The sequence below is a fragment of the Taurulus bubalis genome (assembly GCF_910589615.1).
Source record: "Taurulus bubalis genome assembly, chromosome: 21".
Taxonomy (NCBI): domain Eukaryota; kingdom Metazoa; phylum Chordata; class Actinopteri; order Perciformes; family Cottidae; genus Taurulus; species Taurulus bubalis.
In genome coordinates this window covers 4,295,445-4,367,533 of record NC_136609.1, presented here as the reverse complement: position 1 = coordinate 4,367,533, position 72,089 = coordinate 4,295,445, and the positions used below count along the sequence as shown (strand labels likewise).

The following is a 72,089-nucleotide window of genomic DNA, read 5'->3' as shown; positions in this document are numbered from 1 at the left end:
TGTGCCCACAGTTGTAAAGCAAACTGCTGGTAGAGAATAATCTAACATTGAGTGGTTCTCCAGGCTGGACCCTCTATTGCTTCCAGCATGTTATTCGTACCTAGTCAAGAACAGGCTTTCAGGATCTCAAGCATCTTTCTGAGAGCATCACCAAACAGGAAAACAGCTTAGCAGAGCAGTTATGTGCTCAGTCAAATTATAAACTGTGCTGAATGTGAAAAAAGCAATGTCCAATTTTAAATTTGTGTATTTTTCTGGTTTTGTATCTGTTGTGGAACCTTTTTGTTACAATGCCAAGAGAGCCTCTAGTTGCTGCAGCCCCTTTATGGAAATCCAGTAATTAAAGGTCTGAAAAGCTGCCAAGTGCACTGACAAAATAGTTGGCAACAGCATATTTTCCCCATAATCAAACACATTTATGACAGTCTGATGATGTTAAAGCTGGTACCTGTTGAGTTTTGAACTATCAGACTTCTGGTCAAGCGTCGAGAGGGATGAAGCTTCAGAAACAGTTCCTACCATTCAAGTAAAACGAGGAAAGACAGAGAAGGTGAAAGACCCAGGCAGGGGTTCTACACAGGAGTGTTTGGCTGACATTACACATACAAGAACTCTAAGAAGATATTAAAACGTACCTTGCAGTGTTCTAAAGAAGAACTCAATGCAAACTCCAGACAACAATTCGCCACCAACAAACAAGAAAACATATGCGAGGCCCAAAGAGTTGAGGAGCTGGAGACATAGAGCATGGAATGTTGGTTGGCAATACTCTTCAAGCAGAGAAAACTATAAGAAACATTTACGGACCAGGAGTGTGGAAGGAGACTCGATTTGTCAAAGATGCATAGCTCACACTGCCAGAGGGTCCAGCCTGCTAACTCAACGGGAGAGCAGACTGTGGGAAGACACCGCCATTCATAACTGTCAACTTCTTCCAGTTTGGCCCTGTAGCGATGGAACTAAAAAAGGCCTGGCAGAAACCGATTAAATAGATGGCAGACCTCTGTTCTCTATCAACACGATGCAGCCGAGGCTGGAGCAAAGCCGACATGCAAGTCATGACGCTCTAGAGAAGAGGAGCATCAGATTCCGACGGCATGAAGGATCCTGGCTCTATAATAACGCACTGGATGAGAGGATTGGATTGGACGTTCGGATCAAGGGCGGTTCTCTGGAGGGACACTCGAGTGAGGAGCAGTTATAAAGAGCGTCGCCATGGCAACGCACCGGAGAACTGAATCGGGATGACGGTGATCAAGAAAGAAGGATCTCACGACATTACATGACCTAATGTTGCCGTTTTTTTAATTTATGTTTACGAGTTTGAAAATGTAGTTTTTAAAAAACAAAATACTCATGAAACTTGTATCGTTGGAAGACAAAACTTGTCATCACAATAATGATGGTTATGATAATAATAATATTATTAGATGAAAAAGAGAAGAGAAAAAAAAGCCTAATGTAGAAGTTTTTGTCTGATGGAGTGATCTGATTTACTTGAAAGTGATTGCAATTTTCTTTATTCTCTTGAAAAAGCACAGATGGAGTCACAAAGATAAAAATTCAGCATGGACCATTTTTGACAATTTTGTTGGGGCATGAACATTTGTCTTCCTCCAAAGTGGGGCGTGACAGAAAAAGTTTGAGAATCACTTCTCTACATCATCAAAAGCTTCTATCTCTTCCAAAATCAATTGCGAGGCCCACACACACACGCACACACGCACACACGCACACACACACACACACACACACACACACAGAGGCTCTTATTAATTAGCCCCGGGTCGTGTAGGGTGTACAGTGTGTGATCATTGAAAATGTGTTCAGATTTATGTTATGTTAAATATGGAAGACCTTTTCTGTGAAAATGAGCCAATGAGTTTGAAAAAATAATGATCTGTATCATTTTTCTTTTGATGAAAAAATTAAAACGGATCCCTCAGACCCAAACACCACCATGAATGCTGTTTATAGATTTGTCCGAATAAAATTAAACTATTTACTACATGAATATTGTTATCTGAGTTTAAAAATGACACAAAACGTCTTTGCCATATGAGAGTTGTCTTGAGTGCAGTAAAAAAGGGGGAAAGTAGACGTAAATCATGACAAATATATGTACATTTTGGAACATTTGAAAAACATAATATTAGTTGTGTATAAAGTATATCATAGTATTTCCTGATGATGTATCGTGCCTTGCTTGTGAAACAGTACCTACAAGGCAATCATCGCGACAGAATTCCAGAAATAATGTTCCTTTTTTGTTGTTATGGAACAAACACCTTGACACAGTGACACAATAACAAGTATAGGCAGTGGCACTGGCAAGGGCAGAAGTCTACAGCGCTGGGACTCTGCACTAGTGAGCAGTGGCCCATTCCAAGCATTAATCATGCATTCAAGTGTAAAGCATTTCATTTCTGCTGCAGCACAAACTGTGACCTCCAAGATGAGCACAAAGTCGAATCAACATATTCCCAAAAGTGAGCGTTAGCTGTAAATTGTTGCATTACTCGATGCACACTCGGTATGGATGCTTACTACTATGGTATGTGATGAAATATAAAATACAGTACAATAGGCACCCTCTGAGTGCATGTTTATTCTAAAAGTATTACAGTGAATATGAAGCCCAGACATAATTGTTTCTTGAGGCCACTAAGGTCTTAAAGTTAGTGTTGAGAAGTATTTCCACACAATAAATATCTGCATAAATTAAAACATAACCTCTGTTGTGCTGTCATTTAGTGTGAAAGCTACACTCCACTGAGTAATTAGTATTAATATATATAAATAATTGGTTAAAATGAAGGGACTCATGTTAATATATATGAGGCTAGATATCAACCAGCATATAACATAACCCAAATGACTATATTGGACCGTTTTACTAATCATAACTAACACACTGAAGATGGTTTGGTAGAAACTCGCAAAGTAACAGTTGTACTTGCTTCAATTACCTAAAGACAATCTACTGCAAAAGTAAAATCCGCCAGTATTTGTAAATGTCATTTCCAGAAGAAAAAAAAAAAAGGTACTGCATTTGTTTTAATATTGAAAAACGGCTCCACTCCACATGTTTCATGGAACAACATATTGTGCCATTCCCCGAGTCTCTTAGAGTCAGGAGGTTAAATGGACTTGATCCCTCACCGGTTTCCCAACAGCGTTCGAGAGCACCACACAGACACTACTGCTGGAGTTGGAGTGTTCAGTAACAGATGTGTTCATATTTTATTTATCAACTCAGATGCCCAATTCCTTTGTTCAATATATTTCTTAAACTAAAATATGAATAAATACTGAAGCAGCCTTCAAATGATCTACTAAGTCTTGTGTTGCTGCTCTGTCAGTTCATCAAATGTGCAAAGTGCAGCCTAATTGAGCATAATATATTTAAATGTCAAGAAATACGGAAACAGTCTATGAATCATCCACTAAGTCTGGTGATGCTGGTGCTTCAGTTAATGGGCAAAATGCAGTCGGATTCCACGTTGGTTGTTATCTGTCCGTTCACCTGTTGGAATTATTAATGGTCATTGTGACACACCAGCAACTCACACACACAGACACAGAATGCCCCGGGCTCGTGGAGTGTTTGCAGTATCAGTGTAGTGTTTACTTGTGTTTCCCGGTCAGGGGTGAGAGGCCCAGAAACACCCTTGAGGTTGGGGCACAATCGCAAGTTAATGTTTCACATCCAACAGATTAGGAGCCAGCCGGCAGACGTCAAGTCCAAGCAGACACAGGGGAGTGAAGGGTAATGGATCAGAGAAATTACCCCACACTCAATTCGGGAAAGAAAGACACGTCCAACCACAGACGCCTCTCAGAGAGCCTCATTAGTGGGCAGCTGCTGTACTACTTCTGTCCTGGAAGCTTTTCAGAGGAAGCCCTGGGTCCATGTTGTGGCTGAAGAAATCCATCAACACTTAACGTTACTGGAAACACATGCGAAAATATGGAAGATCATTCCCGTCGAGCCATTTTGACCTTTTTCCACCAAAAAGAAATTGTCTGGAGCCGCAAAAAATATTTGATATCACAGCTTCTGAAGTTTTATATATAATCATATTATATATATAAAAAAAACTATAGTTTGTTGTATTTATGAAATTATAGAACAATAATAAAGATTTTTTTTTACATTGTATTGCTATTTTACCTGTTTATAACGATCAAACAAAAAATAGTCATGTGTCGGCTACATTAAGGTTAATTAAAAACACAACTATACAGACCTTCAGGTCTATCTATATTTGTGGCTCATGTGGTAGAGTGTTTGCCCTGTAACTGCAAGGTAGCAGGTTTGATACCTGTCCTCTTCAGTGAGTTTTACATTTTAAACGCATATCTTTTCCTACGTTTACACTGAGCGTCCTCCTCACTAGAGCACCGCAAACGGAGGACGGATCCGTTTTTACTAACAGACGCCTCAGTGTCTCATGAGACACAGAACCAGCAGCAGTAGTGGAGTTTGGAGACGTGATCCACTTCCTGAAAGTATATCTACTTTACTCAGTTTGCTGCAGCAGTTGAGGAATCGCTCTTCTGTACTCATCTGCGCGCGAGTTGTATTTTTCGACCCTATATTGAAGAAAACCTAAATCGTTCTTTTATTGGAATTGATTTCCCAACCCCAAATATGAGTGTTTCTGGTACTAAAGACATTCTTAATCCATCTGTTATTGTATTATTAGCAAGTAGCAGGATTTCACTCACAAAGCTGCTTCGCTTTGCTGTTGTGCGCTGACCAGTAGTAGCCTTGTGCCTAGCCTTTTCCCACGCTCATATTTAACGCTTCATTTATGTATTTGCAAAATTAAGCAAAGGCTTAAAAACGCAAAGGCTTAAAAAACACCAAATTGTGTCAGTCAAAAAAGGAAAATACTGGTTTGAATAACTTAAAATCTGTTAAAACCACAACAGACAAAATAAAATGTATATAAATAAATACAAAAAGAGCCTGGCCTTATTGCTATAAATGTTGCTTTGAGGGGTCAGTCGAACAGAACGGTTCACTGTGGCTTCTACATTAACAAAGAAGCCTATAAACTCCTAACTATAGTATCGGAGATATTACATTTCCTTCAGGCTTGACAGCCATTAATGTGGGAGCATTTTGGATATCTACAAACTGATCATGGATATCTGGCTCCTCAATGCATCCTCTTGATCTCCTGCAGAGCCATCATGGTGCAGCTGGTAAATGATGAGATTGGCTCCATTTTAACTGCAACTATCACTCAGACATGAAACACCAGCTGTTAGCCCAAACATGTACAAGCTCAAGACAGCCAAAGATGTTTTGGTGCAAATGATGTGCAGCTCAGTCTGAAAACCCATTTGTTGTCAAGACAATTTGATTAGAACTATTTTATATCACAGCCCCTTCCTCAAAAACATCCTCTTTTTCATACATTTCCTTAAATGTAAAAATGTTTGTACATTTCATGCTGTACACATGTTCTTCCTCATGTAAATCACTTAATCAGGATGTCTTATGAACTCGTGCCCGTTCACAACGCGCTGGTTGCTTGGCTCTTGTATTGATACTCCGTGTTGTCGGGGGGGAAAGGGACGCAATAGAACTGAAGGAAAAAATGCTCCTCTAATACATAAAAGAACCATCTTGAAGGCTAAGGGTTATAGATTAAAATAGTGCTTTTTAGATTTAGAGATATTTAGCAATTAGGACACAAGTCTGATACTTACATACCAGCGATTCCTACATTCTTTGATTAGATAAAATGATTAGATAAAATGATTTCATTTAGGAGTTGATGTGACACAGACCTGTACGATGTCATTTATTATGCAAATGATAAGAAGAGAGGATGATTGGAAGTAATGAGGTGACGGCAAGAGCAGACAGATAGGCTTATTGAATGAAATATGTGAAGCTAAAGTAGGACCTCATGCTGCTGACAGGTGTGTGTGTGTGTGTGTGTGTGTGTGTGTGTGTGTGTGTGTGTGTGTGTGTGTGTGTGTGTGTGTGTGCGCGATGAGGTATATTGTTGAAGTATATTTGAGGAATGTCACAGCAAACTCCCAGGTTCAGCTGTCAACAGACTTTAGGAAACCACACCAGCCGCGCGCTGTCACACCGCGATGATGCTGCAGAAACATTTGATATCTGATGGCATCTGATCCGAGTGTGCGGCAACATGTGGATGTCAATATTGAGACAAGTCAATGACAATTAGACCTACATTTACAGTCCTGGTCATAACTTTTAATATGGCATTCTTTGAGAGTACAAACACAGCAGAATGCAGAGAAATGTTAACTAAAATGGAAATCCATTGCAACATTAATCTGTAATTTTCGATCACAGAGACATGTCAGATTTTAATTAGCCTCCTCTGTTTGTGATGGCTGGGAGCAGTGTAACTGAGCTCAAAGGGACTCTTCTATCACAGCCTCGGGCTGCAGTCGATGCTCCGGCTGCACACACTCCACACATCTGTCAGAACACTGGTCATTACTGAGAGAGAGGACTTTGCAGAGAGTGAGAGGGGAAACACTGCTCACTTCAGAAGGAAAGAGCAACAGGTGGAAGCGCTGAAGAAGGAATCTATAGTGAGAGATGTGACAATAGCCCTCAAATACCACCATCACCCAGGGAACTAATATCACACACATATAGTGGAGGTTTGGGACGATTATCTTGTCGGTCAATTTAAGTGTTACGGGAAAAGTATCATCTTCTTAATCTTCTTAATCTCCTCAGCATACCATGAAAGGGAAGATAAAGGGTGAATTTAAAAGTAAAAAGGTAGATGCACTTTATATCAGGAGTGAATTATAACAAGGTGATAAGGGGCTGATATATTGGAAAGGACAAAGTTATACCGGGATGATAATTAAAGAGGTAATAAGCTTTAATACCATAGTTAGAAGAGCCAGCAGCAATCAATTATAACATGGAGTAGAACACTTCATTAGGAGTCCTATTGTGCAATATGATTTTGGGACTTAATCTATTAGTGCGACAATATAGTCAATCCATATTAAGAATACTAGGTAGTCCATTTCAAGTACCAGCTGCCACCTACAAACACTAAACACAGAAATACACAATAACAGACAAAAATAGACAACAGTCACATTTGTAAAACTGACTTTTTCCTTTATAGTCAGAGACAAAGTAAAGGAGGGACTGGAGTCGACCTCTGTAATTGTCCTGCTCGTCGCTGCTCTGTGTGAAGCTCCATCTCTTGATCTGTGGAACCTTTCCTGCCCGGCTAACATCACTGAACAGCTGTGAGAAGTAAGGAGCAGCAGATGAGCCGCTACAGCCCAAAGGGGACCGCCCATTGTTCCACCAGCTAAGACGTTGTCTCCTTAACAAACACTTTGTTCTGAAGGCCCATTGATCCGAAAACACACACTGAGCCTGAGAACTGGAAGTGTGAGTGTTCCGGTGGTTTTTGGTGAATTTGAGAGGCCTTCAGGTTCCTCTTGGGAAGGTTGTTGGATGAAGTCTTCTTGGGTTCTAAAGCAAACATCTCTCAAACATCTCTCTTGACATGAGCAACGTAAACTCACCCAGGTAATTCCAGTTGCTAACTAATTGGGGCTCTATTGGACCGTATCAGCCAGAGAATGGGAAGAGCAGGACTATTGTTTATATCTGGTAACGTCTTGGTGAGACGATTGGTGGAGCCTCTCGACCCAACCTACTGCCATCGATGATTCACGTGTAGTATTTCGAGATTCGCTACAATAACAATCAGTTATTATTGCTGCTGTCAGAGAGCACAGCATTGCCAGGTACTGTACTGGCTCAGAAACGTGTAGCAGCCAGAGGTCTAATAAAAAGATGTCAAGCATTATGAGAAATGTAGGATCCAATCAATGTCTTTAGTGTTTGACAAATACAAGTCAGGATATCTTTTTCTCCAGTGCTTCTACTTAGATGTTTTCTTTTTTTGAATCCGTCTCTCTTTACATGTCTTGATTTATTTCTCCCGATACTTGCACACATGCTATTACTTAACTGCATGATGAATGCCTGGTACCGGAGCAGATGGGGCCCCTAGGCCCCGGAGACCTCTCAGCCGGTGTGGTCCAATCCCAAAATAGACAGTTTCCCTGCACGAGCACGGGGGGAAGCAGACTGAACACGTCCCAGAGCAGACTGCAGAGGAGAGCTACCGGATCCCCAAGCCCAAACTTAACCCCCACCGAGGCTGCAGCCAAACGCACTGTGTCTGTTGTGTCTCTTGCGTCTGTTGTGTGTGTTGTGTCTTTTGTGTCTGTTGTGTCTCAGTAGACAATTTAGTGATATAACCTGTTGCAAAATATATTGAAGTCTGGTGCTTTAATCACTAGACGGTAGGGGTGGGAATCACCAGAGGTCCCACAATACGATATTATCACAATACTTGAGCCACGATACGATATTATCACGATACTGCGATATTATCACGATACTCCGATATTATCACGATACTGCGATACTATGACTAGGACTAGGAAGGACTCAGGAGTTAGAAATGTGTCCTGGAAAAAGAACAAGAAAGCTCCGGGATGTTTTGTGACTTTACAGGTACTAATAGGGATTGTGATTTGTTAGACTCCCACAAGCCCGTAGGGTTACAGAGATGTGTCTTTTATTGAAATCCGAAGTTGTTAGGGATACTTATTAACGTTTTAGTGAAACGTTACGATCACCGTGGCAAGTTACGGCATTTACGTAATTAATTAAACTTAACGGTTACTTACTTTTTTTAGCCATAGGTCTCTTCTCACAAGTGTTACGTATTGTAGCAATTGAAATGAAGTTAAACAACCCTTTGGTTGCGGAGATAATTAAGTTTCTGTTTTTAAAAACAAGATTCTTTTTTTCCGGGGGGCTTGGGGCTGTATTGGTTAATAAAGATCTGGCCTTCATTAGTTCAAGCAGACTGGCTCTTATTTGGTTAGTATTGCAGCTATTACTTGAATCCCTGCTATGTGTTGATCATTGACAGTAGTTACTCTTTCAATAAGCACCAACAAGTAGCACGTCCTTATTTTCACTTTTCTTGCTAAAGACTGTTCAGTGTACTTCTGGAAAATGCATAACTCCAATGTTGTGTTCAAGGTAACAGGTATCTCATGCTTAAGAATGAATTTGTTATTGTATATTCCTTCAGACTTTACATAACGGTGTCCCTGAGACACATGACAAGCCAATCAAGAAAATGTTTCCTATTTCTCAACACATGCACATCATTGTGCGTCTCTATTGGTGATGACGTGTTCTTAATTTGCTTGTGTTGTGGTTACCTGCGTGTGTTTTTTTACTTTGCTTTGAGCTCTCCAGGCCACCGTAGTGAAGAGCGACTGCTGACCCATTCCCCTCTAATCCTGCTGTCCATCCAGAATAATGGGATTCCTGCTGGCTGACAATCCGCTAATGGATGTCTCTGTGGGCATCAAATAATAGGACGTGAGATGTAAATAATGATGTAGAAAACGGACCTGAGTGACATTCCCTCATGTGTATTCATGCTGAGAAGAGATTCTGCAGCTTTATCTGTATCATGCAGTAAGGATCACTATAATAACAAGCCTACGCTCAGTTGAATACCAATGAGGCAAAGCACCCCACTGCCTCCGTTACATTGAGAGTCAAGTGTAAAATCATTGTATTTAATTAACTTTCTCTGAGCTTTTCTGAAAGCAATGTGAAGCCTGTGATAACACATTCCCGCATTTCTCTCAGAATGATCAGTTTCTGCTTTTTAAAAACACATTTAATGTGTTCTCCAGCACAATGATTGAGAGCACAGTGTTCACGTGAGAGCCAACATCAGTAGACTGTTTCCAGCTGTAACTTACATGAAACGGAGAGCAAGCTGAGTAGCACTATACTCCTATAGTGGATCATTTGGAATTAAAATTAAAACGTGACATGTCAATGTTATGTTCACTACTAGCTTAAGTGGCCAACAATTGTTTAAAGGTATTTTTAAAGCTCTCCTAATGGGTAATCAGGCTTTGACTTAGGCTCCATTATTGTGTCCGTCATTACAAGCGGCACCATTAGTTTTCTTCCTGACATATAACTCAATTTGTCTGTTTGGTTTCACGTGTGACGGTAAGAAGCTCAAATATGGAGTTGGTGGGATTTTGGTAGACATTGGGTCTGATTTGGGTCTATTTGGTCTGTAAAGGCCACATCAGCAGCCGCTTCAGTCCTACGTCACTTCCGGTTTCACCGTGTGTGTGTGTGTGTGTGTGTGTGTGTGTGTGTGTGTGTGTGTGTGTGTGTGTGTGTGTGTGTGTGTGTGTGTGTTAGCCGATAACGTACTTGTCTCAGCTCCAGCTAAACCGAGCTAATTGTGTGATATTCTCCAGTACAAGCGCCTCATCACCTGCTGTACATCTTTCACATCTAAACACTCAACTCTCTTCTTCTTTTAGCGATTCAACGCTTAAATCTAACTGTCCTATTTTTCACTTTGTTTGTTCTGCTAATCGTTAGCTACCTTACTTAGCAGCTAGCGATGTCTTCCCCCTCTTCTGCTCTCTCTTGCTCAGCGTGTCACATGTATAGCTATTCCCCTGCCTTCTTTAACGATAACAGTACATGTAATAAGTGTAGTTTATTTGCTAGGTTGGAGGCAGGTCTCAGTGGGTTAGATGCACGGCTCCGCACCATTGAAGCTCAGACGTTAGCTACGTTAGCCAGCCCAACTCCCATAGTCGGTTCGGAACAACTAGCTTTAGCTTCTGATAACGTTAACTGTTCCCCGGCAGCCCCCGAGCAGGCGGGACGCTGGGTGACTGTACGAGGGAGGCAGAAGCCGGGATTTAAGCAGTCCTCTGGACACCGTCAGCCTCTTCCCGTTTCTAGCCTCTCGCCACTCAGCGGCACTGAGAAACAAACTTTGGTTGTCGGGAGCTCAATTGTTAGAAACGTGAAGATCGTGAAACCGGGGACCACAGTCAAATGTATTTCTGGGGCCAGAGCGGGCGACATTGAGTCCTATTTAAAACTGTTGGCTAAAGACAAACGTAAATACAGTAAGATTGTAATACACGTCGGCGGAAATGACACCCGACTTCGCCAGTCGGAGGTCATTAAAATCAACGGGAGTCGGTGTGTGCTTATGCCAAAACAATGGCGGACTCCGTAGTTTTCTCTGGCCGCATGTCAACTTTCCACCGTTGGTTGTCACGGTGGTGTCCAGCAAACAATGTGGGCTTCGTAGATAACTGGCGGTCTTTCCGGGGAAACTCAGGTCTGATTAGGGGTGACGGCATTCATCCCACTTCGGATGGAGCGGATCTCCTTTCTGCAAATATGACCAAGTTTATTGGTCGACCTCGTACATGACAGACCAGAAAGCAGAAGCAGAGTTGTAGTCGTACACCCTTCTCTGCATTCCCTGCATTTTCTTTAGGACAGCTGCCCACCTTTAAAAACTCTATAGAGACTATGTCTGTCCCACGGCCACTTAAATTAATTAAATTAAAAGTAACCAAAAGAGGAGTTATAGAAAAAAACCTCATAAAGGTTAACACCACTATTGCAAAAGTGCAACATGATAGGAGAATTAAATGTGGACTCCTAAATATTAGATCTTTGTATTCTAAAGCTGTATTAGTAAATTAATTAATATCAGATAATGATATTGATGTGTTGTGTCTTACTGAAACCTGGCTGAGACATGAGGAATATGTCAGCCTAAATGAATCTAGTCCTCCAAGTCATGTTTATATGCACATTCCTTGAGGCACCGGCCGAGGAGGTGGAGTAGCTGCCATCTTTGGCTCAGGTCTGTTAATGGGTCCTAAACCTGGATTGAACTGCAACTCATTTGAAAGCCTTGTTCTTATGCCGTGTTCACACCGGACACGACGCGAATTTGCGGCGCCGCGTCCACCGCGGAAGTTTACTCGCGCGAGTAGAAAGAGGGTGTTCACACCAAACGCGAATTCGCGGCGCGACCAAAGGGGCGTGGCTTAGCTCTGTTGCTTGCCTCTGTGAGAGACAAGCGACGAAGCTTTCATTTCCACTATCGACCATGGAATAAATAACCACTAGTTCTGCTTTATACTTGTTGTGGAAGTCCTAAACATGTCGGAACATGAAACGCCCTCGTATTTGGGTTCATAACACCATCCGTAGCCGCACACAGCTTGGTGAATTTCACTGACTCCTCCAGGAACTGCGTCTCGCGTATCTCCGTAAAACGATACCGATTATGCCATCCACCATGGAAATAACCACCAGTTCTGCTTTATACTTTTTGTGTAAAATCCACGTATGTCGGAACATCAAACTCCATGGTGTCTGGGTTCATACTATTATCCGTAGTCCCACAACAGCGTCTCAATGAAGCCGCTGTCAGCGCTGGTTCAGGCGGAGCAGCAGCAGTTTCATTCAGAAACGGGGAGACGGCGGTGGTGACGAGCGGAGCTTCTCAACGCTGATTCTCAACGCTGATTCTCAACGCTGATTGGCTGCCGCAACTTTGCGTCACACGATTTCTCCGCCAGAGTTGGGAGAATTCAACTCACGCGAATTCGCGCCTCGTCCTTCGCTTTGTTCGCCCCAGGTCAAACGTTCTGTTCGCGCCGCCTCCAACGCGTCTATCTCGCCGCAAATTCGCGCCGCAAATTCGCGCCGCAACGCGTCTGTGGATTGACTTAACATGTAAACTGGTCGCGCCGCAAATTTGCGTCGCGTCCGGTGTGAACACGGCATTAGTCTTTCACATCCAACCTGGAAAACAGTACAGCCCATTCTGTTTGCTGTGGTGTACCGGGCACCAGGAACGTACTCAGAATTTATTTCAGAATTTTCTGAGTTTTTGTCATGTTTGGTCCTTAAGACTGACAAGGTTGTTATTGTAGAGGATTTTAATTTTCATGTAGATGTCAGCAATGATTGCCTTAGTGTTGCATTTAGCTCATTGTTGGATTCGATTGGCTTCTGTTAGAGAGTACAGGAACCGACTCACTGTTTTAACCACACCCTCGACCTTGTTCTTCCATATGGCATTGACGTGGAGCATTTAGTAGTGTTTCCTCAGAACCCTCTTTTATCAGACCATTGCCTTATAATTTTTGAGTTTATACTACCGGATTGTACAGCGTTAGGCAAGAGTTTTTACACCAGATGTCTAACTGACGGTGCTGTTGCTAGATTTAAGGAAGCGATTCCTTCTGTATTTGATTCATTACCATGTCTCAATATAACAGAGGACTCCTGTGCTAACTTTACTCCCTCCCAGATTGATCAGCTTGTCGATGGTGCTACTGGCTCATTGAGAGTGACACTGGACTCGATAGCTCCTCTAAAAAAGAGGATCATTAAGCAAAGGAGGCTCGCTCCATGGTACAACCCTCAGACCCGTATATTAAAGCAAGCATCACAGAAGCTTAAGGGCATATGGCGTTCCAACGGTCTGGAGGAGTCCCGGTTGGTTTGGCGGGATAGTCTGAGAACATATAAGAAGGCCCTCCGTAATGCCAGAGGAGCCTACTACTCATCACTAATAGAGAAAAACAAGAGCAACCCTAGGTTTCTCTTTAGCACTGTGGCCAGGCTGGCTGAGAGTTATAGCTCGATGGATCTGTGTATTCCTATAGACCTCAGTAGTAATGACTTCATGAACTTCTTCAATGGTAAGATTATGGCTATTAGAGACAGGATCGGTAATCTCCTGCCCTCTACTACTGCCGGTCCATCCTCAGGTGGGATGGCCATGGAGGAGGCTGTGGGCCCTGCTGTGTGTCTGGATGGATTTTTTGCCATCAACCTCGACTAACTGTCTTCAATGGTTTCTACTTCTAAATCGTCTACCTCCTGGACCCTGTTCCGACTAAGCTGTTTAAGGAAGTTTTACCTTTAGTTAGTGCCTCTCTACTAGATATTATCAATGGGTCTTTACTAACGGGTCATGTACCACAGTCTTTTAAAGTAGCTGTAATTAAACCTCTTCTTAAGAAGCCCACTCTGGATCCAGAGGTGTTGGCTAACTACAGACCTCCCTTCCTCTCTAAGATACTGCAGAAGGTAGTCGCAAATCAGTTGTATGACTTTTTACATAACAATAGTTTATTTGAGGACTTTCAGTCAGGGTTTAGAAAGCATCATAGCACAGAGACAGCACTAGTGACAATTACTAATGACCTTCTAGTTGCATCAGATAGGGGACTTGTCTCTGTACTGGTCTTGTTAGACCTTAGTGCAGCGTTTGACACCATTGACCATGACATCTTATTACAGAGACTAGACCAGTTGATTGGTATTAAAGGTCAAAAAGTCGTATTTATCAGATCGATCTCAGTTTGTATTTGTAAACGATGAGGCCTCGGTTACCACTGCCGTTCGCCATGGAGTTCCACAAGGTTCTGTGCTTGGACCAATTTAATTCACCTTTGTATATGCTTCCTTTAGGCAATATTATCAGAAAACACTCCATAAACTTTCACTGTTATGTCGATGATACTCAACTATATCTGTCGATCAAGCCAGATGAAACCCACCAGGTTGCCAAACTTCAAGCGTGTCTTAAAGACATCAAAACCTGGATGACCTGCAACTTCCTGCTGCTGAACTCGGACAAGACTGAAGTTATTTTACTCGGACCAGAACACGTCAGAAATCAAGTATCTGATGATATTGTTTCTCTGGATGGCATCGCTCTGGCATCTACCACCACCGTAAGGAATCTCGGAGTTATTTTTGACCAGGACCTGTCCTTTGGCTCTCACGTGAAACAGATCTCAAGGACTGCCTTTTTTCACCTACGGAACATCTCAAAGATCCGGCACATCCTGTCTCAACGCGATGCAGAAACATTAATTCACGCATTTGTTACCTCAAGACTGGATTACTGTAACTCCGTATTATCAGGCTGCTCCGGTAAATCCCTTGGATCTCTCCAACTGATCCAGAATGCTGCAGCTTGTGTACTAACGAGGACGCGGAAGAGAGATCACATTACTCCTGTACTAGCTGCTCTCCACTGGCTTCCTGTAAGATCGAGAATCATATTTAAAATCCTTCTCCTCACCTACAAAGCCTTAACTGGTGATGCACCATCATATCTTAAGGACCTTATAGTGCCATATTACCCCACTAGAGAGCTTATAGTGCCATATTACCCCACGAGAGCATTACGCTCACTGAATGCAGGGTTACTTGTGGTTCCCAGAGTGTTAAAAAGTAGGTTGGGGGCTAGAGCTTTCAGTTATCGGGCTCCTCTTCTGTGGAATCAGCTTCCACTATCAGTTCGGGGGGCAGGCACGGTCACCTCATTTCAGAGTAGACTTAAGACTTTCCTCTTTGATAGTGCTTATAGTTAGGGCTGTTTCAGGCTTATAGTTAGGGCTGGCTCAGGTTTGCCCTGGTCCAGCCCCTAGATATGCTGCTATAGGCCTAGACTGCTGGGGGACATCTTAGGATACACTGAGCTCCTCCTTTCCTTCTCTTCCTCTTTCTCTCCTTCTGGATAAATGATTGTCTCTTCAATGCATATTACTAACTCTACTTTATTTTTCCATGGATTCGTGGCTGCCTGGAACCAGGGGGAGGACCCCGGTCCTCCCCCCTGGCCCTGCTGATGCAACTGGCCTGGAGCCGGTCCTGACAGCTGCCATGGCCCTGCTTTCTCCTCCCACTGCCCCTGGGATGCCCCTCCTCTCTACATCCTTCTGCTTAATGGATCGTGGCTATCTGGATCATGGACCATGCATCCTACTCATTATATGAATAATTTCTGTCACATTCATTGAATGTGCTGTAACTCTGTTACGTTATTCATTCTGGCCACATGACATCTATTGCTTCTGTCCATCCGGGAAGAGGGATCCTCCTCTATTGCTCTCCCTCAGGTTTCTTCCCCTTTTTTTCCCTGTGAAAGGGTTTTTACTATCTTTATTGAGGGAGTTGTTCCTGATCCGATGTGAGGTCCTGGGATAGGGATGTCATTTGTACAGATTGTAAAGCCCTCCGAGGCAAACTTGTATTTGTGATGTTGGGCTATATAAAATAAACTGAATTGAAAATTGAATCAGCAGCCGCTTCAGTCCTCAGCCATGTCGCCTATAAATTAAGTTTTCAGAACGTGACCTTAAAGTGTCTTAAACTGCTGTGAGCACCTAAACACAACCATAAAATACACACATGCTCTAGTTGCTGCTCAAGGAACACTTGGTTTGTATTTACTCTCGTATCAACATTGTGCAAGTTGCTAGATGTTAATCAACAACCTTTTAAATGTTCTAAATATGATGATGAGAAACATTCCTGTAGTGAATTATCTTAAAGGAAAATTAGGCTTCTTGTACATTTTCATCCCACACAGTCTGTAAAGAGTCATATTTAAAACTTCCCCTATTCCTAACTTGGTTAATTTTGTATTAATTAATTGACTCCTTCACTTGCCACAATGATGTTAAACACTAGAACACTAACGTGTGGCTATGTTATTTTGAACGTGTTGCCTTTTGTCTGAGTTGTGTGGGTCCTTGTGTAGCTTCATGCTGCTCACGTTATGAATGTGGGCGTGTCTTATTGAATGTGGGCGTGTCTCTCTGCTCCGATCCCTGTTTTTCTCAACCTTCACGTGTTCGGGTGATTTTCACCTGACGTTAGTGACAGAGGGTGAAAACATTCCGAATGTGTTTTAACATTGAAGGGAGAATTGATGTATGTGTCTCTCCCTGTTTAAAAACCAGCAGTAGCGAAGGAGGAGCGGAGGTGACGCAGCTGATTGAAGAGCAGTATGCCGAGGTGACGGCGCGGACGGGACAGGACCCGAGACAAGCAGGCAGGTGCGCTCAGGGGCGAGGCCGAGAGCGCACCCGAGTCAGACAATAAAGCTTGTTACTCACCCCATCCCGAGTGTGTTGCCCTGTGTGCCGCCCAGAACTCACGGGGTAACGCAGAGTCGTTACAATCATGTTTTATTGACGATTTCCTAATTTTTCACCCGATTTTGAGCCTTTTTTTCAGGGTCCCCCCCATGATACCTGTTTTTAGTTTTATGAGAAGTTCAATAGGGTAAAATAAAGGAAGAGTACTTCAACTTGCCTTGTATTGTTGAATTTAATATATTTTGATGAGAAGTATATCGTATCAGGTCCATTATATTGAGTGAAATATACCCAACGTTAGTGACAGTGTGACTATTTTTAACGTTAGTGTTCTAGGGTTAAGTAAATAAAGATAATGTATTAATGTGTTCATTCATGAAGCACAGAAACGTCTGTGTGGCGTTTTGGGGGTAAATGCTTTACTTTTTAAAGCATTGTCATCAAGTAGCCGTCTAATGAGGACGTCTCCTGTCTGTGCGATCAATGCAGCTCTTACACAGTAAGAGTTGCATTGATCGCCATCAACTATTTTGCTAAAATCAGTGAAGTCTCAACTAGGCACACACATTCAAAGAGCATGTGGGGACGGGAATGACATGGATGGAAAAGCATGTTTCTCTGTCCTCATTACCATTGTAACGTCAATTAAGAAAACAGGACAAAGGTCTTATCTGCTGGTTTATGGGCCGGACAGAAAACCTGTGATTTGGTTGAGTCTGCCCCAAAGAGAGAATGTCTGGTTTGTCAGATGTCCAGACCTGGAGGAACCTTTTCCATCAGACATGCATGAAATGGAAAGCACCGCTGAAACTTAACCCTAACCTTGCCAAGATGAGACTCCTCTGGAATGTATTACGCCGCAGTACAGTAATTATTATAAAGATGTTTTTTTGTAGATCACTTTGTTTCAAAGTGAAACCAGGTGTTGTAGTTGTCCGGACATTTTACCTGTGAAACCAACATAAAAAATAATATTTGGATATGGTGGTCAAACTTGATCTGCTGATGTTGGTGATCAAAAGCTCTATCACGGCAAAATAGACAATATAGAAAAGACCTTGTAGTCTTTTAAATAGTCAATTCTGAAAGTGTACTTTGTACAAAAGAAACATAAATCTAGCTGCACTTTTCAGATCTATCTAATCTAGCCATTTTCCAGAGCTTTCAACTGTGTCTCACGGTCTTCATCTTTATTTGCTCTGTGGCCATGGACGTTCAGTCGTCATCCAATCGATAAATAAAGACAGCAGTTACTATCGCCAACATATGACAACCTATTATTATTGAATGCCCATCCACTGATGAAGGCCAGGAGATGTGGTGTAAAGATCCAATAACAAGCTAGTAAGTGGAGCTTGAGTAAAGATCGAAGGCACTTGCAGCGTTAACATACAGAACACAAAAAAAGAAGAAAAGAAGTTCATTGAGGTAAATTTGACATTAAAATGACACATGGGCATCCTAAAAGAGCAGCGTTTGGAAACACCTCGAGTGAACAGCTTCCCGATGTGGTAATTCAGCGCGGATGGTTGTTTAAAGCGCTCATCCATCAGCAGGCAGGTGCTGCTGCACCCCGGGGCTGCATCTCAGAGCCAGAGCCTTGGAAAACAAAGGCAGCTGCTCTTCAAGGCTCGTCTGGAGTCTGTTTATCCCATGTTGATTTCACAAATAAACCATTTGAGGTTTGGTAATGGCTGCAATCAATAACTGATGTGTCTCTCTGTCAGAGGGAAAGTCTCGACTCAGAGGAACGCCGCATTACTCCACCGCTGCATTCTGTACAACCTGCTTCACAGGAAGTAACACATGTGCAAACATGGCCAATACAGATGATTCAGATTATAACAATGGCACAATGATTAGTGAGGTGTGAAGGCTTTTGCATGAGATGTATGTGTGTGCAACCTGATCCTACGGAGAACTAATGTGTGACGGTTCTCTCTGTGAGCAGATTCCACTGAGAGAAGTGTCCCCCCCACCAACGGTTCCGTAGTCAGGGAAAAGAGTATTTACAAAGAAAATAAAGAAAATATGTCAATGGATTAACGTTCTAAAGATGATGCCCATCTTGTTCGGCTGTGCCATGAATGTGTCAGCACCACGGAGAGCGACACGGGCTGCCAAGGGGAGACGGAGAATGGTGCTGTCCATTGTGCTGACATGGTGCTGTCCATGGTGCTGACTTTGATCAAGACAGATCAAAGCAGAAAGCAGCGCTGACCATTTAGTTTCTTCTTTTAAATCCTCGCCTCATGTGTTATTTATTCCCAGCTAAATGTCTGCTCGTTGTGAACCAAATATGAAGGACATTATTTGCAGCTTATATTATGAATTTCTCATTTTGAAGTATGTAATACTTGTAGTAATTAATTTACCTGACAGATAAATGTTTCTCGTTACTTTGCAGAATCAGATTTGACAAATAAAATGTTGAATAATTATTCATTAAACTATTCAACATCTCAATTGGAACTGAAAGCTCCTCCTGAACAACGTTAGGTAACTTTAAGCACATTGTGTTGATAATTGCTCTCTTTCACTATTCAAGTAAGACAGTATTTGTCCGGGGCACCCACGTTTTTTAAATCTGACCCTGAAAAACACACCCAGGTTGGGTTTAATCGCTGTCAGAAACATCAAATACACTTGGTCACTAAGTCATTTCCAAATAAGGCAACCCTTAGGTTTTGTATATATACATTGTAGAGTGCCAACGAAAGTTAAAAACGATACTTTAATATTCTCAGGTCTTGATTTCTCCTTCATCCTGCCATTCCCTCCTCTCATGCACGCCAAACCATAAATCCACTGCTGTCATTGCTTATGGCTGTCAATCATGACATCATCCTTTCTGATCAGCTGGTCTCTCTCCAGTAGCAGCGACACGATGCGCCGTTAGCCTCTCATGGTGTTGTGGTCTCTTTTTGAATTGGACTGTCTCTCTGTCTTCACTGCGCTCATGGCGCCGCTGCACACGTCCCTCAGCCTCCTCATCACCTTCATCATCAGTCTTCACAGAGTCATCATTCACTACAAGTCTCCCTGTGGAGTCTAACGCCATCAGCTTCACTGGACTTTATTATCACATCTTCTGTTATAATAAATAAGTATCTGTTCCCCAGTCACCTGTAGGTGTTAACAGCACTTTACAGTTCAGTAAGTTACTGTAAACAACACATAATGAGGTAATACTGTGAAAATGACATTATTGGGCGTTTTGTGGCATTTGACTGTGATAAATACATACAATATGCATGCAGTGTTGTTTATGTTGTTATTTGGAAGAGGACCGTCTCATATATGCTGTCAGTCTGTCAGACACACACTAGTGTGTGAGCTGACTTGTTTTCCCATAATGCAGCTCACTTGCATCTTTCATTTGACCCTCCCTGCTACTTCCTCATGTCTAGATGTAACCGTCTACACTCTCACCGGCTGTCTTTGTAAGGAGTAAACGATTTTCATCATCATTTATAAATATTCATCCGTAGCTTTCGCCTGAACACTCCGTCATTGTTCTGTGTGTGTGACAGGTGGTTAATTTTTCTGTCTGACTCAAATGGGTTATGATGTTAAGGAAAAATAAGCCACAGGATTTATAGTCATCCTGAGAGGAGGTGGCAGGAAAAGTGTATTAGCTGCACCAACAAAACCAGGCTGGAGTTTATTTGTGCAGCCGCTGAGTGACAATAGAAAAACAGTTGATGAAATGTGATGGCGGGAAAACAAGATGAGAGAAAAGATGCAATCGATCATCTGAGCAAGTCAAATTAAAAAAGCAACAATGTGCCGACAGAAACATCTTCAGATGGAAATAAGAAAAGCAGGATGACTGAGACAAAATCCAAGTGACCGCACAAACAATATGGCAACAAACTGTTCAGTCTTATGATCACGAGGAGAGTCAACATCTACTGGACTAAATGATCAGAGGGAAGGACTGATGTGTGCAGCTCACAGTCTGTACTCTACATACCTGCGTGTGTATAGATTATATAATGTATATGTCTTTCTTTCAGCATCATCTAACTGTAAAGCATGAACCCCTGTCTGTGTCTCTGTCTGTCTGTCTGTTTCTGAGGTAGAGCAAGTAGGCCTACTTATTTATTTTAAAACTGTTAAGTATTAAACACTGTTGATACATCACAGTAAAAGTCCTGCATTCAAATGTTCACTTCAAGTGAAATGAAGTACTTAATGTAAACTGATGTCTGATCAAGATGGAGCTTTCAACTCTGATATGATTTATTTAATGCATAATGTGTCATATTTCAATTGTCAACATTTGTGTCAAATCTGAATCTGCGATGTAACCATTAACATTTCTCTGCCGGGTAAACATAGTACTACAATCTTTTCCTTTGTAAAGTAGAAGTACACAGTAAGTATACAGTTGAGCTGTCATTTTTTTAAGTGCATTTGCCTTTTGCACATTATTTTGGGGTAAAATGAGTTTAATAGATACTTATTTTTTAAACATCATAATACATCTATAGGCGTTCAGGCCTCACAGTGAAGTCTGTGTTTGTTAACCTGCCAGCTAAAAAAGTTCTGAGCGCCTCACTGGTTCTTAACCTGGAAGCCTTTCTGAAAGGCAGTCTGGTGCATTGCCATCAATACGAGAGGTATCAGCTAACTAGTGTTAGCATTACTCAAGAAGCAAACACAATATCATATTTGAGATATTATAATGCTCCATTAAGACTGGTGCAGACTGAAAGACAACGTTCTAGAAATACTGGGTGATTAATTTGGTTCAACAATCTGATTTATGTTATGAGAGGGAATACATTTATTCTTAATTATGGTGGGTGTGTCAACAGCTTTCAGATTTCTATTAATGAATTGTAAAGTAGCATTCTGTGTCTGTATAATGATAACTGATACATGTTTTACTAAGTGTTCTGGTTATCTTGTAATTAATCTCAATATGGAAATAAGTAGGCAGACTTGTCATCAAATAGTGTCTCTGTATATTGTATTAAACACTGTTAAATGTTGTAATACTTCCATTTATGGCAGTTATGTGGGTAACATGGCCGTAGTAACGCAGTAGGAAATAAACTGTAAATGTGTAATTTATTTGGTATGGATCACTGTCACATAAGTACTATTTTCTAAAGACTCTTCTTATAAATTACATTAAAATAGGTCACATGACTTTGCTCAGCTGTGTGAAGCCTGAAACCTGCTCGCTGCTCACAGCTTTAACTTTAATTAACATATTTATCTTTACAAGTACTCTGTTGACAATGGTCCATGATTTTGAAACCCCAATAGCCCAAAAATGTGGACGATGCAAGCTCAAACAGAGCCTTACTCCCCGCAACCCTTAGGCGCAGGGAGGCGACCCTCTCGTTCCCCGGGGGAAAACTCCAACACAGCGGCGCTCAGCCGGGGGCTCGTGAGTATCCCCACTCCCGCCTCTCATCCTGGGCAACTTCAGAATAGGACAAAGACCAACCCTTCTCCAGGAGCTTGGTTCCAGAACCCGTGCTGTGTGTGAAGGTGAGCCCAACTAACTCCCCTCCCGGGCCTGGCTCCGGGAGAGCTCCCCTCCCGGGTCTAATCAGGATGCCTCCTGGACGCCTCCCATTAGGGGTTTTCCAGGCACGTCCAACTACTGGTAGGAGACCTCGGGGAAGGCCCAGGGCACGCTGGAGGGATTATATCTCCCGGCTGGCCTTGGAACGCCTCGGGATCCCCCAGAATGAGCTGGAAAGTGTTGCGGGTGAGAGGGAAGCCTGCTGGGCCTGCTGCCACCGAGACCCGAGCCCGGATAAGCGGCTGATAATGGATGGATGGATGAATGTCACAGTTGCCCCAAAGTTGGAAAATATCCTTTTAGTAATAAGCCTTCTCTTCAAACCAGGAAGGACCGATCCAGATCACAGGTCTACTAACACCTACATGTGACGTGTCCTCACATTTTGTCCGTACAGCGTCTTTTTTGGCGTTGTTAATAAGATTTACAGAAATGTTTCCACCTTCTGTGCATCACATCACTGCTAAGAAAATGGAGAGAAAAAACATAGCAAAACTGTCAGTTTTCTCACCCATTTGGAGTTTGCACCTCAGGTATCGCACAACGCTGCTGACTGACAGACGATGTCTGAGATGTGCAGCGTTGGAACGCCACATCTTAGCACCCAGATGGAGACACGCGCAAAACAAAGGAGTGATCCCAGGGACTCGCACTTTCATGTTGTGCATGTGTGATGTCGGCTAAAACGCTCCCGTCATCGCCGAGGCATCTCGAGGTAATAAAAAGCTCATCAGTATTGTATCCATAACCGAGCCAGGGAGAGCTGTCGTGTCTTCGTCATCGCTGGAAACTGCTGCTGTGCGACATCAGTGAGCTGTTCTGACAGAACCATCACAGGAAACACTGAGAAAGGATGAAACTATGTACATTACAGCGCTGCCTTTATCGATGTATATCTGCATTCTGCAGAGACACTGGAGACACTGGAGCCATGTTCTGCCGCGGGCAGACAGTCAGGTATTAAATGCTGCACACAATTTTCAAACAAGTCTATTTTTAAACTCTCCTGCCAATTTTCAGTCTCTCTGGGTGATTACTACCAGAATAACTATGCTAATTGTTTAATAAGCGCACTTTGCTCGGCATCAAAGGAGAGATTTCTGCATATTATTTCCCACAAGTTCAAAGCTGTCGTTATACTGAACAAATGGCCCTCGCTGTGCAAGCTGCTTTTAAATGCACCAAAGAGAGCAGGGTTAGGACACGGCCATGTAATTGTGTAATTAAAACAAGGTTATCAAAGTCGAAAGTAGCACTTTTGTCATATATTTGCTATTAAAGAGCTATAGGCTCCTCCAGCGCTACTGGGCCCCGGGCCGACACATCTTAATTGGGCACCGGTGTCAAGTACTTAGGCGCTATCTAATGTGATTTCATTTATTCACTTTCTTCTCGACACAAAACCTCTGGCTACACAAAGAGAAATCACTTCAATTGTCCCTGATTTCTTAATTCATAGGGAAGATTCAAGCCAATAGAGTTGGGTCTCTAATCTCTGTGTGTGTGTGTGTCTGCGTGTGTGTGTGTGATACGTGTGCGTGTGTCTGTGTTTGTGTGTGCGTGCGTGTGTGTGTCTGTGTGTGTGTGCGTTTGTGTGTGCGTGTTTGTCTGTGTGCGGGTTTATGTGTGTGTGTGTGCGTGTGAGTGTGTGTGTGTGCGTGCGTGTGTGCGTGTCTGTGCGTGCGTGTGTTTGTGTGTGCGCGTGTGCGTGTGAGTGTGTGTGTGCGCGCGCGTGTGTGTGTGTGTGTGTGTGCGCGTGTGCGTGTGTGTGTGCGTGTGTGTGTGTGTGTGTGTGTGCTCCTTGAAGTCTCTCCATCCTGCTCTCTACCTCCATGCAGCGTCTCCGGGGGCCTTGAGGATCTTTTCCCGTAACAGAAGCGGCATCGGCCTCGGCTCAGGAAGCAGAAACCCTCGGAGGTCTGACTTGACTGGCAGTTAGTTGACAAGGTCACATAGCTACAGCGGCTGCATGGCTCAGAGCCGCTGCATTAATCCGCTCACTCTGCTGCCTGCACCCACTTTTTGACATTTCAGCCATTCGATTACATCTGGCCCTGCAATGGGAAAGAAAAGGCCCGCGTCTTTCATCGCCATTTTAGGATTAAACTCCTGAAAAAAGCAGGGCTCTCAAGTTTTTAAGACAGGTAAGAGTGACATATTCTCCTCCTCCTCCTCCTCCTCCTCCTCCTCCTCCTCCTCCTCCTTTTTTTTGATTGGCTGATGAGTGGCACCGCGGCAGAACTCCAGGGGATTCGGGGGAGACGTGCTTGATTCCTCCATGGTGAGGGCAGCGCGACCAGGTCATGTCTGTGCGCTGCGGCACATTAAATAGCCTAGAGTTTTTTTTCAGCGGGAGAAATACGATGTGTGGCGGGAGGGCGTGACTTAAGACCGAAATGCGTGACAGTCACGCTCAATGCGTGACACTTGAGAGCCCTGAAAAAGCAAATCGAGATCACTAACCCTCCAAAATCCTATTGTGACAAAACCCCAAACTTACACAACAATAACCGCAACACAACATAGCTGCAATAACCCTGAGCATGATCAACCCGGCGTCCTAACCTCTCCTCCTGAGACCTGTCGCTGTTGTGAATATTCTGAATTGATTGGTTAATAGTAGTTTTTTTTATGATAGCCAAGCACCATTTCAAGCCAGTCCATTGGGACTTCATACATTTACAACACAACGGGGGCTGTTAGTAAAAGGTCTCAAGGCGCCAAAATATTCATCCTTTGCCGGAATACATCGTCCCTCACGAGCAATGAATCATCCACCCACTGTTATGTCAGATTTTGCAAAGAAAGAAAGTAGACGTTTCATGAATAGAATCTCTCCTCTCTCCCTCCTTTCCTGTCATCCTCCCGCTCCCCCTCTTCTCATTTTCCTCCGTGTTTAATGTTTAATTTAAACCTCCAGTGTAGAGCAGAATCAACAAGAGTGTCTCACACCTGCAGCAGCTGAAGCTCCACAGCGCCCCCACATGGCAGCGAGGCCAGACATGGAGAATAGAGGAGGCGCAGTTCAGCCACAGCCAAAGGGACTTTGCTATGTTTAGTCAGGAAACCATTCTGTAAGTCGCCATTACGTATTCTCCAGACACCCCTGTTCTCCTGCTGTGATAGACAGCTCGCATGAGAGAGAGGGAGGCGTCAGAGGTACGATTATAGACATCCTGTTGTGCAGACAGATACTGAGCCTCTGTGTTGAGGGCTAAGGCTGACAGACAGTGCTAGATTCCACTCCTTTTATCCTTTCTCAAAGACAACATCATCATTAGTACTGCGTCCATCCCCATTAACAGGACTCAACTGGCCGGCTTAAATGGGGACAAACTCGGTAATAAGATGTTTTTGCTTGAAGCTGTACTGATCTATATCTACTATATATATACTGTATCAATATTGAAAGTGTCGTTTTTAGTGACAAACTCACACACAAAAATATCACCAACTCTACAGTTTCCTGTCAGGCTCATTGTTGTGGTTTTATGGCCCGACTCTCATGAAGCTGCTTTACAGCAGCAGCAGTTGCTTTACAGCAGCAGCAGTTGCTTTACAGCAGCAGGAGTTGCTATACAGCAGCAGCAGCTGCTTTACAGCAGCAGCAGCTGCTTTACAGCAGCAACTGTTTGCTAACGCGTTGGACATTTCACCTTCAACATTTAAGGTCGCTGGCTGATAGAAGAGTTTTAAGAGTTTGGAGAGTGCTTGGCTCGAGAGGCCACGGTGAGGGGACGGCTCATCGCTGCGGTGTCAAGAGCCCCGAGAGTGAAAACAACTCTACTGCAAGTAAAAGGATTTAGTTATGAACCAAACCGCTGGTTAAATATCCAGATTACCGTTAACTCAGCACACAAAGCAACATGAAAACACATACAGACGGGGAGAAGAACTACTGAGTGTGTGCTCAGTCAGGTTATCATTGTGTGGGAAGTGATTGAGATGAAGTGAGAATGCAGTGCTGACTCAAAAACACAAATATTGCAAAAATGGACCAAAATAATGCAGATTTGATGCTAACTATGATGGATCACACAACTCCTTTCAAGACCACTAATAACTTTTCATATCGCACAGAAATGTAAGCCAGTTGCTATGGGGGAGTGGAAGTTAATTAAAAACTCAAATACTGCAAAGCTTCCATTTAAAAATGCAGCATATATGATCCTTAGTTGAAGAACTAATGAGTGTTATGGCCCTTATATATTATGTATACAGGTGGAAACTGGCTTGAAGCACAAGTCAATTTTTTCAGTATTTTTCCCGAAACTGCCACCTTTCCCTCATCTCAACTAACGTGATGTAGTTGCTTAAATATATGAGCAGTCAGAGAAGTACATCCAGAGTATAAAACCCCAAATGAAACTGGATGAAGCCAGTTCTCACAGACGGAATGGAGGGTTTACAACCAAGAGAAGGTCTTATCCTGCTAATATAACTTCCACGTGTGTAATAATCTTCTGCATTTTGCATTTCATCATAAACAGGTTATACATTTCCCCACAATTTGTAATAATGTATTACTTATTCAAGGGTTATTACAAAATGTGGGAGTAACATTTTTATATTGAAAACATGATAATACATGCATTATGTAATAGCCTACCAAAATGGATGAAATCATCATAAACATTATAGTTTTAACAATGAAGCTAAAGTATACTTATATTATATTAATTGAGTTAATTAATACATTATGACATTCGACCTCTATGACTAGTGGTTGACGTTAAAGTTGACTATGATCTGAGTCTAAATAGCCACATAAAAGACACACCAAGATCAGCTGTTTGTCATCTTACAGATATAAGAGAAGGCCAACTTCATGTCAAAAGCAGACCTGGAATAAATGATTCACTCTTATTGCTAGCAGGGTGACTTCTGTCGACATCAAAACGCTTTGGCTTATTCAAAATGCAGTTTGCTGGAGTTCTTACAGGGAGCCAAAGGTCAGACACATCACTCCTCTTCTTCAGTCACTCCACTGGCTTCTGTCAGCCGCAGAATTGAATATGAGGCAATGCTGCTTGTTTATAAATCAATACATGGAGTGGGACCCAAATGCATTGCAGACATGTTTAAGGCGTACTGGCTGCCAGGCCTCTAGTCTAGTAGGTGGGAAGGAGCTGAACTCAGTGAAGCAACCCTTTAGCATGCCACTCATCTCTGGAACAGACTGTCCAGATCGTTGACACTTTAAAACCAGGACTGACCCACTGATCATGGATTCTTTAGGTTAAAGCTACGGCAAGAGACTGCCCGTTAGAACCCCTCTAAATAATCTTTTAACCTCTCCTTAATATGCTGAGGATTACATTTCATGTACAGCCCAAAGACCTGAACCTGGTCTTGGTGTCCCCAGATGCATCTACAAAAGAAGACGCTGCAGTGTTCCACTACAACAAAGACGGAAATTTCATTTCATTTTTACTTTTAACTCCAATGATAAATAACCTGTGGGACTTTTGTAATTGCAAGAAATTACATTTAATGCTGTTCATTCGAAACTGCAACCATCGAGCTAATTCCTTAACAGTCCCATCCATCACTGTGTGGTTGTGCAGCAGCAGCAGCCGAAAAGTGGATAAAACGCATCCAAGCAACAGCTCCCTATCTTAATCATCGGAGGAGGACTCTGACAGCTTCCTGTTTCGAGCCGCGTCGCAGCGGATTAACTCGTTTTCTCAAAGAACACTTGGATATCTTCATCTCTCTGCTCTCAACAGGGAGCCGGGCTCCGGCTCCTCTAGGTCTCTTTTCTCACAGACGTTGCACAGAGGCAGCCAGAAAATGTGGGAGAACAAAATATTTGCATCATTAGTGGGACTTGTCCACATGTGCTTAAGATTATTGGACCGTCAAAGCGCCTAAAAGCACAACTGCTGCAGGATGCTTTGATCTGTTTGGCCTTTTATTGTCTGAAATGAAGGCAGGCCAGGGCGTTGGGGCCAAATGTACTTGTATTGTCTCTGCTTTTAAAGTGAGAGATCTCACTCGCAAACCATGAGATGGTCAGAACAAATGATCTTGAATGAAGTGCAGGAAAGTCCATGCAGGGATGAATGGTTTAAACAAACAAAGGACTTTCACCCAGGAGACCGAGTTTGTGTCCCGTGTGAATCCACAGGTAGAAAATCCACGGCCCGCCACTGGTTATTTTGAGTTACAGGCTTACTTATGTAAACCACAACCATGATATTTTCCTAAACCTTTAGCCAATAAGTTATGTTGTGTAGGTAAACCCTACAAAAGTAAACTTGTATATGTTTATTTTGGCAAAACAATGTATACATGTAATGAGCTGAGTTTTATACAAGTTTTTTTGTCTTTGGAGACTGCTGCTTCTTGTGATTTAAATCCATATGAATGCAACACTGTGTTATAGCCAGATGAACATGTCTCAATGAAAGAACTTCTAGTGAAGGTCTTTCCACAGACAAAATTAAACTTTTTCAAACAATATGTCAACAGCCATGTCCATGTCAGAGGTGATGACATGAAATGAAGCAGCTCAAGCTTCAAGCTGACAGATTTCTGACCCCAGAAACGTGAGTCATCCAGAAGCAGCGAGACGAGTTTTAAAAACAGCTCTTTAAAGTAAAAAAAGACAAACCTTTTTGACACTTTGTGTTTCTCCCACAGTGTAGCCGGGGGCCTCAGATGGCAGATTCAGGTCAGGCAGCCAGGCAGCCCTGTGTTCTCCTGGGTAGACGCTGTAAACGAGTGCAGCTTGTTTAGCGCCTCATGTCAACATCCCGTCAGTCAGACAGGACCGGGTGCTTCTGGAGAAACCCTCTCCACGTCGTCTTGGAGGTTCACTCTGTTGCCACGTCTACCTTCAACCGCTCCTCCTTTCCTTGTGCATGGTCATTCCATGGTAGACGCCATGTGTTGTTTTCTTTTAGTCCCATTGACCCATACTGGGCCACCACAGTGTTCTGTGTTGGATGTACCACCACTCCAATGCCTTCATTAGATGATACATGTTATATACAATACTCCAGTACATGCTCAGCTAAAGGGCAAAGTACAGTGTTACATAACGTTGTTTTTTGTTTGTTTGGTCTCAACGTTGTCGTTCACAATCAAAATGGACAAAACTATGAAAATAAGACCCACGTGGAAATATTCATTAGGTCCTCAGAATTCAAGCAAAACATATTACTGACTTTTCCTGCCACAAATAATTAAAATGCATTGCATTTGCTGCAACTACTTTTTAAAAGCCACATTAAGGCCATTTAGCTTCCAAGCAGAGACTGAAATAACTCATTTGGTTGGACGATATATTGTCCCAGAATAATTGCAATACATTATATTGTATGCCACTGTTAGATTTAAAAGAGCAATGAACGAATAAGTCTTATAACCTTGCCGTGTTTTCCGGCCCAAAATGTAATGAATGATTAAAGACATGTCCATAACGGGTGAGTGCATACGTGGACATGTTTATGTCTATATATGTTATATGTTAGCCTGATGCGCATGTGCAGATGACCACATGTACATTCACGCAGCCTCCTCCCACACGGGTGTGTTATTGTAAAGTGGGCTTGAAAGGAGCGCTTTATGAATTCAGTTTCCTTACAGTTGGATTATTCAAATAGCGTACACCTCTCTGATACTGAAACTGAAATCATATTCAGGTGCCAACAACATTGCTATAATGTATTCCTCAGGAACAAGTTTCCACAGGCCTCTGATAGAGGTTTAGAGTTAAAGATGATCCCTGAAAGTGCCATTGAGCGGCTCGACCAGGAGACGGATGCATACAGCGTGTTCTGGGATGCCTTTGACCTTTGTGGTTCAGTCTGGTTTTATCTTTGCAAACCGCAGGCCGTCACAATATGTCTTTCACGCCACCCTGGGCTCTCCACACCTTATCAGTTAGAGCACAGAATAATGGTGCAGAAAAAGCTCTCTGTTTGAGATTGATAAAGGAAGGGAGACAGCTTTCCCCATCAACACTCTGGGCTTATCGGAGACGCTGGTCTTGAGAGGTGGTTGGGCGGCTCTGAAGAGCACGTCTGGCCCCGGAGCGTCGTCATTCATCACACATCAGGGTGACGCCTCAGCGACAGATGGCCACACAATCACTGTGTTGCTGAAACAAGGGCCACTTTGCGATGGAGCGAGTGGCACCAAGTGGTGCTCGTCAGGAATAGGCAGACTCTAACTGCCCTTAAAATGACCTGAAGCATCTTCATGGTGTGAAGCAAGGGAACTGTAGCTCAGATGCTGCAGTAGACATGGTGAGAACACTTTAATGTTGAACACAGGTAGCAGTAGGCATCCACCGCCAGGAACAACAACAAGAACGGAGATATTTGGTAAAAAGGAAGTAGTTGTAACGTCCAGAGCCAACATTTTTCATGCTTTCCCTTTCTATAACACCTGAGGAACAGTAGTGGAGGTATGATCAATGAAATGGTGACCGCTAATTACAGGTCTGTGACACATAATAATATACTAATAATACACACACACACACAAATCTCAGACGCAGCAGCCCATTGGGCAGCATGTTGTTAATCAGTGAATTGGCTCCTTTACTTTGTCTGCGCGTTGACTTCAGAGAGTGTAATTGATATATTATTATGGCTGTAAAGGAGGTAATGTGCCTCAATTAGTCTGTAATTATGTGTGTTTACCATGTGCCTTGATTGTAAATGCTGAGTGAATGTTCTGTGTTTGCAACGTGTGCAACTTGGTTTCATGGGCGCCTGATAATGTTTTGAAAAGAGAGCAAACACAAAGATACATCACTGTAGAGAGGTCTGGGTGTCAAATTCACTGTATCTCAACATTTCTACATCACCTAACCCCTCCTCTATATCCCACATATTTAAATCAACAGGGCCAATGCAAAATATGAATCGCCACGTTAAACTTAAAGAGCTTGAGGAAAACGGTTGAGCCAAACCAGCGGTCGGTCACAGGCTTTCTCACTTTGCATCTGAACAGAACAGTAAAATATCTTTCTGAGGACACAATGCGGTAGCATATGCTTGATTCATATTTGATCAGTGGTGCCCAGTGTGACAGTGTGATCCCCAGCAGTGATTGGCAGCTACGGTAAAAGGCTCCTTGGCTCTGATTCTGGCACTGTGGATCTTTCAAAAGCCTTCAGGAGCCCTGAAGGAAGCTGATTGTGTCACAGATGATGTACTACTGTCACAACTGTTTGAGCAAATAAACAAAAAGTCATTTTCATTATATTTACCAACTGTAGCTTGAATAACAATGTTGAGTTGTTTGTGCTTTACTGCTACTTAATACTCCAGTAAACAGAAGTAGAGACATGTGCAGCCTTTATAGAAGTCGTCTGATATTTGAGTCCAGAGCGTTCCTGAGGGACCGGCAGTATTCTGGATGAATCAGCTTCAGGGTGAATGTCAGAGACAGCTTGTTCTCTGTATGGAGACCTCCTACTGATAGAACCAGAGCCTCTTTTGGACGATGCACCTCCCAGCTGCAGCAAAGCTTCTCTTTATTTACATCTCCTTGTTATTTCTATAGATTTGATAAGAGAACTTTTGGGAACTCTTATCTGCAGTCACCTTATCTGTGGGTCGTGAGCAAACAATCCCTATATTGTGTAAATTCAGTCCACTATGGATGAAAGCAGTTGTTGTTGCAGCTCTTCTACTTATTTGTTTGTAACAAAAGAGTTTAGCGAAGCAGTTTGGGGCCTTATGATTTCCCTGGGAGATACAAACAGCCAGAATGGGCAAAATGCAGGTTTAACTGGACAAACATTGCACAGTTCAAGACAGCAACTAAACAGTTTGTACAAAACTGCATATATGATACACTTTCATAATACAACCATTAATACAATGGTGAATAAATCCTACAGAAATATTCAGTATATGTCACAATCACACACCTGGTTGTGCCTTTTGATCTGGTCCTTTCCTCGCGCAACAATGAGCTTATTAAATATGCATCAGCCACACTGTATGCCGGTGTGCATTAAACAATGCCTTGAATGCCAAGCATCTGACAAAGGTCAACCTACCAAAAGTATGAATAACTGGGTCATTGTTCTACTACTCCGTCAAGCTGTCAGTTACCATGGAGTCCAAACGGTCACTAACTGCACTCCCCGAAGAAATACTATAGATCTTTCGGAAAAACTAAAAAGCATCTTCAGAGAGAAGCAGACAGAAGGGTCTACAGTCTGCATTTGAAGGGGGATCCAAGATTAAGCTAAACGTTACAGATCAGACTGAACCACCATCACCTGATCGAGACAGAAGACAATCACATTAAAGTACAACAGGGATCCGAGTAGGCCTTCATTCACTGTTATTAAAAAGCAGCATGTTCATTCAGTATACCTTCAGTAGCTAGCGTAGCATAGAGTGACAGGTATCACTTTGACACAGCATTTAACTACGACGAGCTGCAAATCCCCCAAACCAGCCTGGAAATGAAGATGATCTGAAACCATTGCATGAGAGTCTGTGGAGCAGACCCGTATCATTGGTGTAGACCCGGACGAAGCTGGACGACGCTACGCTATGATTGGCCGCTCTGCATTCGATGGGCTGGATTTAGCAAAGGGTCAGTTGAATTCACATTTAATTCCACAACATTCTAACAGATTAAAAGTCTTACTTACAGCCTCTCTAGCTTAAGCGCTGCCGTGACTCATGTTAGGCTAGCAAGTGATAGCCTAAGAGGCTACATGACTCGTATGAATGTCAATCACAGAGACAACCTGAAGGCTGTGTAACATACGGTCAGGTTCCATATTTAGTTTACTTTGACGGGACATATCATTGAGTTCAGCCTGTTATAATCAGCGATAATAGGTGGGACTTGCCTCGTAATGCGTCATGTAGCTAGCTATGTTGGAGCTCTCTTCCCTCTGATGTAACTAGGCTGTTTCTTCCTAGTTTCAAATCAACTGAGACACATTTGGTATATGTAGGTTTAAAGCTGTGAAAGGGTCTAGAACAGTGTCACCTGACTTCCTCCTTTGCTCCAGATGGACAAGAGTGATAACTACTGCTAGAGGGCTAAGTCTCATCCATGTAAACAGATGTCATTTTGGGGAAACTGTTGCTCTTTAGTCTCATTTGAATTTAAGAGGTGCATATTTAATCTGAATGAAGTGGATTTTAATCATTTATCTGGTACGTTTATGAGACTTAATTTGAGCACCAGGAGCTGTGCATGGTATAATCTTTAGGTCAGCTCCCTCTTTACATGCAGGCATGGATCCAAGCTCAAATATTGGAATGTCTAGTTATGTGCAGAAGATTAAACAACAATTATTATGTTGATGCAAAAGATTTAGGAAAAATGGCAAGACATCATGTATGACTTCTTTTCAGCTAATAATTTGACATGTCGAATGCTGTTATCACCAATATTAATGATGGTTAAAACTACGAAAAAGAATATGACCCAACTTGTGAATAACTGGAGCCCCGTGGCTCAGTATCGAGCGGGTCGTCCACTCATCATAAGAACAACGTTTTCGATTTCCCGGCAGTCCCAGCAGAAGTGTCCTTGGATAAGATACTGAAGCCCAAATGTCTCCCTGAAGGCTGATCCCGTATGAATGTGTGTGTGATGAGCGTTACGTTAGACCCTGGAACCTTGAATCAGTGTAATAATGTTTGTGTGAATGTTGACATGTACAGCGCGTTGAGTGGTGGAAGACTAGCGGTGCTCTGTAGATGCAAGTACATTGACCATTTGGCATTACATCCCACTTTGAAAGCCGTTACAACATCTTTAAGTGCAGGATCCTTTGTAAATCCTGCTTTTTCTCTGAACAACAATGACCAAAACCTGCTCAATGCTGAGCAAACACTATACTGAAAGTTTAATCTAGTGGAGTCAAACAGACTGATAATGCAGAAAATGTCCCCTATCATTGGTTTAATGCTGAAATGTCCCATATTACTTCTGGAGCCAATTTTGAAGCCAGATTGATTTCACTTTCCAAGAGTGAGAGAAAGTCGTAATTTGCCTCCATTAGATTACATCTATTATTTCTTTTCTGCTTGTAAAAGAGGGGAAAGTGTTTTTTGGGGGCAAATTGAGGCAGATGGATAATGAGAGTTGCTGGCTGGCCCCGGGCTCTGTCAGTCTGGATCCCTCAGTGCTGCTGTCCTGCTGTGTTTGCTGCTGCAGATGAGAGCAAGAAAAGACCAAATTGATTTGTTGGAGATCAAACACAGTCTGTCCAATTCAAGTCATCTCAGGGTACCAGCTCGTCGTGCTGTGTGCTGTGGATGCTATTGAAAGCACTGGGACCATGTTGGCTCCGTCTTATCTGCGGTAAGAAAACAAAACATTAATAGAAAGTTATTAGTAATGCTGCACTCACAAATATACATGTCATTGATGTAAATGGTGTTAGTTGTATATATGAATTAGCACAGAACAGTTTGCCACCCAGGTGTTCAGAACAGCATTCTGATTCTCTTCCAGTAACTGGTGTGAACAGGTAAGTGCACAGTGAAGGACACTTTTCTGACTCCAAAGCTGCATCCTGTAAAACTGGAGCCAGGCGCCTAGGAGGAAGCTTAGTCCACATCTGGATGTCATGCCAACATACAGTCCATCCTGGCTAAATGAAGCTCACAGAAAGACCTGCAGAGTCTCTGTGAGTGTGTGCCTCATGCTTTACCTCCATGTTATATCCGTGGGTGTTTCTTTCACAGTGATGACAGCTGAATGGGAGCTCGAAGAAAGACGTGCTTTATATTCTACAAGACATTTTCCAACACTCAAACTGACAGAGTGCCTCTGAGAGGCTGAACCTGTGAAGTAAATGAGTGTTTCAAGGCTGTCTAATAGCCACCGCAGGAACTCCATGAAACATAACTTATTATTGTGTATCCGGAGGACGTTTCCATTCACTTCCACTTCCTGCAACTAAATCAGTGCTTGGCAGGAAACTGTGAAAGACAAGTAACATCTACACTGCTGCTGTCATTGTTGTCTGTTCCACAAACATGAATTTCACTCGCTGTTGAGACAGCACCGGACTCACTGGTGCCTCTCTCCGACACATTTCTCCTTTATTACGGGGACATGATACAGACTAAATAGACTACATAGAACACATTTCTGACATTGTTTTCAAAATAGTGTCAAATATCTGAAATGTTACATATATGTCACATTGGGCGTTAATGGTTAAACAAACAAAAACATTAATAATTTCATTATTATAGCATGATTTTTTTTTTTTTACATTTGTTTTAATATGCTTTGGATTGAACAATATCACATATAAAATAAATGGCATTGAATCAAACAAATGAACTGAGCAGATCATAATTACTTTTCGTATTGTGCATACCTGGTTTTTCGTGACATTTTTAGGTTAAATTCCCGATGTGACATACAGTATGTACAGTATGACATACAGTATTGGATCAGCCATCTTGGAAAGCTTGTTATGAGGAACACAAAATCACATGACCCTGTCACATGGCCCACTAAGATGTTCAGATGTTCACTTCGGGACTTCATGAGTTAAAATCAAGGATGAAGCTGTATAAAGAACTTTCCAGAAGCATCACTGAAATATTCTGCTGTGTGTAAAACAGGTGAAGCTCAGAGAAGAGCCTCAAACAAACACTCACATGCTCTAGAGCTCAGCTGGTGGGTGAACGCCTATGAGGTCTGAGGATCTTAAACTGGAAAAAGGCTGCGTGTGTTTAGGTCCATGTCACCAGATTATAAGCGGGCACCAGAGTAAGTGCACAAATCCATGAATTTAGAGAGGATCAATGCACTTTGACATCTTCTTCAGCAGACTGTCAACACACAGCACGGCCAGGTGACTCACCAGATGTAGACGGTGTGTTGCAGAGTCCCTGTCTCTGGTCTTTAGCGCTGACTCAGCTCTGCAGAGATACGTCCGGCTGTGCGACACTACAGTATGTAAGTACTACTACATATAGTAAGTAGTACAGTATGGTTAAATCTACACGTCTGGACCTCCTCGCCTGCACTGGAGGAAGTCCACCCGAGCTCCTTCTGGCCCCGCTCCCCACAGGCAGGAGGCTCTTTCAGGCTCATTGGTTTGATTTCATATCCTCCGGCTCTCTGCAGTACAGCATGCATTAAGACACACTGCTGCTTTTACACGTTGAAATGCGATCGGGTCTCACACTCTGCATACACGAGTAGGCCTCAGTGAACAATAATTAAGCACTCAGCTCCTTGAAGCTGAATTACTGGTTCTGTGCCCCCTCAGAAAAGTCATGCAAGGATGCCAAATGAGTCAGTAATTATCTAATGAATGCATGCAAGCGATCAAGCATCCATGAAAAGTAATTCACCATTATTTTTAATGATGATCAAAATATAGCAATGATTAACTAATGAACCAGTAATTGTAAAGTGAACTCATAATTCTAACTCACTGTAAGCTCATAGTCCAGATCATTGATTCTGTTCACTGAGCTGAATCCACCACTGTTTATGAATCACAAACAGGTGAAAATGGTTTTGGCAGGATAATCCTTTAAAATTCCTTCTTTTTTAGCCATTTGTGAAACATGTAGAAGCAGAAAGTTTATTCAGGATAATGTATTCATTTATTTTCACAACTGACTCGGACACAATACATGGGGTTAGTGGTGCACGTCTGCCTCTCGTGGCCAATAGTAGTATTACAACAACAAACACTGGAATTTTCACTTGCCTAAACTTTTTCTTTCACAAATGAAAGACAAAAGCAAAAAAATGATCTTAAAGAAAACAATTCACAGAGAATTTTTTTTGACTGACTGACTAATTGACCAATCAGTCAAAAAAAAAAGTTTAAGTTAAGTTTAAGTTTATTAAATGTTCTAGAATTGATATGAAAAGAAGGTTTGATATCTCATGTGTAATTGTTATCAATATTTGTTCAATAGACCAAATATGGGAAACAACTTTTCACTGTAACAATCTGAGGAATATGAAGCATTTGTATGTGGTAGTATAATTTATCAGTGTATTCGCTTCAAGAAATTAAAAGTTCTGTCAAAACTGTCCCAAGAGTTCATGTTGTGAAACTTGAGTCTGTCATTAACGTCCAATTTGTATTTATTTTGGCATCCGTCACAGTTGTTTGACCACACGTAAATGCAAACTTCATCGCTTAGCGTTAGCATCTTGCTAATGTTCATTCATTCATTAGCCCTGTTTGGGAGTAGTGCTATCTATTGCACCCACATTACTAATATGGTTTTGTATTGTATTGAACATTTTGGCAACAATTAGAGTAATACAATGCACCGGACTCAGTGTGTATATATTGTGATGATGAATACAAAACTTGCCTGGCAAAATCTTTTAACTTTGCTTTATTGGTGACCACCAACAATCTCTCAGAGAGAGTTTTGGGAACCAAATGCAGCCATATTGTTCACAAACAATGTTTACCCAGATGATCACTCTTTTATGTTCACTTTCTTCTCACAACATTTCTTGGCATCGACTCATTTTGAAAGAGTAATGACCAATGGGAAGACCTTGACTCTACTCCGACCAATGGGAAGACCTCGACTCTACTCCGACCAATGGGAACTCCTCGACTCTCCTCCGACCAATGGGAACTCCTCAACTCTCCTCCGACCAATGGGAATACCTTGACTCTCCTCCCACCAATGGGAAGACCTTGACTCTCCTTCGACCAATGGGAACTCCTCGACTCTCCTCCCACCAATGGTGTCCCTTCATTCCTCAGTCCCTCACTGGGACAGACTTCCACCATCAAAGCGCTGCCCTGCTTTGGTGAGAGCTGGAAAATGGCTTCTTCTTAACAAGCTCTCATTAAATATTAAAAAGTCAAACTCATAATATTTGGGGCAGGAGGTATGCTATGGTTTCAGAAGATGGAACAGAACATTCTCAAGTTTCTTCATTTCAACAGAGGCATTTTACATATTCATTTTCTTTGTAGCGGAACTGACGTCACCGGGGACCATCAGCAAACTGTTTATTGACATAATTATTCCATGATTTAGCACCATATGATTTATGGTAATGCCCATTTGTAAGATTGACGGCTTTATGAAACTCTAAGGAGGCATCTGTCCTCTGTTCAGTAAACTTCCCATTCTTTCAATATATGATATAAATACTCACCAAATGTGGCTTTATATATTGATATATGCTCTTGCCATCTGCCATAATCTTTTAGGAACTACTTTATCAAATAAATCTCATAATCCCAGACAGGTTGAGCATCTCCATCTTCCTTTTTGCAGATCTAGTTTTCCCTCAGATCTGGAATGCCAGAGTACACATTATCAGGAGCTCGTTATCGTTGAACATTTAAAAAGAAATTGTCATAACATTGAATCCATAATGGGAAACAGAGTTGTGTCCATCATGTCAGAGTTAGCTGCCTTCTTATTAACAGCTCCATTCATGACTCCATCCATAATCCCCGTTGATATAGTCTCACTCCACTAAAAGCTTAAATTATGCAGTAGTAAAAAGGTATTTAAGTCCCTCTTATATCCTCTTCCTCTCTGATTCCCCCTTGAATACAGAGAAAGGTCATGTAAGGACAGGGACAAAGAGAGTACATTTTTAGAAACCAGACAGGGATTCTTACCTCTGGGTAGAATTGTGAGAAGGCAGATGATTTTAATATCAAGCAGCTTAAGCCCACGTCCTCACTTCTCCGAGCCCGTCACCATCATCCTGATAACACTGCAGCAGAAACGCGGCCAGGAGGAAACCTTACGAGCAGGAGGGAAACTTCTTGAGAAGGAGGGTTGGAAGTGAAATGTGTACGGGGGTCAGAGGGGGAACACAGTTTGCAAAGGCAAATTACATAGTTGGATGACCATATTGCAGTATGGCTGACTTCAGCAGATGGGAGAAGCCTTTATGAGACAGATAATATGGTGGCAGCTCACTAAAACTCCCACAGAGGAGTCGCATTGGTGCATTGCATGACTTATGTTCGGGAAATACATTAAGACTTTAATGGTCAATGGACAGCGTTCACATTTAAATCTGCTGTTGCTCATGCTTCAGGGAAATCAGAGCACACAGTCACGTCTGGGTGCTTTAGCGTGGAGAGGCATCGGTCCAAAGACAGCTGTGACAGAAGCTACTGAAACTGCCTTTGGATTTGGTGTCATATTCATAATCGCCACAGGATGACTCTTGATTATTTTAGTGAGCTAACGACCTTCCCCTAGTGGCACCATGCAACACTCTCTCCCTCCCAGCTCATCAAATACCGACTGGGTCAGTATTCAAACTGTGATCCTCTCGGTTCCCCTCTCCTCACCTTGGGACATGTCAGAGACAACACGTCCGTTTCCACTCCATAAATACACGATATCTTTTCTAAATAAACTTCTGTGTTCACAGGAAACGTTCAATTTCTGCATGCATAATCTCTTTTCAAATTAAAGGTCCAACGTAGTTTTTAGTATACTTACGCATCTGAACTACTTGAATATGGTAATGCAGATGGGGAGATTGGGATCGGGCCCTAATGTTTCCCTTTGACCTTTCTTCTAGCCAAGAGAGTAAAAGAAGAAAAGTTCCAAATATAAAGTTACCTGCTGGTGGAGCCAAAGATATCACAGGATGTCACTTCCTTTCAGACACATTTGATCTTTTCATCCATTTTGTATAACTATCCCCTTCATGTGGTTCATTCCATGTATCTTTAATGTATTGTGGTGTGTAATACACATTGCAGCCTCTGGGGACGTTAGTTTGTTGGTCTTGTTTGTTTATCTGAGCGTCTCTGAATTCATTTCCTTGAGAGGTTCAGCTCGATTTAAATTCAGGACAAGAAATGATCACAAGGAGAGTTCCTTTCTTTCTTTTACCTAGTGCAAGTGCACTAGGAAAAAGAAAGAAATCCTCAAAGAGGCCAAAATATAATAAATATTTAACCTGCATAAAAAATAGATAGATAATAGATTTTTGACTTTCCAAAAAGTTTGAAAATTAGAAAGGTTCTCTTATTTATAAAGTGTCAAACCAGAGTTAATATTGCAATCCTTTCTTTTCTCCTGATCTCCTGAAACTCATTTTAATAAACACAGTTGTCATGAAAGCAGATCATTAGCTGATATCACTGAACACATTCTTTGTCAACATCATTACTTTACGTCTCCCTCATCAAGATAACGCTCCGTCACATCAAGTGGATGAGCAGCGCTCCTCTAAACTCTATTTCTCCGACTGGAATCCTATTTAAAGCCGCTCTCCTCCAACGTGTTTGACAGGCAGCTTCAGAGCGCTGCACTTTCATAGTCGAGTGCCAAATAGTTTCACAGCTTGAGGACGCGAGTGCAAATGTTAGGCCACCTCCGTCTCAATCAAACGCATCTTTATTCCATCCATGCAGCAGACAGTCACAGAAAAGAAGAGAAACAGGCCGCAGCATGAATAGCAATAGCAGCAGCTCTGCTCTGCATCGCTAATGTATCACTGAACGTGCAAATCAGGAAATCTGAATTATGTTTGATTAAAATGTATGCGATTGCATTACACATTCTATGTCTTTTAAATAGCTCTGATGTGCAGAACTGTGCTGGTTTATTTAGTCCGGAGGAGGATGAACGCCATACTGAGGGAGAGTTATGTCAGAGTAAAATACAGATTTGTTGGACAGACAGGACTTCAAAGCAAGCAGAGCTGCTACACCTCAAGTCATATTTAAATGAATAAGTCCCGTCACAGTATCCAACCAGGACTCCAGCTCTCTCCTGCCAAGCCTGAGCGCTGACGACCGCTGACTCAGTGTGGAGTATTTTAACTTTATGTTAGTGGCATGCGTGTCTTGAGTTTCCTCTTAAAGACTGTACTCATATAGCCTCCACAGACAGAACTTTTTTAAAGGGGACAACACTCATTCGGGTATTTTAAATACTGGATTGAAGCAGCACTAATTAATATGTATCTCAACGGTATGACTGTTTCTCCTTGAGTCCATAACTCTGCAGTTTCACTCAACTCCACAGAGCTTTTTCGGCTCTTTAAGCTCACTGGTTTAGTTTTGCAATGCACAACTTTACTGCTTTGTTTTAGTCCTTAGGAACTTTCAGCAACCTTGTTTCCAGAAGCTGCAGGCTTCAGAGAAAAAGAAGCCACTGAATGCATGTTGAAAAATGCTGATTCTTTCAGTTATGTACTGGCCATCAGGCTAACCCAGTGAAACCAGTCGCCGATGGCTGATGTGCCTATGGGTCCGCTGGCCTCATTTATCTTATAGTGTCTTGATGAACCTGTGTTGCCATAGAATAACGCTTTCATACAGATGTGCAATGAGATGTACTCTCATTTTGTAGCTGAATTCTATCGGCATCAATGTGCAGTCCATTTGAAGTTTAGCAAAATTCAAAATTCCTCGTTTGTGTAAACATTCCTCGGCAATAAACGGTTTCTGATTCTGAGGTGACTAATTCAAAATTCCTCGTTTGTGTAAACATTCCTGGCAATAAACGGTTTCTGATTCTGATTCTGAGGTGACTAATGAGCAGCAGACTGTATGCCATGTGATGTATACAATGGCAGTATGCGATGAAATTGATTATGAAATATCTTGAGTGTAATTTTGAGATTCAGGCCTGAGGATGGCAGTGGACGAATGCTCACGAAGGACCCAGTAATCAAGAGATTAATCCTCTGGGAAGTCATGACAGTCTGCACATTTGAGTTTGATTTATTCATATTTCTGACTGAGATGAAGGCTCATGCAGGGTTGCCAAACCATCCATCCTCAAACCTTAGAGCGTGGATGTGTTCACATGCAGCATATGTGTTGATGGAAGGGACATTTTGACCATATGAAATGTCAAAGGGTCACCAAATATATACAAGGCATGCATCATTTTTGTGGGGATGTCATGGTTGGCTACTACTTTTTTAAATGTGTGTTTCCCCATTGTTGGCAGATGTATCTATTTATCAAAGTATAGCAGCAAGAATATGTGATTGTTAATCACATTTAGAGTTTTCTTCTGGGAGTAACTCCAATTATATTCTAAATAAAATATTCTTTCTGAATTCCGCAGATTCTAAGACATTAATCAACTGTGGTTTTGGTTGTATTCATCTGTTATTTGGTAGCAGGGTAGCTGAGTTCATCAACCCTGTTACCACCACACCCTTCCTCGCAAATGATTGGTTAACGTCCCGGGGCAGCGTCGCTCTCATTGGCTGCATTTTGTCAACACGCAGCCGCTGTCTCCCGTCGGTGTCAAGTTACATACAGGCAGGTCGAAGTTACCGGAAGGTCATTAGTTTGAACAAAGCTCACGTGTACAAATAAAAGATTAGCTCGTTCAGTTGCTTTCTCAGAACGAAAGTATTGATATATTTTCTTCTAGAACACATTTATCTGCATAGAAAACATTAACAGTGTTTGATGTTCTGTGATTTACCCAGTAAACGTCCGCGTGCTGGTTCATGTCTCTTTTACTTTGAAAGTCCTAACCGGAAACTATCTGGACACCGCTACTGTATCGCTTCCTGGTTGATGTGGAGACCGAAGAACTACTGGGTGAGGTCTGTTGTTGTAGTGGAGTAAATAATGAAGAAAAGCAGTACACTTGAGTCGGAAAAGCCTCGGGTTTCATCGGGTTAACTCGGTTCTAAACGGTTTAATCCCGGGGCTGCCCTCGCGCCGCTGCCCTCGCGCCGCTTCCCTTCCTCAGCTCGTGCAGCTCCCATGTAGCTCACTATGAAGCGTTAGCATTAGCGCTACATGCCAGTGCACTGCACCTGTCACCAGCTTCTTTGTCTCACTCACGTCCGCGGCTTCACCTCCTACCGACCATTAACAACCGACCGCGTTCACTAAACGTTTCCTCCGGATTCTGCTCACTTCTCTGGTGTGAGAGGCGTCACTGTTCAAAACAAGCCGCCCAGCCACAGCTAACGTCGGACAAAGAAGATGAACTGATGACACCCAGAAATATGTGTGATGTGAACTCTGTCTGCGTCCCGCTGCAAAGTTCTGACCCGCAGTAGTCCGCTCGTCCCGATAACAGACATGGCGTCCTCCAAGGCGAAGGTCGGGGTCCTCAGCGAGCCCAGCTCCCTGAAGGAGAGGAGCGGCGCCGGCTGCTCGGCTGCAGAAGCAGCAGCACAGCGGACATATTGCCTGGACGACCTGGAGACCATGGCCACAGTGGGTGAGTTCACGGACACGTCACACACACGGATTCCCCAGCACCGGACTGTTGTCTCACGGGGCTACTGTTTCATATTTAAATACACGTGTCACTTTAACACACACTTTACATTACTGTTATCTGTCTGTCTGTGCACTTTATGTCATACATAATTTAATATCTAAGGCACTTGTTATCGTTGATTGTCTTGTCTAATGTCTAATGGTACGCTCCTTCTGCTAAGAAAACATCCTTGTTTGTGTAAATAAATGGTTCTGATTCTGAAATACAGTAGTTCCCAAACTTCAGGACCAGCACAACAATAAGCAGGTGGAAATGCATTTAATAACATTGAACAAGGTGATGCAGTAGTATTGGTTATTAACCCTCTGTACGATAGTAATGAGTATTAAAAACTGTCGACCAGCGCTGCAACTATTAATAAGACTCATCATATACTCATCTGCTAAACATTTTATTGATTGATTGAAAAATAATTTCACCTACAAAATATAAAAAAAAATAGTTCCAGAGAACTTCAAGATTCCACTTGATGATTTCCCAGAGCCCAAGCTAAAATATTAAAATGCTCATTTTGTCTAACCAGCAGTCAAAACCCCAACAAGATGCTCGCTGTGAGAAAACCTGCAAATATTTACAGCTGAGCAGCTGGAACCAATGGATGTGTTTCCAATTTTGCTTAAAAAATGACAATGAATCAATCAATGCTTGATTATTGTCAATAGAGGTAACCTGTCAATTATGTTCCTGATTGAACTATTACTTATTTGATCCATAAAACATCATAACACAGTGAAGACACCCATGACGGTTTCCTCAAAGTCTACAGTCATCAAAGTGTGTGTTTTTTTTCTGTATTTTATGAAGCAAAGTTCTTGTGTTGAGACTTTAAAGGCTGAATATTTAATCAAATGATAAAAGAGTGTTAGATATAACAGTGATGACATGCAGGTGTCAGTTTAGTATCCTCTAAGAGACTCTGCTGTTGTGCTTAAACAAAACCCAGCTTATACATGAGTGATGCACTTTATATGCATTATGAACATCTTACTGACCTGTATCTATTCACAACATGGTTTTCAATAACTACATCGTGTGAATCCCAGTAGCTACAATAACCAGTAACATTTGACGAGACATCCAACCAACTCATCGCCTAAGAATCCAGTCCAGACTATTAAACGTTGTTATACTGTATACGTTCAACGTAATATTTCTTCATTTGTTCATATTGGGATACATGTGACAGCTCCTTTTGATATAGATGTTATCATGTGAACTGATGTTCTCATATCAGGATATGTAGTTTTTAATCATTATTATTATGTCTCCCAGTCCCAGCTGCTTGTATAAACTGGCTGAAGCTGGTCCACCACAACGTGTACAGCTAATTGTTAGTTATGTGGAAAACTGCACATGCCGTTCTGAGATCAAAACAAGGAAGGGCAGAAAGGGAGAGCTACTCAGCTAAAGTCTAGAATCGCCTCAGGGTCACCAGCATCTTTTACATGCAGCGCTGAATGCACTGCTGAGAAAAAAGCATTTTTAGGTCAAATATACTTTCATTATAGCACGTGGCTACATAGTCATGACTTTGTCACTATTTTTAATCATTTAGAATCGGTAAGCATTCCATGTATTGATCATATCAATCGTATATTGTAATTTAAGTTAGGGATAATGCGCAATGACACGTCCATTATCAGGCATTATAGGCCTCCGCAGGCCATTAATGCCTCATAATGGACATCGTAAAGTGCATTATCCCGCTTATAGCCTGGTCGCTTGCCAAACAAGAAAAGAAAAGAAAAGACAATTCTTTTTCGATGTGATTTGCAACCAGAATTGAAAAGTTGTTCTCGTGTTTTTCCTGAAGACAATGTGTCTCCATGCCGTGGCAGTACTGGTTTACAGCAGCAGAGTCTACACCTTTCATTTGATGAATCCAAAACCACATAATAACCCGTCCAGCCCAGTTGTGTCTACGTTCTGTTTTCGTGACATTTCTCGCCATAATGCAGAGTGTGTAGTTCTCAACTCACTCCAGACTGCTACAACCTTCAGCAGCGAGCCGGTTCATGCCGGATCAGTCATCCGCCGGAGAGCGATGACTGTTGAGACCGAGGTGTGTCCGCTGGCCACTCCGTGTTCACAGAAGCTCACATGCCAAGCGCAGGCTCGTCCATGTTCAGTCCACAACCCGTCCTCCAGGGAGTTAGTCACCGCTGAAGGACTCGTCCAAACAAGAGATGTTTGAGTCACGCCTACGTCAAGGGATTGCACAACTTCCTCAGGCTTCTACTCTGCTCATGGAAACACTAACACTCTCCTCTCTCCAGAGAGAAGCAACATGTGAGACAAGAGCGCAACGCTTCATTCTTGAAGAACTCCATGTTTCATTTCATCTTGAACGCCTACACACCCACAGACTGAAACAAGACAAACCTGTCAGTGTTTTATGGGCCACCTGGATCACAAAACATGTGATTCAACAAGAACATGAGATTTGGCCGCTCTCCCTGTGTCACATGCTGATTTATTAGAATATACAGCCCAAAGCTTATTAAGAACTACCTTTGCAAAGGTGCACCTTCTTTTTTATTTGTCTCGAAAGCCTCAGACAGAGGGTTAATACATATATACACAGACCGACGGTATGAGCTAAACATTATGTATTTTATGAACATTAAAACATGTAAACATGTTCTAGTATAAACCTGAAATACAAGTTTGAACCTGATAATGAGCATAATATTTCCCCTTTCATCATTTCTTCTTTACTCAATGTAATACTAAGATTTAATGGCTTTCGTTACTTCATCATCAGCGGGATGTTTGAGCGGCTGGAGGAACATTAAATTGATGGGACCCAAATTAGATCAGTTACTTATGAGGTTGTTGTCTTGTGTTTGAAGTGGCAAACAGGGAAGTGTCTTCAGAAAAGAACAAAATCCCCTTGTTAGTGTGATATTTTTATGAAGTATAAAACTCATCTCAAGCCATATCTTCTTGAGTATGAAAAAGCTACAGAAAAGAGATACCGTAAGGGTCTTAACATGGTTTATTGATGGCGGGGCCAGCAACCATTACAACCACTGAACTGGGAAGAGATAATCAAAAAGTCCAGTCCGTGCATAGCTTGAGAAACAATAAGAGTGTTTCTGTGACGCTTTGAGTCACGTAGTTTGTTGAAGCTCGTTTCTTTGCAGGTCCCAGGCCGTTGAGAGTAAACCAGACAATGAATAGAACTAAAACCAGATCATGAAACATCTCCCAGTCTTTTACAGACTGATCATAAAGAGCCAGATGGTGAATGAATGATAGCAAACACAAAGTGATGACACTGCATCCCTCCAGTCGTCTTCATTAACAGTGATAGTTTGATTTAACGTGCTCCGTGATTTATGACGTCGCGCTGCCTGTTTATTGAAGACGTCTCGCTCAGCAGTGTACACGCGAGCAACAAAGCCCAGCTTACAGCCCATCAGGGAGGCGTGCGGCAGCGAGCACCGCTCATCCCGCCCTGTCGGGAGAAAGCTCCGAGCTTATGAGCCGCGTGCAAAAATCCAATTTGCCAAGCCATTTTGTCTGATGAGAGGGATTTGCTGCCTAAAACAAATCAGCTAAAGCTTTTTATCTGCCGGCTGTTGTTTAATTGTCATCGGAATCATGAGGCAACTCTCTCGCGCCTTCTGATGGATGTGCTGCTGCCTTATGACCCGGAGAATACCCTCCTGGGCAACAGGCTAATGAACTCTTCAGCAGCGCCCGCATCCCCGACATGATATCCAGGGTTTCGTTGATCCGGTTCCCGTTTGTTTTCCCCGAGCCCCAGAAACCGAGCAGGAGGAGAGGAGTCGGGGATGACCCAGTTTCCAGATATCGGTGACGGCACATTAATCTCTGAAATCACCTGGACGCTTCTTGGTCGAGTCTAATCGTCAGCGGCCTTTGTCCCCGTCTCAGGAAATGGCAAAGGAGCAGGGTTCATACGGTCATGGAAACCTGGAAAAGGCATGACATTTTTTAAATGGTTATTTCCAGGCCTGGAAAAGTCCTTGAAAAAAATAAAATCCCCAAAAAGTCATGGAAATGTGTTATGTTCATGACTTTCATTTAAGCTGAGTTTGAAATAATGAATATGCTTTTAAAAGAAAGACACTCAAAATATAAGCAGGCATCTATATAATTGTTTATTATTTTAATCAAACTATTGTCTCATTCATTTGTGTCATTTAAGGTTTACTGTTTGCTTTGGAATTCTCATTGTTAGTTTAAATACTACATTTTCTCACTTTTTCATGTTTACACCCAGATTTCACAATGTTTGGTCATGGAAATGTGGTTTAAAATCATGGAAAAGTCATGGAAAAGTTGTGGAAAAGTCATGGAAACCCATTGATCAGATTGTGTATGAACCCTGATAATATCGATGGCTGACTTTTTAGATTGACAGCAGCTTTGAGCTCAACATGGACACTTTTCTCGTCTCCACCACCGGGGACAAAAAGGCCCCAAAAAGTGGTTTCTGGAGCGAGGCCAGACCTGTACAAGATCCTCGTCCTCGGATTTCTTCAAATGACAAAGATCACAGTTGGAATACTTTAATAAATACCTGTTTATTAATAAATGCAGAACCCTGAGAAGGGAAAGGAGGCGCAGCATTTTCTACAGCTGAGAGCCGTGGTTGCTATGAGAAGTAGAAATGTCAGCTAAGAGTGAGTAGATGAAGCTGCCAGGCAAGAGGTTGTATTTCATGGCATTAACATTAACAGAAAGTATGAGGTGTTCGTCTGATGGCTACGGTGTCGTTGTTGCTATGGAAACACCAATACACCTGAGACAAAGGTTCATCGTTCTTAAAGCGGACGAACGAGACAGACGGCTTTTCATTTGGAGGCTGTTACATCACATACTGTCGTCACCGCTGGAGTGAATGGAGTGAGGGCCAGCAAACAGCTGAGGGCCATGTGAGGCCCCGGACAGCGAGGCCCTCTGACCGGCTGCTACTCTCCCTCCCTCTGGTCGGCCCATCACACAGTCTAGATAGATTATTATGTTTTAGCACAGTAACTCAACACATTTAGTAGAAGTAAATACTAGGATCCTACGTTCAAATATTACAGACATTTAACAAACTACACAATTAGTGAAGACAGACAGACTAAACATTCATGTGGTGCCCTGAAGGCAGTCAGTGTACATGGATATTATTATACTGTGTATACAATAACAGCTGATACTGGCTGTTTACATAAAGCATTAAAAAACGATAATAGCAAAACATTTATATATATTTTTCTGGATATAATAATCCACTGAAGTGTATATATTGTGACTATGACTCGTCACTGATGCCTGGTCCGGATGGGGAGCTATGTGAAGGGGTCCTGGGATGGGGAGCTGTGAGAGGGTCCTGGGATGGGGAGCTGTGACAGGGTCCTGGGATGAAGGGAATAAATGTGTGAATAAACGTTGCCATGACTGGCAGCTAGAGAGGCTCCACTTGTGGATTCATATGGAAAATAGGATGACATATTCTTAGTGACAATAATGACTTAATGAAAGTACAATTTTTACAATTACAGAGTTAAAATCTGCTTCTCGTCAACCAACTGCAACAAAGCCCTTAGAAATGACAGATTTAAACCGACATCACAGGTGCACCATGGGATGGCGGTTTAAAATTGCTTTGAAATTAAGTATTTAGTTCACGGTGGAAATTAAGTGTTTTAAATCTGTCCAAACCTTCCTGTCAAAAATAAGATCTTAACTCTGATGGATCATAAAAATAAACCAATGGTTTCGGCTCGAATTTATGGAATGACACAGATTTGTCGTTAAGAAAATAAATGATGTAAAACCCTCTTGAGTCTCATTCCATTCAAAGCCAGCAAACACAGCAGAGCACCACAAAGGACTCTGAAAACACTGAGTGATGTAAGCAGAGCTGAGCGCTCTCTGCTGACAGGGAGTTATTTGACCCAATATTTTGATAATGGATGAATCTTTCCAACCACTGGGAGGCTTTGCTGTTGGTCAGAGATTCAAAATAATCGTTCTGCTCGTCTGTATTTCTCATGCGTCACTTATTATATCACTTTTTCGGATGACTGAATTGGAAGACCTTTGATGGAGTCAGAATCTCGCCTCCTAATGCTGACAGCATCCTTCTGCTTGTACTCGACATCACTGGATGTCTGTGGTTCTCTGTCATTACTGATGAGTGACAGGTTTGAACATCAGTGGGCTGGATGGTATGGCCAACAATTTATATCACGGTATTTTTGTAAGATTCTGGCGGTTTCACGGTATATCACGGTATTTTTTTTCGAGAAAACACATTAATTAATTGACGCCGAAAAGGGCCGCAGCCCAAGTGAACAGCTGTTCGAGTGGTGAGCAGCTATTAGTACGTTGGTACATAGAGGGTGTTAGGAAGCTAAACATGGATGGACTTAGGACCCAGGGGAATGTAGGTGAAAAAAAACAGGAAGAGACTGACTGGAAGGGTCTTTCTCGCGGTGAAAACAAAATCTTGCTGCTTGCCGAAGAGCGACAACAGTTGTTACGGCAATGCACCGTATGACGGTATATGAAAAATTCATACCGTATGGAAATTTGAAACCGGTATACCGGTACCGCACAGCCTTACAATCAACACATGTAGGGTGTTAGCTAAGCGGCGGTGTGTCATGGTGGAGTTGTTCCCCAGCGCTGTGGTTAAACCCCCTGTGTCCCCCCTCAGGCACGGGGACCTTCGGCCGAGTCTTCCTGGTGAAGGACAAGAAGAGCCGGGCCTTCTACGCCCTGAAGCAGATGAAGATCCCGGACGTGATCCGACTGAAGCAGGAGCAGCACGTCCACAACGAGAAGGAGGTGCTGTCCGAGGTCAACCACCCCTTCCTCATCCGACTGTGAGTCCGCACACACACACACACACACACACACACACACACACACACACACACACACACACACACACACACACACACACACACACACACCCACGAGGGAACCTTTCTAATAAAAAGGTCAAAGTTCAAGTGCATTCTGACACTTGGATTGAGATTAGAAATACAGGTCCACTTCATTCAAACGGCACCTTTTAATAACCAGGAAGACTGAGTGATTGTTATATGTTATATGAACCTGTAAATCATAGCTTGCTTTATGAAAAAATGCTGTATTTTGTTGTATTGAACACCAATACACATCTAAATTTAACACCCACATTATTCAAATAGTGGTTGCAGAGATACATCCTTTTTCATTTGGGTATGACATTTTCGAGGAAAAGGCCTAAAAATAGGATGTTTTTTAAAAGGTTAACGAAAGAAGAAGCAGCCTGAGAGCTGTAGAGCATACGGACAGAATGCAAATGAATACTGAGCTTGATGAAAAAGCTTTTTGTTGTTGCACACCTTTGTCTCAGATATCCATCATAGCTTTAACGTAGTACAGTTAGCTTAGTTACTGTACAGTTGTTGTTCACATTCTGTTTGAGTTTTGTCCAAATTAAATTCCTGAACATGCTCAATCTCGTTTGTTCAACCCAAACAACTGAGATGTCTCTGGAAGTCATTTGACTAATTGGTCATTTTTGCTATTTTTGCAGATTGAGACATTTTTCTCCAGTTTGTGAGGCACATACAGATGCTTTGCTGCTGTTTCATGCAGCTCTCTGTTTGATGCAATGTATCACAACACTGTTGCTCATCATTGACTTATCACAGACCGTAAAATGCATTACATCTACGAAGAATATTTACATTATTGTGTGTTTTTTCACAATAAAAGAGGAAGATAAATATAATTGAATGGCAGTATTTTGTCCTCTATGCTAGGAGCCCTCAACCTTTGGGACCTATGGAGAAGATAAATGAGGCTGTAAACATGTGTTATGTCACTGTCAGCTGCAACCACACAAATAAATATTCTGCTCACCTTCAACCATCACTGTCCGCCATTATGGATCCATCCGTCATCTTTTCTCTCCACATGCTTTCAAGTTTTTACTGGCACAGGGTCGTCCTAGACATCACGACCCGGTGTGTGTCACCGCCACCGGGGAAGCGTTCGAAACAGCGGTATCGAAACAGGGGCATCGATAGTATGCTTTGCCCAACCGTGTGGCAGTTCCTCTGCGGCCCACTAGAAGGCGCTCTGAGGCTCAGTGGTTGAAAACAGCTGCTCTGTTAGGAATCTTTTTTTAAGGAGTAATACACAACATTTGGAGCATTAATGAAGGTACACGCTGTTCTCTCTGTCTGCCCTTTTGCTGTAGTTTGTACTGTTAGTGCTGTTAGCGCTGTTAGCGCTGTTAGCTCCGAGCCGGCGGCTCTCAGGCGTTGCCACTTTGAGATGCCATCGAAATACTCCAAATCTCGTACTATACTCTATTAAAGTGAGGCACACAATTTAAAACACCAGTGTTTTATAATCACATTAAATATTCACCTTTTCTGTCCACCGCCTCAGTAGATTTTATGCATAATGAATTCAATCCGAACCCTATTCCGATAGGCATTTCCATAATACAATAGATCTCCCCACTAATACAAATCCACTGTAATATGGAGACTTAAGGAGCAAACCATGAATAACAATTCTCCTCCATCTATACTTTGCTCTAGTTTCAATACAACAATGTCCTCGTGTCTGAGAACATGACTTGTGTGTCATTTCTCCACAACAAATGTTGTAGTTATTAATTAAATTGTCCGGTACTGCCTGATTAAGTATTTATGCATGAATTGAAATGTGATCAAGTCATTACAGTGTTCACATTTGTCACGTCAACACAGTACGACACACATGATATGATGTCAGGTCGTCCTCACAGTTATTACTCAAGACTGCTGCTCATATTCACCCTCCACACATTATGAGAAGCTCTTTCGGGGTTCGGCTCTAGTGGAGACGGAGTTATGGTAATCCATTAATAAAGGCTCACTGTTGTATTGTAGATGTGAAATGCCTGCATCTCTGCAGTTTGTAGTAATTGATGTGTCGCTTCTTGTTTCCGTCTCGGCGGCATCAGCCTCACAGTGTTCTGATACCGTTAGAGAGAGGAGACGCAGCAGCCAGCTGGTGTCGTGTTGAACCATGTGAGCTCTTACAGGAGAAACACTCCGAGATGCTCACTGAAACCTTAAACAGCTGCTCGGTTTGGAAAAATCCGTTCATCTTCTTCTTTGCTCTGCCTGAAGTACACACTAACTAAAACAGCCCCGAGATGAGAAAGATGAAATGTGCACCTCATTTATTAAGAACTGACACATTCTGGATTTTGGAAACTGATACGACACTCAAAAATATTTTTTTTTTTAGATAAGGTACCCTTACATTTAAAACACTGATTAAATAAATAAGAGCAATATGTAGTGAGCCATTTTACAAACTCTGGAATAGGAACGGTGTTTCCTTATGACCTCAAACATCTCTGAACTAATATCTTTATTTATCAGCTGGGCACTAATCTGTTGTTCATCAGGATCCAAGTGAACGAAGCGTCCGAGAAACGGAGAGACTAAAGGTCACAGGCTCTATTTGTAGCCTTTTATTTATCATGCGGCATTATTTATCTATTTAACTATTCTGAACAACATTTCTCTCACAGTATTAAAGGTCCCGCTCTACAATATAGAGACCGCCAAACATTCTAGAGGCACCGCAGGTTATTTCTGGTTGCAGTGTATCGGTGCGTTCCTCAAGACTTCTGGCACAAACTGGAGCAGCAGAGTCCTCACTGGATGACAACACACACTATTTTATCATACAATACTAGAGTATAATTATTATTATACATCGAGAGGAACGTTGAACGATTTTCTTTCATATAGAAATTGAACGCTCCGTTTCTTTGGACAACAACGCTCTCATTTCCCTATAGAGCATCACATTTGATTTATGAGTGCGCCTTATGTAATTGACATCAGCTGACAGGAAGTAAACATGGACTGAAGCTGTTGCAGAGCAACGCAATCCCACAATTATATTCACAAGCGTTTTAATAGTAAAGCTAAACGGGGTGGTAGCTTGTAGATAGAGGTAAACAGAAAGCAGCCAGAGGAAGTGGAGACAGAGTAGCCGTGCAGGAAAGAGTCCGACGTGGTCTCTGTGGCCGGCAGCCAGCACTTCTGGGAAACGTGGAGCCTCCTCCATCTTCATCAGTGCCAGAGCTCCGGATCGTATTCCTCTGAAGGGCACTTGCAGCTGAAATAGTTGTAGCTGCCCGCTCCAGTCTGAGACGGATACAGCTTCTCTTCTGATCTGATTTCCTCCAGTCATCAGAGAGTACTTTAACTCCTTTACCCTCCAGTGGACTCGCAGCACAACTGTGAGCTGACTTGATGTTAACGTGTATTAAAACCACCATCAAGGAAAGTCCTTCCTTCCCGCTGCTGTCAGGCTGCATAACAAGCTAAGCTCACAGTAGACCACAAATACTTTAATCACTTTTGGCCACTTTAATTACATTCATCATCTGGTGCAATATATAATACATTTACATACTTTTAATTTACTGTTTTTACTCTGTCTGTATATTTAATAATGCTATTGTATTCGTCTTTACTGTTTTGTTATGTGTCTCTGTGTGCACCGCTGCTGTAATCCTGCAATTTTCCCACTGCGGGACTAATAAAGGATTATCTTATCTTATCTTCTCAGGTTTTGGACCCACCACGACGAGCGCTTCCTCTACATGCTGATGGACTACGTGCCGGGCGGCGAGCTCTTCAGCTACCTGCGCAGCCGCGGGCGCTTCAGCAACGCCACCGGCCTCTTCTACACCTCCGAGATCGTGTGCGCCATCGAGTACCTGCACTCCAAAGAAATCGTGTACCGCGACCTCAAGCCAGAGAACATCCTGCTGGACAGCGAAGGACACATCCGCCTGACCGACTTCGGCTTCGCGAAGAAGCTCTCTGACAGGTGACGGAAGTAACATCACGTCTTTTTGACAGCAGAGTGATTATGAAGAAGTTTAAATTGACAGAGAAGAGAGGGGAAGCAAGGCAGGAGAGGACAAAGGGACATGGAAAGTAGATAATTTGACGAAACCGTGGAGTTTAAGCAGCGATTTAAAAGATGATTGGAGCTCAGATGGGTCAGTCCAAGTCTAGGAGGCCTGATTGAAAAGAAGAAGTTAGATCTAGTCTGAAATCCAGACTTGGAGAAGTCAATGTCTCCTTTGATCTCTGTGTTTGTGCTTCAGAGATGTCCTGTTACAAGTTTAGCCTGTTTGAGATGCACTTCCTGTCTCCTCAGTGGGCGTGTTCATGACGTGTTTGCCGTATTTAGCATTACCAATAATAGTCACCAGATCTCGCAAGACTCTGGATTTTTTTCCCGTCTGAAGAATGACGGATGTCAGAATGTTCTTAACGTACGTCGCTTGTGAAAATTTGTCCGATATTTAAGGAATCGGCTATAATCTGTGTTCACTTCTCCCAATGGAGATGGGAGATAAGTGGCGGGGCAATGGTGAAACGCATGTGACACAGAAACAGGAAACAGAAGTGAGAATAATCTGTTTTTGGAGTTTCCTACCAGCTCAAAAGAGGATCTTCTGATGAGCATTTGTCACTATTTTCGGACATTTTGTAGACGACACAACCAGACAATCAATCAGAGCACATACAGTAGCACCACAGTCTTTGGGTCAGAGATAAAAGCACAGATATGATTTCCTCCATGCCGTTCAGATAAAAAAAAAAAAAACCTATCAGGATTCTAAAGTGTTTTGTCATTCAGACAGACTTCTTGTCCCGTTTAAGGAGATTAACGTTAAGAGCTACATTCATTACATGGAAGAGGTGGAACAAGATGTGCATTTAATCTTCATTATCTCTGCACAGCCTTGTGCCGCTGCAAGCCGCTCCGTTTACAGCTGGTATCGGGGCCGATCCCATCACGGGGCCGGACTGACATTTAGGGACCGCAGCCCTGATTCAGACATGACGCCGACATGTACGCGAGGCCCTGCTGCTGGTCTTCAGCCAGACGATTGTCATTCAGCTGCAGCAGGACAACGGGTACTTTCCTCATGTTGTGGTGTGCGGCTGCAGCTGAATGACAGTTGCGGATTCTCCGCTCTCTGCCCGTGGATGTTTGATGCCTGATTGATTGTCAGTAGAAAGTGAACCACAAAGCGGCTGTCATCCTCACTGTCATCATACTGTACATCCCTCTCCACTTTGATGCAGCTGCTGCATGTGGATTTGGTGGAAATTCTTGGAAGAAACACGTCTCAGACTCTGGAGGTCATGTATGGGTCTTTGTCTGCTTGTCTCAGTGTACATTTCATAAAGATTTGGGCCTGAAAAAGGAGTGGTTGAAGAGTTAATAACACTAGAAAGGTGCGACGACCACTCTTCTTGATCTCCATCGAGACTATCGGGCTCGTTTCCCACTTGCACGTCTCAGCTGTGGCCGTGGTTTCATTAGCTTGGTGGTTCCGTTAGCTCTTAACTGTTAGCTGATAGCCAAACACACACATTGTTTTCCCCACTGTGTCTCACTTGTGGCCCCAATAATGAGTCCCCTAATAAATATGATTTAAGTTATTCTGCTCCAAAAAAATATATTTCTTCATATATTCATTGAATATCGATAGGATTAGCTTTTTCTGGTGAAATATCGAGCCGTTTTTCCTCTACAGGTATTTTATTCTCACAAAATGGCAGGTAGAACAATCCTCTGGGAGAGGAACAAGCAGAGCCATTGGGCTCATGCCCTGTGTGTTCTCCGTGGGCTCTTCTGGGAATCTGAGGGAACCTTCCCAACTCCAAGAACCCGCTGCAGCAAACTTTCCCCGGCTGGTGTCATTTAGTCAGAATTAGATCCAGTCGGCCTCCCGGCGACCTCGGCAGAATTGAAAAGATGCACTGCAGGAGAAAGAGACGGCTTTATATCCGCTGCAGTGTTTCTCCCGAGCGTTGACCCGCTGACATGTAAACATAATGGAGTAAGATTACATTTCCCCCAGACTGGGAGAGCAAATCAGACGGGGAGTAGATACCTCTGATGTTCAAGTGACCCACTTATAGAAATGGAGGACGGCAGAATTGCCTCGGATAGGAAGACAACTGCCTCATTGCCTCCAGCTCTCTTGTGTTCAGGATGGAGCAGCCCCACAGCGCCCCCTGCTGGCGGACGGCCTCGTTGCGTCCTGGAGACGCTCACGGTGCTCTGAAGAGCGACACCGGGCGTCTTCTCCCCACGCGTCTCTCACCCCTCCCCCGACAGCGGCAGCCTCTTCTACCCTCCGCCAGGAACCGACATCATTTCCATACAAATTACCGTCGCCATGGCAACTGGCCGAAAGAGGTCATTACCCAGGTGATATCGGTGACAGACAATGAAAGGCTGGCGCCGGGCCAAGTGCTCTTCATCAGAGCATCAGAGGACAAGTGGCTTTCACAGCGAACACTGTGCATGTTTGTTACACGCCGTCAATCAGCTCCAATTGCCAGTAATCTGCTTTAGACTTCCTGGTTCACACTCCTGTCCAATACTCATACATGTGATATATATATATATATCCATATATCCAGGGTTCTTACGGTCACGGAAAACCTGGAAAAGGCATGGAATTCTAAAATGGTTATTTCCAGGCCTGGAAAAGTCCCTGAGAAAAATAAAATCCCAAAAGTTTAGTAAAAGTCAATTAAATGTGTTATATTCATGTGTTCATGATGTTCATTTACGCTGAGTTTGAAATAATGAATATGCTTTTAAAAGAAAGACACTCAAAATATAAGCAGGCATACATACAGGCATCTATATAAATGTTTATCCTTTTAATCAAACTATTGTCTCATTCATTTGTGTCATTTAAGGTTTACTGTATGCTTTGGAATTCTCATTGTTAGTTTAAATACTACATTTTCTCACTTTTTCATGTTTACACCCAGATTTCACAAAATGTTTGGTCATAAAATTCAGTCATTCAATTCAAGTCATGGAAAATTCATTGAAATCCATTGGTCAAAATGTGTATGAACTCTGTATGTGTGTGTGTGTATATATATATATATATATATATATATATATATATATATATATATCCTTGAACACCGTGTGGAATGTTCAGACGCCAGACTGTGACTCATCGCTACGTAGCTAGACTTCTAAACATATACATCTTCATGGGGCGTCCCACTTTAACAATGGTGAAGCATCTGAAAATAGCCGAGTCATTTTAGGATAATTGCTCTTTGCCTGCAGTGTTTTCCTTGTTGTTGTGGATGTAATGTCGGCTTCTTGAAAACAGACGAGAATAACGAGAATAAGACGAGTCGCTGCACTGGAGAAGATGAGAACCATCACTCCTGTGAGAGCCGAAACCAATGTTCTATGAATAGATGTGTTGATTGGAAGGAAACCCGTCAGCCGTTTGATAATCCGTGGATAGTGTGAAGGAATGTGAGAATGTGCTGCTCGTCTTCGTCTGAAGTCGTAGAACCGGAATCCCGTAAACTGTTGAGAAGATGAATCGACTCATTTGGAAAAAGAAAAGGCAGATTAATTCGATGATGAAAGGGAATAATTAGAACAACGAATTAGGACAACAACAACATGAAAAGCAGACAAGCAGTTAGGGAAACAAACACATGGACGATGTCACATCAGCATGTGGCCTAAATGGCTGGATTTGGGTTGGAAACGGGTCATCTGCTGGTTCTGGGTTCTGGTTGACGAGGGAGGAAGAGCAAACCGTTTCGGTGGAATCTTCACATTGGAGGAGCCACACCATATCTAGTTTATGCTCGATGAATAACTTGAATGATTAGTTATCAATCAAATAATAACAGAGCTCTCTGTGTGTTGATCAGGACCTGGACTCTTTGTGGGACCCCTGAGTACCTGGCTCCAGAGGTCATCCAGAGCAAAGGTCACGGCCGAGCTGTGGACTGGTGGGCTCTGGGCATCCTCATCTTTGAAATGCTGGCCGGGTAAGTGCTGCAGCTCACACACCCTCTGTGAACACAGGGGGGCGCTCTCCTCCACCAGAGCAGCACACACGCACACACACACACACACACACACACACACACACACACACACACACACACACACACACACACCAGGAGTCTAGATCTCCTCCCTTTAACAAACACAAGCACAGTTGATCCAGACAGACAGTGAGCCAGACAATAAACGCTTTGAGCAACTCTTGACTAGAGTAAACTTTGACGATCATTTCTCAAAACGACTGGAAAGACGCACAGAGGGTGGACACAATAACAGGAACACCTGTACACGAGTGATGCAATCGACATCACAACCCTGCAAGAGAGAGTGAGTGAGGTTCGGAGCGGGGGCGGAGCCTGTGTGGAGCAACGCAACGTTCTGTTGATCGTACTGCTGCTCTGGTCTTGGTGGGGAACCTCCTCTGTCTGTGCTCGTTGGCTGCTTGCAGAGCTGCAACACATGATGGTGGATCATTGTTGTGCAGAGGGAACGATGGCGCTGATCCGCTTTAGGAAGAGCTCTAGTTGCTTTTCTGCCGCTCACCGTGAATAATAATGTTGGTTTTCTCGTTGGCATTGGAAGAGACCAGACTTGGAAGTGTAGATCGACTCTAACATTGATTGGGACTTTGTTCCACACACCAGGTGACATTCCTGAATCCAATAGTTGATTAGTTGACCCGCTTTAATAGCATGGCCCTACCTGAATATTGGCTGGGAGTTTTTTGTGTTTTCCCTCAAGAGGTGATGGCCTCTGTCCGTGTTTGGAGCACTAACTGTAAACTACTTCACTTCATTCACCACTTCACAAAACAGGATCATACCACAGTGTATCTCAACATGTTGATGGTTTGGTTTGTATTCCTAACGTTTTTCAGAGACGTGTCTGTGACGTCTGCCTCCACCCCAATACACTGGAGGTTAATGGAATTACATTTGTGTTGGTCTGAGTAGGGCTGGATGGCCACAAATGTATATCACGGTATATATGTTTATAAACAAGAACAACATTGATTCCATTAACAGCACCAGTCAACTAGACAGCAGTTCTGTCAGTGAGCCATCCATGGCCACAACAACAGCAGGCAGCTACATTTACTTCGTACAGTTCAATACTGGGAGCGCAGTGGAGCTACTTACCTGTCAGTGTAACTGGGTTCAGTCATGGTTCACACTTGTTATAAAATTACAGCGCCGAATTGCATTCTGGGTAGATTTCGCGCAACAAAAAAAACGGAAAGAGACAGACCCGAAGACACGCCACACAAACAGCTGTACGCCGCCCAACTTCCCAGCATGCACTTTGGCCGTGTAATTTTGAACCATGAGTGAACCAAGTTACACTGACAGCTAAGTAGCTCCACTGCGCTCCCAGTATTACACTGTTAAAAATAAATGTTGCCGTCTGCTGTTCTTGTGGATATGCACCGCTGGTCGCTGACGGCACTGCTGTCTAGTTGACCGCCTTAGCGCACCAACAGTTGTTACGTGTAACCACCGGTTTGAAACCGGTATACCCCTAGCTCTGAGCACTAAAAGCATGACAGGATGTGCTTTCTACAGAAGACAAAGTCACAGTTCACACGTAGTTCACTTATTAGACAGAAAAATAAGTTGCACTGAGGTACACAGGTACAAAATACCTGCAGAACAAATGCCATCAGTGTTCTAACACTTTAAATGTTGTAACATAATGCCTGTGAAACATCAGTAAGTTAAAGCCTGAAATATTTCAGGAGGAATTGCGACGCCACCAGGTGGCAACCTAGTAGCCTCTGGTTGTATAGAAGTCTATACTTCATGTTTTAAAGCTGCATTCTCTTTACTGACCACCAGGGGGAGACTCCTCTGGTTTTATATAAGTATATGCTTCATGTGTTAACGCTGCATTCTCTCTACTGACCACCAGGGGGCGACTCCTATGGTTGTATAGAAGTCTATGCTTCATGTGTTAAAGCTCCATTCTCTCTACTGACCACCAGGGGGAGACTCCTCTGGTTGTATAGAAGTCTATATAAATTACTCTACTTCTCTCTTGATTCCTCCCTCAGTAAACATTGTACTTTAAACAAGTTTATGTCTCAATCTCTAGTTTCAAGCCTCATGCTTCAATACAGCATGATGCTCATTTAGTAGATTATGGTCATTTAGAGTCAAACAGACATGGATTCAACGCAGGCGTATTAACCTGCTTTTATTGTGTGCAATTTGATCAGATGTCATATTAAATGCTCTTCACATTGAGGTGTTCCTGTATGTTCATACAGCCATTGAAATATATATATATATATATATATATATATATATGTTTAATAAGGCCGATACCCTTTGATTGAAGCTCCCTGCTTTAGCTCCCAGATATGGAGCAGCTTCCTCCTGAAAGGTCAGCTGGCCTCACCCTTTAAATCCTGGGAAGAAAAGCTACCTGACTTTGAATTCATGGAAAGAATGCAACCATCTCCCAGCATGCTTCAGGGTGGGCTTTGAAGTGTTGCGGTCCATCGCTAGCCGTGTCCAGGGAGGGGATCCGCTGTGAGACCCTCAGACAAAGAGCTCCCTTCATCTGCAGCATTGTGTAGCTGTTCTTCAGAGGGCCTGATCCAAGAATGTAGCGGCTGCTTCTGAAAGGTTAGCGGTGGCAGATCATCCACCTCTGGGGTGAAGTGCAAGTTGAGAAAACATTCAGGGCTCCCGCACCCACAAGGGAGGAAGCCAAGAGAGAGTAGAAGGAAAAGAAGGGGTCTTCTCTCCATAATCCTGCCTGCAGGCCAGACCCCTGCTCCTAATGCAAAGCAATCATCCTGCGAGTGTAGTGGTCGTGATGCATGTGGCTGACGAACGGAAAAGCTGACCCCCACAGATGAATACCTGCTTCAGTTTGTGGGGTAGCTCAGGCTAAGGGTCACTTTCATGTTAATTATAGAAAAAAAAAGTTGGATCAAAGAATCCCAATTTAATCAAAACGCGTCTATTCCCGGACCCAATTTTCTGGATCAAGTGCATAAAAAAGTAATTAACTCCCGTCCCATCTCTCACTTCTCCCTGATCCCCGGTCAGTCCTCGTCCACCTTCAGTGGAGCGAACTGATGAGAGACGGAGGACACCGGCCTCCTTCCTCTAACTTCTGTGGCACCTTCAAACATAACTCCCTTTGAAGAATGAAAGAGGTGCTATCAGGAATATGTAGGGGGGCTAAAGAGGAACCTTCTTCCTGGTTTGGCTGAATTGAAATGAACTGGCCTCTGATATTCTGACATAAATGTGTTTGTAATTTCACACGTTGGCAATACGGCCGAGTCCCTTTAACCACGTGACTATACAGCCAAGTCCCTTTAACCACGTGACTATACGGCCGAGTCCCTTTAACAGTCTCAACAGCAGTCGAACTGACATCTGTTAAATGAAGCAGGAAACTCAATGAATCAAAGAAAAAAAGAAAATCTAAGTTAAAAAGACAGTTTGCAGAATCAGTCTGTCAGAAGATTCTTTGCATGTGAAAGTTTTAAGAAGCCGAGTATCCCCACTGTCTCCCTCTTTACATTATGATGTGTAATTATGCATTTCTAGCAAATACTGGTGTCTTTTTTTAAACTACCACTGGGGGGCACCAAAATCAGAACTTTTTGAAATTGACACATTGTGGCTTTAATATTCCTTCAGTACAGCTGGGAACCTAAAGTAATGAGGTGTTTTGTGTTATGTATTTGTGATATATGACTCCATCCACCATTTGTTTAGTACTTAAGATCGGTCTCAAGACCACTTTATGAAGGTCTGCGTCTCGTCTTGTAATCAACCCACTGTGGAGATATTACTAACTGCGCATTCTGTGATATGATTTGTTAACATCATTACTGTGATTGCTCAGAGGAAACAAAGGAAAACTCCCACCACATAATCGACAGTGATTATTTTATCAAGACATTTTGTGGTGTTACACTCGTACATACACACACATACAGTATAATATCCGATAAAGAGGAATCTTCATTTGTTTATTGTGGGCGTTCTCATGGGAATGTGGATCTTTCACATCGGTTTGAGGAGGGCCTCTGGTTGCATCTCCACATTTTATCCCAAGTGTGTCATGCAGTGTGGGTCTCACTGGTCTCGTCTTGGTCCTGACTTGGTCTTGAGACAAAGTCTTGGTCTAGATACACTCTGGTCTTGCTCTTGACTTGGTCTCAACCTCTCAAAGGCTCAGTCTAGATACACTCTGGTCTCGGTCTTGACTCGGCCTAGATACACTCTGGTATTGGTCTTGACTCGGCCTAGATACACTCTGGTCTCGGTCTTGACTCGGCCTAGATACACTCTGTTCTTGGTCTTGACTCGGTCTAGATACACTCTGGTCTTGGTCTTGACTCGGTCTAGATACACTCTGGTCTCGGTCTTGACTCGGCCTAGATACACTCTGGTATTGGTCTTGACTCGGCCTAGATACACTCTGGTCTCGGTCTTGACTCGGCCTAGATACACTCTGGTCTCGGTCTTGACTCGGCCTAGATACACTCTGTTCTTGGTCTTGACTCGGTTTAGATACACTCTGTTCTTGGTCTTGACTCGGCCTAGATACACTCTGTTCTTGGTCTTGACTCGGTCTAGATACACTCTGGTCTTGGTCTTGACTCGGCCTAGATACACTCTGTTCTTGGTCTTGACTCGACCTAGATACACTCTGGTCTTGGTCTTGACTCGGTCTAGATACACTCTGGTATTGGTCTTGACTCGGCCTAGATACACTCTGGTCTCGGTCTTGACTCGGCCTAGATACACTCTGTTCTTGGTCTTGACTCGGTCTAGATACACTCTGGTCTTGGTCTTGACTCGGTCTAGATACACTCTGGACTTGTTCTTGACTCGGCCTAGATACACTCTGGTATTGGTCTTGACTCGGCCTAGATACACTCTGTTCTTGGTCTTGACTCGGTCTAGATACACTCTGGTCTTGGTCTTGACTCGGCCTAGATACACTCTGGTCTTGGTCTTGACTCGGCCTAGATACACTCTGGTCTTGGTCTTGACTCGGTCTTGATACACTCTGGTCTTGGTCTTGACTCGGTCTCTGCTCAGGTGGTCTTGACTCCAACACTCTCCTCCACTGTTAAACCTGATATTTAAGTCAGAAAATGGTGCCATGATGTCTTGGCACCATCTTGCCACAGTGACCCAGATTCTCCACCTATGACATCACAGCAGTGGAGTATGTGGGCTGTGGTGGTCTGTGGTGGTCTGTGGCAGCCGGCCGGCTCCCTGACGCCCCCGTCCCACAGACTCTGGAGCTCTTCACTGGGAAGGCGAGCGGCGTGTGACAAACTGGTGCGATTATGCGCCTGTCTGCTCCGTGCGTAATGCATTCAGAGACCGGTCCCATTATGTCATCTGTGGGTAATGACTTGTCCAGGCCGGGAAAGCACTCAGTGGACTGCAGCAGCAGAAGGCCTGTGGGTGGCAGACACACACACACACACACACACAGAATCACAGAATGAACTGGGAACAAAGGCGGCTCTGTCTCCAGCAGAACGTTATCATGACCTCTCCACGTGTTCACGCTGCAGTCACTTCAAACGGATCCAGGCTCTTGCCTCCTTTACCTAGTCCTTACATCATACTGTTTGTGTCGAGTATGAAGTGTGTGTGTGTGTGTGTGTGTGTGTGTGTGTGTGTGTCTGCTTGTGTGTGTGTGTGTGTGTGTGGCTTCAGAGGCTGACGTGTGTTTGTCTCCACAGGTACCCACCGTTCTTTGATGACAACCCATTTGGAATCTATCAGAAGATTCTGGCTGGCAAGCTGGAATTCCCGCGCCATCTGGACTTCTATGTCAAGTAAGACTCCAAGCCGTGTGTGTGTGTGTGTGTATGTGTATGTGTTTGCATGTACGAGAACTGTTACCGATTCAAACAGTCGAGATTGAAGAAACACATAATTAATTTAAATGCATTTGAACGCAGACAGCCCTGCTACTTCAGGGTCGCCCTTTTTATTACATGTAAAAGCTTTCGGGTTTTTTACTGCCGTATTTTACCTATGCAAAACAATACATTCAAATCCGTATTTACTATATTTCAGGCATCTAACCAAAAACATTCAAAAAGGTATTTCATTGACCGTAAAACAATAATCTAATTTGTCGACAAATACTGGAACCAGCCTGAAAAATGTGCGCCTTTTTAACTCGAGAATGTAAAACCTCTAAATGGCCTCTAAATGGCACCAAGCAGCGGACCTGTGGTGCAGCCCTGGGACCAGCTCACCTGGTGCTGCTCCTCTACAGCCCAGATCTGACCTCCGGGCTGGAAATAAGGGTCACTGATGCACCCTCCCCTCACCACTCATATGACTGTTAAAGCATGAATACTTCAAACAGCGGCGGGCCTGTGGACGGGGTCTCCTAAGTGCTGCAGCGTCTCAAGGAGCTCCCTGCAGCTAAAGAGGAGCTTCAGGTGTACCTGCCATCACTAATGACACACCCACTCCACCCTTTAACCAGCTGGAGGGCGCAGGAATGTGCCAGATTACAGGCTGGGCGCTCTCTGGGTGTGTGTGCATGTGTGTGTGCATGCGCTCACTCAATCAGCCTCGTCAGCGCGGCTCCGGAGACGACACGACACACACTGCTTCCCCTGATAATTCAGCGGAGCCACAGCTCCACACTCTTAAGCCATCTATCTTGGCGCCAGCAGACAGAAGGATTTCTAATATTTCCACCATTTATATCACTCTGACACAGTTCCATGTCACATGCTCCCATCCATCAGGAAGGGAAAGGCCTTGCAGAGGACTGCAGGCAGACTGCTGCTGCCAAACGGGCACAATGAGTCCCAGGGTGACCCAGCAGTACAAATCTTGTCATTAGTCATAAAAGGAGTTGGGCGTTAAGGATGTGTTGGACATGTTGGCCTTGTGTTGACCTGACCTTCCACCCTCTGCCCCACCTCCATGTCTTCATGGAGTGGGAACTGGTAGTTCATGAGATGTGTGAGAGGCCTCTGATGAGTCACACCAGTCCAACTCCCAACAGATACAAGACCCCGAGCTGGCACAGGGCCAACAGCTGTGTGTGTGAGCACTTTGAGAGTGAAGCTCAGCCACTGGTTCACAAAGAGCTTTTTAGTTCAGAAGTTTTTTTTCTTCTTTTTTTTCTGACTTTACAAGCGGCAGCTACGTAGTAACATTACACATTATTATTTAACCTGAAGGACAATATTTTACGGAACCTAACCAAGTACTTTAGTTGCGGAAGTAAACCTGTAGAGTAACTAAACCTGGAGAGTAACTAAACCTGGAGAGTAACTAAACCTAGAGAGTAACTAAACCTTTACTGGAAGTTTATTTTGAAAATATAAGTTAAAAACCGACACTAGAGGAGAACCTAAACAGTCATAGTTTGCCTGTTGTGCTTATCCACAGTGTAATATGTAATATGATGTTCAAACAGGACAGTGGACATCCTCCCTGCTACTGGCTGACCGCCGGCGGTTTGGTGGAGACTTGACCCGGTAGCTAATGTGCTGTAGAGCCAAAGCAATGGACCCCCGTTGTTAAATACAAAAGGGGAAACCTCAGATTGAAAGTTGTAATTAGAAAAGCGAAGGGCGAGCATCTTTAATGATTGAGATGTAAAACTCGGTGGCCTCTCTCTCTCTTCTCGTCCTCTTCCCATCTATTCCAGATGAATTCTGCTTCGTAAAATCCATGAAAAGGCATAAATACAAATATATTCCCCCAGAGCTGATTAAAATATTTCTCCGTGACACATCACTCCGAGGCCCTGTCTGGAAGCAGAGGAAGGGTTTAGACAAAAAGTGAGAAATAGCTGACGTGTCAACATCCAGCCGCTGTATTTATGAGGCTGTCGGCAGCTCGTCGGATGTGAGATACGGCACCTTTATCTCCATCTCCCTCTCCGACACTGCCAATTTAAGACCGCTGTGAATCATCTCGTGACGTCGACATCACACGCACAAGTTTATCCTGTCAGAAAGTTCCTGTCGGCAAAAAAAAAAAGAGGCTCACTTTGTTCAATTAAAAGATTGTGAAAGAGACACAATTTTGGAAAAAAGTCCTGGAAATGTGTTATATTCATATGTTCATGACGTTCATTTAAGCTGAGTTTGAAATAATGAATATGCTTTTAAAAGAAAGATGCTCAAAATATAAGCAGGCATACATACAGGCATCTATATAAATGTTTATTCTTTTAATCAAACTATTGTCTCATTCATTTGTGTCATTTAAGGTTTACTGTATGCTTTGTATTCTCATTGTTAGTTTAAATACTACATTTTCTCACTTTTTCATGTTTACACCCAGATTTCACTAAATGTTTGGTCATGGAAATTTGGTTTAAAGTCATGGGAAAGTCATGAAAATCCATTGTTCAGAATGTGTATGAACCAGAGAGAGAGAGAGAGAGAGAGAGAGAGAGAGAGACTACAGCTTTGGATTCACTGACTGTTTCTTCTCCCAGAGACCTCATCAAGAAGTTCCTGGTGATTGACCGAGCCAGACGGCTGGGCAACATGAAGGTGAGTGGCTGAGACTTCCTGGCAGCTCCTGTACGTCACGCCGTCAGGTAGTCTGGCATCACGGGTTAGGAAGTGTGGCTGAAGCTCCACGTGGTTCCAGTTAGACAGAAGGGAGGAGACCTGTGCCGCTTTGGGCCGCTCATCTGTCTGTGATGGGAATGTTCCTCAAAAAACCTAGAGTACAGACATATTTTGGCTTTAAACCTGTCCTGTATGTATGGCTTACTTCAAGAGATCATCATGCTCACCACTGAATTAAAGCAGCCCATTAGAATCCATATGGATATAGAAATATTAGAAATACCTTTCAATGTTAATTAGATGAAGCATCACAAGCACATATCACTTTAACGCAATACAATCCATAAAACTAGATCCTCCAAATGGTTTCACAGTGGAATCAATGCGTCTAAAACACTGTGAGCATTAGAGCCTTCACGCCGGAGGATTCATGTGTTTTATATTGTATATATATTGAGCATGTATTGTAATCCGGCCCCCCGGCTGCCTGCAGCCTCAGAGGTCCACACAGAATGTCCTCACATTACTCACTGCTGCTCGTAAACCTTATTGCCGTCAGCTCACGGTAATAATTGAAGATGAAGATGAATGTATCAACATTTTGAATAGATTTCGGCAGAGAAATTACACAAATATGGCAAACGAAAGGTTATGGGTCTTGATAAGCAGCTGCACTGTTTGGGCTTAGTTTCTCTTCCTCTGGATGAAGCAGGAGGACACGCCCCCTCCCAGTTTCTCTCTGCTCCGAGATGTCTTTGACTTCGCTCTCTCTTCAGAGTTGAGTTGTTGAAGAACAGCGATCCTGTAAATCTGACCTGGAACAAGGTTGGACAAGAAGCTACAAAAGAGTACCGAGGTCTCATCAATAATTACACAGAGATGTGCAGAGTGTCCTCCAGCATCCTGTAGAATGAATCCCCTCATCTCCCGTGTGCTGCTGACCACGAGCCACGCTGCTCAACACCAGCACGCCATTCACTGTGTTCAGCCTCAGGACGCTGAGAGACATTGTATTTTGTCTCCTGATCTCTTGGAAGACTTTCCGAGTGGAAAACCGTGTGCACGTGTCCCAGCAGACTGCATCACGCACCAGCGGGAGCATTCCCATTCAGACTGGAGCGTTTCAATTAACATTAGCGAGAGGAGCCGCTCTCAATAAAACAAATACTTCTCTAAACCCGGTGATTAACTCTCATAATCCCAGACGAGATGCTGTTATTGATTTGTGGCTGCCAACATTGTTCTGCAGAGCAGTGATGCAGTCAGACAGATGACAGCTTTTAAAAAAAAATGTAGTCATTGAATTTGCATTTAACTAATGCAGTAATAAACTAGTGATAGACGAGCAACAAAGTCCTCGTAGTGAGGAGGCCAGGTGTCGGGATGATGGAACAATCACAGGACTTTCACTCAGGAGACCACTGGTAGTGTCCTGTGTGTGAGATAATCCTTTATTGTTCCCACAGCGGTGGGATTTGCAGGATTACAGCAGCCGAGTGGACACTGCAGACCAACCAACAAGAGACAATATGCCATGAAAACAAACAGCTTTACACTAATAGTTGACAGCTGTGGTAGCAGCTCGGAGAGGCTGTGCTAACTCCATGCTAACGCAACATGCCAACATCCTTATGCTGCTGCAGTTTACTCGCTCGACAATAATGCTGCGTTCACACCAAACCCGTTAGCGAATGTTACTCGCGCCTGAAAGGGGGCGTGGCTTATCTCCGTAAAAACAGTTACCGTTTCCGCCATCCGCCATGGGAACATCAAACTCCATGGTGTCTGGGTTCATAATATTATCTGTAGTCCCACAACGGCGTCTTGAGTTGAAAAATGTGCGCCGTGTCGCTACGCGTTTGGTGTGAACGCAGCATTGGAGGGACAGCATTAGCATGCTGCTGTTCAGCAGATATATAATGTTGATGCTTTATGAGTAAAACACAGCGGTTGTGGCCACGGCTTCCTCTCCCATGAGCAGACAAGAAGAGCTCATCAATACACAAACCCAGAGCTCAGTGAAATTACATTGAAATGAAGTGCAGCCCACAGAGCAGCAGCGGGAGCTCTGATTGGCCAGCTGTTGCGTATTAGCTGGAGTCTGCTTCTAAATGGTCCTTTAAAAAATGTATTCTTCTTCATCGAGGCCAAAGAAAGGAAAAAGCAGTATGAATTATTGTTCTTGTTTGTGTTGTTATTCTATTGTATTAATGCATCATTAAGTGTAATGTGATTCATGATTCATCTGTGTTTTGTGTTCCAGAATGGAGCAGATGATGTGAAGAAGCATCGGTGGTTCAAGACCATCGACTGGGAGGCCGTTCCTCTGAGGAAGCTGAAGGTGAGCGGCTGTAAACGATAACCGTGACACGGACCAACTGTGGTCTTGTAGTTTAATATATTAATTGGGCTATTGGGCGGCTGTAGCTTATGGGGATGTGTGGTCGTCCTGCAACCACAAGGTCGCCGGCTCAATCCCCAGTCTCCCCCTAGCCCATATGTCGAAGTGTCCCTGAGCAAGACACCTAACCCTAATTTGCTCCCCGGGCGCCTCACTAGGGGCTGCCCACTGCTCCCTGAAATACCAAGGATGGGTCAAATGCAGAGAATACATTTCCCCACTGTGGGACTAATAAGGGATTGTTATTCTAATCAATGAAATGTAACTCTTCGCTAACTGAAGCCGGTTCCCGCCTCGAGTTACTCGCTTCTCGTCTGCACCACTTGTTTTGATCCTCGTCTCCTGCTGTCGACGCTAAGCTAACTGCAACCTACAGGGTTCTTACGGTCATGGAAAACCTGGAAAAGTCATGGAAATGTGTTATATTCATGTCGTTAATTTACGCTGAGTTTGAAATAATTCATATGCTTTTAAAAGATTGATTTGATTCAGTCATCTTTTCACATGTATCACCATCCACCTGAGTGTCCCGTTGTCTCCACAGCCTCACATCGTCCCTAAAGTGTCCCATGAGGGCGACACCTCTAACTTTGACGTCTACCCAGAGGACGACTGGAAGAAAGACCCTCCCGTGTGCCAGAAGGACTTGGAGATCTTCAAGAGCTTCTGATCCCTGAGCCTGGTGTATTTATTGGTGGAATATCCTGAGAATTGACACAACATGATGTATAGTAACTGTTCCAGCTACTATCAAGGAGAACATCCCTATTTATCAAAGCCGGGAGCCTCATTCTATCCCTAAAGACAAACTCCAAATGATTGATGCTGTGACATGTATCATACCACAGAGATGATTTGCTTTTTATATTTTTATTTATCTGACTAAAGTCAAATTTGCTGTTTTCATTTTTTATCACTGTTTTCTCTCTGAGCCTGCTCATATGCAAAAACAACAACGTGTTTCCTTTGAAACCAAAAGACTGTTACTTTCTAGCTTTGAAAACAACGATAATAATCAGGTCTTTTTTTTATATTATTGTTTTATACGTTATCTCTTTTTTAAAATGTCCATGCGGTCATATCTTACGTGACTCCAGACTGGTGCTGTAGCGGTCAGCCGGTAGTCATGAATGCAGTTCTAGTCTGATTATTCTGTATTAGCCACGAGGCGGACACGTTACCTAGACAGGCGCTTGTAGAGCGGCGCCTTACGTCGCAGCACGATGGTTCCATAGAGATACTGCTTCCCTTCCTCGGCCTCCTTGATCACCTCGCCATGTGAGGTGCTGAATGTCTCCGGTGAACTGTTCTCTCTGTCGGCTTCATTCACGGCCAAAGGACTTTGTTATTAGCGTGAAAGCATGCCACTTGGTGTGCAGACCAAAGTCAAAGGAGTCCTGTGTTTGTCTGACCCACCTGACCCTCTCTCACGTGGACTTGATTCCACGTCACCTGACACAATAATGCTGCGTTCACACCAAAGGCGTTGCGAATGTTACTCGCGCCTGAAAGGGGGCGTGGCTTATCTCCGTAAAAACAGTTACCGTTTCCGCCATCCGCCATGGAAATAACCACTAGTTCTGCTTTATACTTGTTGTGTAAATTCCACATACATCAAACTCCATGGTGTCTGGGTTCAGCGTCACAATTTTTTTTTCGCCAGAGTTGGAAAATTTCAACAACATTTTAAATGTCAACCCAAATTCTCTTTTTCGCGGCCGTGCATTGACTTTGCATGTAATCTACTCGCGCGTCAAATTCGCGACGCTTTTGGTGTGAGGCAGGCCAAAAGGCCACAGCCGATGCCTGAGGCGGACGGACTGACTCGAGCGTGAGAAGCGAGCGACTCTGGATGCGCTCACACGCTGCTGTGTGATCGCTCATGTTTCAGCAGCGCTCAGAGAGCAATACACAAGAAAACACTGTAGAAGATGCTCGGGGGTCATTGTTAGCATTGTTTCCTGTTCTGTAGACGGGACGTTAGACCATGGAATACAATGCAGTTCTGTTGTTTATATATAGCTGTTAAGGGTACACTAGAGGACTGGTAGAGCTTTTAAACCAGTGCAAAGCGGATGCTCTCAAGTCTCTTCTAATTTACCCGTTGCTAAGTGTACTATATTTAGCAGGCTCCTGCTAGAGAGCACCAGAGAAGGGATGTAGTTTTAGAGAAGAGGCCGCCCTACATCCCTCCTTTGCAGGTGAAGTGTTGGTTAACGGCTGCAGAACGATGACACCGTCGGCGTTTCGATTGGTCCTCCGTCGGCCCGGTTTGGCTATGCAATTATTTACAGCGACTTACAATAATCTCTATCAACAGATATCTGCAAATGAATGCAAAAAAGGGCAATACTGGAACCCAACGGCTCTTTATTAGCTTGTAACACAGGATTGGGTTGGGAAAGGGTAAGTTCTACAGCCCGACACTATACTAATGTATTATACATGTTGAATAAAACATGTATGTGGGCATTTGAGTGACAGTATCTGGACTGACGTTTCTTGTTACATATACTGCTATATCTGTGATGAAGTCATATTAACCAATATTATCAACCTGGCTGATGTATCAGTCCTCTACTCCATACCTGGCAGCTTCACATAGAATCCATTGTCATAGTTTCATAC

General features: G+C 43.1%; 1 protein-coding gene across 1 annotated transcript; it reads left to right on the top strand.

The window, feature by feature from the left end:
• Positions 1 to 43,385: 43,385 nt before the first annotated feature.
• Positions 43,386 to 70,174, top strand: prkx (protein kinase X-linked; the record flags this gene model as incomplete). The annotated part of the gene is made up of 8 exons (XM_079236704.1): positions 43,386 to 43,527; positions 50,276 to 50,444; positions 54,202 to 54,465; positions 58,371 to 58,490; positions 64,241 to 64,336; positions 66,982 to 67,039; positions 69,324 to 69,401; positions 70,006 to 70,174. 8 exons carry the CDS (start codon positions 43,386 to 43,388, stop codon positions 70,129 to 70,131), a joined length of 1,053 nt encoding a protein of 350 aa, XP_079092830.1. The 3' UTR covers positions 70,132 to 70,174.
• Positions 70,175 to 72,089: the final 1,915 nt, after the last annotated feature.